The sequence below is a fragment of the Sorghum bicolor genome, chromosome 4 (assembly GCF_000003195.3).
Source record: "Sorghum bicolor cultivar BTx623 chromosome 4, Sorghum_bicolor_NCBIv3, whole genome shotgun sequence".
Taxonomy (NCBI): domain Eukaryota; kingdom Viridiplantae; phylum Streptophyta; class Magnoliopsida; order Poales; family Poaceae; genus Sorghum; species Sorghum bicolor.
In genome coordinates, this window is record NC_012873.2 from 6,206,192 (window position 1) to 6,278,118 (window position 71,927).

A 71,927-nucleotide genomic window follows, 5' to 3' on the forward strand; every position below is an offset into this window, starting at 1 on the left:
CGGTGGTACCGGCCCCTGAAGCCGGTAGTATCGGCAGTGCTTTTTACTGCGGTATTTAAGCCCCCCACAGTTATTTCTCTTTCCCTTATCTCTTCCCCACCCGCCCGACCCCTTTCTCTCTCTCCTTCTCACGGCGGCGGCGACTCTTCTCTTGCCCCGATCTCTCGGCTCCTCCATCTTCTTCGCCCGATCTTTGAGGAGGACCTTGCCCCGGCCGTGAGGGACGCGTGGAGGTTCTTGGTTGACCCCAAGACCCGTGGGTTTGCTTGGATTCGGCCTCTTTTCTCCGTGAAGCAAGGTACATCTTGAAGTTGCCCGATCTCCCAATGTACCTATTTTTTAGGCCGATTCCTCGCATTCCTTTACTTATCTAAGTGTGTTCTTGCCTCTAGAATGTTTTATGTGCTTTTCCCATGGTCGATTTGGTCGATTGGAGGTGATTCCCTTGCTCCACAGGGCCACCGGTGGTACCGGCCCCTGTGAGCAAGGCAGTTCCTCCCATCGCCTTGATCGATCTCTTGCTGCATTCTAGTATGGTCTTGTAACTTTCTCTTGCTACCCCTCTTTGTGGTGTTGCAGCATGGATTCCGGCAAATGCAAGAACCCTCCCCGTGGTGCTCGTCCTCGCTCTAGTGATGCTGGTGGTCGCTCTGCGGACCGGGCCGTGCGTGGCCGTGGGACTCCTTCCCGTGGTCCGGGTGCGGCTGATGCTTCCGCCGGTGATGAGGGCATTCCTGCCCCTCTTCATACCCACTCCGTCCCGTGTCCACCTCCTTCTCACCAGGCTAGAGTTCAAAGCCAAGCTGTACCTGATCCTGTGCAAGAGGTGGGCAGATCCATGGACCCCAATGTCCTTCGTCGCTCGCCTCTGCATCTCAGTGAGGTTGGTGCTCGCCGGACTCTCTCATGGCATCCTCAGTTTAATGCCCATGTCCGGAGGCCTTCCATTCCCTCTGGTATGCTGCCCCGGCTTGGTATTGATTACAAGAAGCGTCTTGTGGACCTAAGAAATCAGCGCAGCGAGAACCCGTACAAGTTCATCAGGTTTGAGGGAGTTGAGGAGCGGTTTTGGTCTCAGTTTCACAATGACTTTTATGAGTCCGTCCTCTACAAGGCCAGCAAAGCCACCAAGAATGGACCACTTTTTCAGCACAAGTATGTGGTTCTCAAGTCCTTGCAAGATTTCAATCATCCGGAGGTCACTGCTTTGATTAACAGGCTTGAAGAATGGCACATTCTTCCTCTTATGACCCTTGAGAAGAATTGGAATGAGGAGATCATCTTTCAGTTTTGGGTAACTTTGTGGGTGGATCAAGCCTCTAGGGTGCTGCATTGGATGACTCAAGGTGTTCACTATTGCCTTGACTTTATCACCTTCTCTCGCTTGCTTGGCTTTGATCACATGGATCGCGATGCACCCCGGCTGTCTACCATTTTTGCTGAGGGGATTTCTGAGGCTGACCTTGATGCTGCTGAAATGTACAAGCCAGGCGCTCATCCGGATTTCAAGACCACTCAGCTGAAGCCTTACTTCTATGTGCTGAACAACCTGATCCGCTACACCATTAATCCCAAGTTTGGAGATACCATTCACCTCCGTCAAGATGCTCCTAAGATATTGGCTCGCTTTGGTGCTAATGGTGGCCGCTTTGGTGTCTCGGATTTCATGTGGAACAAGATTGTTGATGCATCCGTGGATCCTCACAAGTACTTGCCCTATGCTCCATATCTGATGCATATTATTGAGCAAGTTTCCGGCATGCAGTTCTCGCACCCTTGCATTCATGCTCCGGTTCGTGCCAAGCACTTGGGTGCTCCTCATGCTCATCCTCTCAGTCCTGCTGGTGCTGCTACTCCTGGTGCTGCCACTCCTGGTGCTGCTACCCCTAGTTTTGCCACTCCTGCTGGTGCTACTGATGCTCAAGGGTGAAAGCCCTAGTTTGGTTTTGGATAATTGATGAAACCCTAGTACTAACCTCTATGCTAAGTGTGTGTAGACTTAATGAGGTTGGTACATGCCAAGTGATGGAGCAAGTGATGATCATGGTGATGATGGTGATGACCACAAGATGATCAAGTGCTCAACTTAGAAAAGAAGAAAGAGAAAAACAAAACCCTATGGAGATCAAGGCAAAGATATTGCTTAGGGTTTTGGTTTCGGTGATCAAGACACCATAGAGGGTGTGATCACATTTAGGATAGATAGCCGTACTATAAAGAGGGGAATTCTTTGGCTAAGCGGTTATCAAGTGCCACTAGGTGTCATTGTTCATGTGCATGCATTTAGAACCTAGTGATCTAACTTAACTCCTTCGAAGAAAATGTTTGTGAAAATGCTAACACACGTGCACACTTGTTGGTTTACACTTGTGATGTTGGCACACTTTGAGAAGGTAGTTGGAGTTTGAAGGGTAGAGAGAGGATGGGTTCGAGAAAATGAAGTGCTTATTTTCTATTGCGCCGGTGGGAAATTTGGAGAAGTCGCGGGAGTGTTTCTCGCTGAGGAACACTCACCGGACGCTGGCTCAGAGGCACCGGACGCTGTGTCTGAGCGTCCGGTGTGCAGGCTGCTCGGCCCACCTAGGGTAAGGCATCGGACGATAGGCACCGGACGCTGGCTTGAGCGTCCGGTGGTGGGTGTCCGTTGTGCGGACGTTTTGTGACCCTCTCTGCGCATGGGTCCGGTGAGCACCGGACGCTCAGGGTGCGTCCGGTGGCTCGCGTCCGGTGACCCTGCAAGTTTGCGGAGCTCTCTGCGCATGAGTCCGGTGTGCACCGGACGCGTCCGGTGCCAACCTGCTCAGCGTCCGGTGCTCTGCAGGTTACCATTAGACTCTGACATGCGGCTGACGTTGGAGCACCGGACGCTGGTGTTGAGCGTCCGGTGACCCTTTAAGAGCGTCCGGTGACCTCGAGTTTTGCCCAATGAAAGAGCCAATGGCTCTATTTGTTTGAGGGGCTATAAATACGTGTTTGGCCGGCTTGGGACTGTCTCTCTTGGCATTCTAACATACTTGACATCCTTGTAAGCCTAAGGATACACCTCCCACTCATCTCCTTCATAGATTAAACATCTTTGTCAGATTGGGAGTGATTCCAAGTGCATTTGCTTGAGTTATTGCATCTAGTGGCACTTGGGGATCGATTTGGCTGCAGTTTTCTTGTTACTCTTGGTGGTTGCCGCCACCTAGACGGCTTGGAGCAGCGGAGGAGCTTTGGCACGAGTTGGTGATTGTTCGTGGCCATCTCTCGGTGATTGTGAGAGGTTTGTGCCTACCTCGGCGGAGTGCCAAAGGCAACATTAGTGGATTGCTCGTGTCATTGAGCTACCTCACTTGTGGGTAGGTTCTTGTGGTGTCCTAGTGAGGACGAGGTTCGTGCTACACCTCTTAGCCACCGAACCACCAAGTGTTGGTCGACACAACGGGGACGTAGCGTGCCGGCAAGCACGTGAACCTCGGGAGAAAAATTGTGTGTCTCCATTGTGATTGTTCATTGGATTTCTCCCGGTGATTGGACTTCATATTATTGATTGGTTCATCCCCTCTACGCGGCGGTATAAAGTTCAAACCATCTCTTTTACATTCCCGCAAACTAGAGTAGCTTACTTACTTGTATAGAAACTTTAGGTAGCTTTCTAGTGTAAGTAGTGACATAGCTCTTGTGTGCCTAGTGTTATATCAACTAGAATTGTTGGATAGGTGGCTTGCAAACACCCCATTAGAGCTAGAGCAAAAAGCTTCGCTTTGTTTTTTACTAACCTCTTGCTCTAGTGAGTTTGTAGAATTTTTTAATAGGCTATTCACCCCCCTCTAGCCATATTAGTACCTTTCAAGGGGAAGCTATCCCTCCTCAGGACAGCGGACGTGGTCGCCGCAGTCCTACTCGTCATGCGCTGCAGCGGTTCTTCTCCTACTTTTGCTATTGCCAGAAGAAGACCGATCAGCATCTCCGTCGTCTTGAGGAGAAGGCAGCTCTTCCTCTGGCCTCTCCTCTTCGTGAGTTCCAGGACCCCTATGCTAAGTATGATAACATGCATCGGTCTTCTGTTGATGAGGATGAGTAGCAGCAGGATCCTCCTCCACCCTCTACCTTTGATCCATTCTATGGTGGTGGGATCCCTGCTGGGTTCTCCATGGAGGACACCGAGGCTGTCTTTGCCTATCAGGACATCTTTGGAGCTGCGGATGATGTCACTAGGGCCTCTGTCTCTGCTGCACCGCCTCACGAGCAGTCTACCTCGGCTGCTCCTCATGGTAAGGGGCCCCTGCGTACCTTCATCGACTACAGCGACGACGACGACGACCTTGATGATGATGACGAGTAGTCCTTCTAGCTCTTACTCGCAGCCTACCCTTTTTGGCACTTGCTGCCAAAGGGGGAGTGTTAGGCTTATCCTTGCTGTAATAAGTTAGTTATTGGTGCCCGTCTTAAACTTTCTTAGTGATGAACTATGTGTGGTGAACAAGAACTACGTTGTGTGATGGATGATTGTAAGCTAAACACTTTTTTTCTCGTTATATCTTGCTTGTGTTAGCTTCTTTAGACTTTTGTTGGTGCAATGTTGTTTTTGAATGGTTATTGTGAGCTCTTTGGTTCTTGCATAATCATTCAAATTCTTCTTTTACTCTTTGTGATATATCCTGTCATACGCATCACGGTTTATTTCTTGTCACACACACACTCTTTTAGGCACCCCACGGATTGCAAAATTTAGGGGGAGCTTGATCTTAATGTATGCCATCTTGATATTAATCGAGATTTGAAATTCCAAATCCAATGCATACATTAAGGGGGAGCCCAACCTAATTTTTGGAATTCAAAAGCTCTACTTCTTTCAATCTTTTATAAGCCTAAGTTGGTTGTCATCAATTACCAAAAAGGGGGAGTTTGTAAGTGCATTCGCCCCCGGTGTGGGTTTTGATAATTAATGACAATCAAATTAGGAACTAACATGTCTATCAAGTGTAATATACAGGTGTTAGTTCTTTGATGGAATCAAACAAACACATTTGGTGAATCACAGCACCCCCAAAATTTCTTCATTTAAGCGACGTTTCAACTCAAGAAGCTACCTAGTTTTATTTCTTGTTTGAGTTATAGGAAACGCCGCACTATCAAGAGGGATGCAAATTGAGTCGGTAAGATGAGGATTAAGGTGCTCAGGTCAACTTAGGTTTTGCGCTTGAGAGACACACTTGCACGCACAAACTTCTGGGAAGTTTCTTCTCTGCCAGGGTGAGCCGGTAGTACCGGCCCTCAGGGCCGGTGGTACCGGCTGTGCCAGTTCTCTCCCGGGTTTTGCGAGAAAATAAACTACCGGTAGTACCGGGCCGTGACCGGTAGTATCGGCTACCGCCGGTAGTACCGGTAGGCCAAATTCTCGCAGAACTGCTATTTTGCGAGATTTTGCACTGCCGGTGGTACCGGCCTTCCACCGGTAGTACCGGCGCTGGCCGGTGGTACCGGCCCAAGGCTGGTAGTACCGGTAGGCCTTTTTCTCGCACTTTTCTCAGCTTTCTCACGTTTAGATCTAGGGACGCCGGTGGTACCGGTGGTTGCACCGGTAGTACCGGCCAATGTTCTTTACTCTAGTATAAATAGCTCTCTACTCTTTTCTAACCGTTGGCTTGCTCACTCCAGCTCTTCCACATCTAAGAAAACAGTCTCCAAGCTTTGTCTCACCTACTCTCTCTTCCTCTTGCTCCTAGACTTCATTTCTTGAGAGATTCGAGCTAGAGAAGTGAGATTAGAGAGTTGGGAGCTTCGATCTGTGACTTGAGCACTCCGTTCCTCGTCTTGCCGGTTTGGTTTGTGTTTATTACTCTTGGGTTCTTGGAACCCTAGCCGGCTAGGCGTTCTTCGTGGTTGCCCGTGTTGACTCATTTGTGAGGGCACCCCGAAGTGTTTGTATTACCCCTTGATTCTTAGTGGAAACATCAAGCCAACCTTTGTGATTGCTTGAGGAGGAGACCTAAGTGGTCGGACCTTCGTGGTCACCTCAACAACGGGGACGTAGGAACTCCTTAGTGGAGATTGCCGAACCTCGGGAAAAATACCTTATCTTGCTGTGGAGGTAGCTTCGACTACCCTTGTTTGTGTTCTTTGTGTTCCTATCTCTTTTCACCTCTAGACAGGTAAACAAGGGTCGATCTACGGTGTGGAGAAGGACTAAGCTAAGAGAACTTCTCTACGCATATTCTACAGGCTATGGTAACAAATCAACTCAAATTTGGTTGGTAAATTTTGTAGATCGTGTAGGAAGTTTCATTCGCTGTAAGTTCGTGTTGTTAATTCAGCTCAGACCTATTCACCTCCTCTATGTCGTCCCTTTGATCCTTTCGACTTCCACTAACTTCAACATCACATACGCAGTCACCAGTTCCCCCTCTCTTCTGCTCGATGAGTGGTAGAGTCGCTATAGTCAACGAAGATGCGCTGCTCCATGACCATGAGACTGGTAGAGTTCAATCAGAGGTCCAAGCTTTAGCACCCGCAGGTGCTAACACAGTGCTGATTTGGTGCAGGTTCCACTTGGCTGTTGATCGGCAATAGTCGAAGGAAGGTGGGGGTAGAAGGAGGTGGCTGAGTTAGATTAATATAGGCCCTAGTTTTGATTTTTTTTTTAAAAAATAAATTATTTAAGGAAGTTCTAATGTTAAAAAACTACGTACAATTTCTATACCTAATAGTTTGATACACATTATATATAGAAATCATTGTCTCAATAAATAGTTTCTACAGAAATATTTTTTTATCCAATCACGTATACACCCTCTCCATTCTCTATCAATCACATCCCTTCATGTCTTAGTTTTCGTGTAGACATGATTTCTAATTTAGACCTAGTTTCTATATTTTTTTTAATCTTTTTTTTCTCGATAGCTACCTTGACATATCAACAGAATGCTTATGTGGTATATTAATATCCATAGAAATTATTGATTCAAATATGCTTGTTTTTAGGAGTTGGAATATAGTCGTAGATTTGCCAAGTATCCATATATCCACCCACCAATACGATTCCTTTCATTTCCTCGTCATCCCTAGACAATTGTTTGTCAACATCTGTTACTAGCTACGACCATTCATCATACTCCATGATGCATGTGCCCGTGTAAATGATTACTCATTAAAGAAGCACGACAGGGTTGACTCTGCGCGCCGTGTTGACCAGCCTGGGCCGGGTGGAGTCCAGTCCAGTGCCTTCAGGCGCTCGGCTCCCGCCCCCCCGCCAGCCATTGCTGGAACACAGAGGACGCCGGAGCCCAAACAGAGCAGCCACGCAACGCAACCGCAACCTTGACCTGCTGACTCTGCCCCTCCGTCCCGCTCGTCACATACCCATCCAATCCGCCGCTCAGTCGCCGCGTTTCCCAAACAGACGATGGCTCCTCCGCCTCCCGCGGCAGCGCTCGCGCTCCTCGTCCTCGTCCTCGCCGCCGCGGTGCCGGCGCGCGCGCAGCAGGAGTACGAGGCCAACAAGCAGAACGCCTGCTACGCCACCAACGCCAGCTCCGTCCTCGGTTACACCTGCAACGCCACCACGGCCTCCACTCCGGCCTGCGACTCCTACCTCATCTTCCGCTCCTCCCCGTCCTACTACGACACGCCGGTCTCCATCTCCTACCTCCTCAACTCCTCCGTCTCCGCCACGGCCGCCGCCAACGCCGTTCCCACGGTGTCCCCGCTCGCGGCCTCAAGCCTCGTCCTCGTCCCCGTCCCCTGCGCCTGCACGCCCGGCGGCTACTACCAGCACAACTCCTCCTACACCATCCAGTTCCTCGGCGAGACCTACTTCATCATCGCCAACATCACCTACCAGGGCCTCACCACCTGCCAGGCGCTCATCGATCAGAACCCGCTCCACGACAGCCGCGGCCTCGTCGCCGGGAACAACCTCACCGTGCCGCTCCGCTGCGCGTGCCCCTCGCCCGCACAGGCCGCCAGCGGGTTCAGGTACCTGCTCTCCTACCTCGTCATGTGGGGCGACGGCGTGACCTCCATCGCCGCCAGGTTCCGCGCCGACCCGCAGGACGTGCTCGACGCCAACGGCCTCACCGCCGACGACATCATATTCCCCTTCACCACGCTGCTCATCCCGCTCAAGGCCGCGCCCACGCCGGACATGCTCGCGTCCCCGGCGCCGCCGCCGGCCCCGACCCCGCCGCAGCCCACGCCCGCGCCGTCGGGCGGGTCGGGGACCGGGAAATGGGTCGGCGTCGGTGTTGGCGTCGGCTGCGGCGCGCTTGCGCTGGCAGGAATTCTGGGCCTGCTGCTCTTCCTACGGGCCAGGCGGCGGCGGCGGCTCGCCGATGGGGAAAGTGTCCGTCAACGCAGCAAGGTGGTCATCGACGTGTCCTCGTCGGCGGAGTACGGCGCGCTGGCGTCGGGGAAGCAGACCACTAATACCACCACGTCCTCGACGTCCTCCGGGACGAGGTCGCTGGTGGCCAGCGACGTGCGCGGGGCCGTGGACTCGCTGACGGTGTACAAGTTCTCGGAGCTGGAGAAGGCCACCGCGGGGTTCGCGGAGGAGCGGCAGGTGCCGGGCACGTCGGTGTACCGGGCCGTCATCAACGGCGACGCGGCGGCGGTGAAGCTGGTGGCCGGCGACGTGAGCGGCGAGGTCGGCATCCTGATGCGCGTCAACCACTCCTGCCTCGTCCGTCTCTCCGGCCTCTGCGTCCACCGCGGTGACACCTACCTCGTCTTCGAGTTCGCGGAGAACGGCGCGCTCAGCGACTGGATCCACGGCGGCGGCGGCGGCGGCACCACCCTCCGGTGGAGGCAGCGCGTGCAGGTGGCGTTCGACGTCGCGGACGGGCTCAACTACCTCCACCACTACACGAACCCGCCGTGCGTGCACAAGAACCTCAAGAGCAGCAACGTCCTCCTCGACGCCGACCTCCGCGCCAAGGTGTCGAGCTTCGGGCTGGCGCGCGCGGTCACGGCGACCGACGGCGGCGCGGGCGCGCAGCTCACGCGCCACGTCGTGGGCACGCAGGGATACCTCGCCCCCGAGTACCTCGAGCACGGCCTCATCACGCCCAAGCTCGACGTGTTCGCTTTCGGGGTCGTCCTGCTGGAGCTGCTGTCCGGGAAGGAGGCCGCGTTCGCGGACGCCGGCACGGGCGAGGAGACGCTGCTGTGGGAGGCCGCGGAGGAGGCGCTGGTGGCGCACGGCGGCGAGGACGTGGACCGCGCCAAGGTGCGCGCGTTCATGGACCCGCGCCTGCACGGGGACTTCCCCATGGACCTCGCGCTCGCCATGGCTGCGCTGGCGCTGCGGTGCGTGGCGGCGGAGCCCCGCGCGCGGCCGGCCATGGACGAGGTCTTCGTCTCGCTCTCGGCGGTGTACAACTCCACGCTGGACTGGGATCCCTCCGATTACGGCACCTCCGGATCTTCCATGGTCGGGCGGTAGTAACCATCAGCATAGAAGTTAAAATTGCATAGAACAAGTAAATGTATCATTAATTTCATCAATTTGTTTTACATTAATCACTAGTACAAACAAATCCACTCAAATTGCGGCTTCAGCTACTCCTTTCTTTCGCTAGAACAACACCACATTCGTCAGAAGCACAGAACCAATGCTGCAAGTTTGGCATTGCAGCATTTTCGGCAAGAAAACTAGAGGCGACCAGTTCTGGGATGTACCGTTGATCTTTCAGCGACGAATTGTGGATTTGTGGATTTGTGGTGAGAACGTTGAGCTACTAGGCTACTAGTAAGAACTGTTTTGTCGTACCAGTAACTTGTAAAGGAGAAATACATATTTGATTTTATAATCACCCAAACAAGACATATTGCTCTTCCTCATCAGATGAAGCGGACTGTTTCCACTTCAGAATTAGAAAGAGAGAACTGTTCGTTCAGAAACGAAGTAGAAACAGAGATTTAAATAAAGGAAAGGGAATCGCTAAACTAATTGCCGAAAGGGACTGAATACATGCGTGCTTCTGTGGTAATCCTACTCCTATGTGCATTCAGACTTTTTTTTTTAAAAAAAATTGTCAACGTGGGGTGGGGGGAGAGTCATTTCGCATTCAGACTTTGCGCCAATTGTGCTCTGTTTTCTGGCCTCAGCTGGGCCTAAACCTTTAAAACGTTGATGTAAAAGCGCTAAAACGTTATATATCTTTGTCCTGTAATAAGTCACTGTCATTCTGAAAAATGAACTTTTACCGAATACTGTTATACCATGATTAGTCCACTGACAATTCTAACAAAGGAAAGGCCGAAAGGGTGGATGCAGAGACTGAAACTAACAATAACTCTGCAGACTTGAAAGGTTCACAGATCATCTTTTACACCACTAGTATAGTGCCCGTGCTAACGCTACGGATTCATTCTAAGGATGTACTTGAAAACCTTTCAATGAAACAATGATAATATTTTCATAGTGTTTAGTCTCACACAATTGCATATGATCATTCATATAATATAACCTAGAATACACTCATGAATAAAAAGGAATAATAAATTCATGGCTCATATACTACAAATAACAGTGCTTACCCTTTTGTTGGGGGAGATCAGCTCTGAAAATGCAATCGCTGTCCGCCACAAATTTGAGCAAAGGATCTTTAGAATTAACAACATTAACGTTTCCTTCCTCCCCTTCTATTTCCATGGTGACTTGAGTTCTGAGTATACAGACAATTTCTTCTATATAAAACCGCATAGAAACTCAATAAAATGCTAAAAAATCTAGTACTTTCAAAACCCCATAGAAACTCAATTTAGTAATTAGAGTGCAGGTAAAGAAACAATACATCGATGTGTGTCTAAAGTACTTTCAAAACATAGTTAGATCCAAATACCATAGTCAAATGCATGCTTTCTTTTTACATGATCACTGGATTGCTACCATGCCCTTCCTAGCATATATGACACTTATTGTACATGTGTATGTAACCATGTATTTTGGATTTTTTGTTTAAGTTGGAGCTTATTCCAACATACATAATTTGTTTGGCTAGCTTAGAATTGAGGATCCTTTGCAGTGGAAAGAACAATCCATGATATTTGCCATGCCAAACAAGCCAGGAAAATTCAGCCGATTTGATTTCCTAGAAACTTTGCCAGCACCTGTAAACGGTAAGACTATAAACAATTTAGAGCTAGTACAACAGCCACTAACAATTAGTTTTTGTTTTTGTGTTTGTGCTTCTGATAACAAAAACAATTCCTCACTGCTGCTGCTTTGTTTTTAGTGGCTTCGCCTAGAATATTCAGATCACGTTTTCAGTGGCCAATGAAACTATGCTCATCAAGAGTGCTACTCTCTAATCTGCTTGAAAATATTTAATATTTTGTGGTATATATATATAGAAGCCTCGCTGTTAAACATATTCAGTTCATGGAGATTGGGGTATTTTGAGCTACTGCTATATGGTCATTACCATACAAATCTTCTTCAGGTGTTAAATATCAGAGTTGTCTATCAAAAGTTTTTTGTATACCCTGTTATTTACTTTGCCATGCTTCAGGATCATGCTGAAATGATAAGAACATTAATTGCTCCAAGATCCTGCTGAAATCAACAATGCATGGTCTATCCACATTTCAAAGAGTCAATGTGATCAAAGTAACCTTGCTGCAAGATGCAGTAATTGATGCCCCACCATTCTTTCCTCTGTTGAGTTTTATTGCTGATAAACGTTTCTTTACTGATATTGTCCCCTTGTTGTTAGACAAAAGCAAACATTGTAAATCAGAAATGTGATCAAATGTCCAATGTGGCAGTTGGCTGCTGTCTTTTTTTGAAAAATTGAAATATTTGAATCTCTCTTTATTTAAGCAGAATTACAGTGGACTCAACAATATGATAACTCATTATGAATTTCTTTTGGCATGAATCTTATCTGTCTTACTATTTCATCTTTAAGAAACAAATATTGCTAAGAAAATAGTTGTTTGCCAACATGATATTTTTTTGCTAATCAACAATATCTAAACTTGGTAAGATTTTTTTTCACATGTTTGACATCATATGCTTGGAAGAATAGCAGATTATAAGCCAATAACCAATTGCAGATTATATGCTTGGAAGAATAACAGGTTATACAGTGAACAAGAGCTCCTAGTGCAGAAGTAGAGTACCTGAACTCGGGGTCCAGCTCGCCGGAGAACCTCGCAGCGGCGACGGCCGTGGTCTCCCACTGTCCTACCACCTTGGCGACATCGAGCTTCTCTCCAGGTGCAGATGGTCAGCAATAGAATCGGGAAGCAAGTATACTTACTGCGTTTGTCACGACGTTCTTTGTCTGGCCTGTCCGTGATCCGGCGTCACACTCTGGCGCTCTCGGACGTCGCACCATGGCCGCTTGTGACGCGCAATGGCCGCGCTCCGGCGTCGCGCCCTGGCAACGGCAACGGCGGCCTCCTCTGCGATCTCCGGCTTTTCCTTCCTAGAGTAGCTGCTTGGCACCTCCGTCGGCTCCTTTCCACGCCCCGTATCCTTCTTGGGAGTGGCGGCGACGGCAGTCTCAGTGGATTTCTGAAGTCACAGTAAACGTTTCAGCGAGTGATACGGTAGAATTGCACTAATTACTGGGGTAAAATTCGAGTTCTGTCTGATGTTTACCTTCTGCGGCCTGGCACTGTGGTTGCTGTTGTTACGGAGAGAGTTCTCGTCGAGCTCGGCCATGGGGTTGCGCCTGTACGGAGACTGCTCGTTCTTCCTGGACGAGCTCCGGCTGAGCATCGGCGTCGGCCCCGCCGCACCAGCATTCTCATTCCCGGACGCGGCCATCCTCACGGGAGAGCTCGATCTCGGCGACGCGCACCTCTTCCCCGACGCGGCCGTGGCCGACGGCGCGCGCGCCTTCTCCCTCGCGGGCACGAACACCATCTTCCCGGGCTGCTGCTGCCACGCGCGGTCACCGCTGCCGGAGCCCGCCGTGGCCACAGAAGTCGCAACGCCATCCGCGCGTCTCCCGAGGGACCGACTGGCCCTCCGGCTCCCGCTCCTGGTACCGCTCCTCTCCCGGCTGTCCGACCGCTTCCGCTGCGGCGAGCCCCGGTGCGGCGACGGCCTGGACATATTGCGTGTGTAAGGTCGTGATCATACTTCTAATCTGGACCGTCAAATCTATAGGACATGTGCTGTGAGTCGTTGATCTTGCAGGTGAGATTTGCCTGGAGAAGATTTCAATTATACTAGAGATACACAATTTTTTTTTTACTAAACTTGACCGTGTATTCTCTGTGCCCGACGCAGTGTAATCTCATCTTGTACTGCACATCCTGTATGTAATCTCATCGCAGATGCAGTGTTAACTTGTAAGAGTAAACCATTTGCCATCTGAAAGAGAAAATAAGTCATTTGTGCATTATTTTAAGCTTTTCTACAGTCATATTGAGTATTTGCACTGTTGGTTCTAATAACTAGTATTATAACTCGATGGTCATTTCACTCTATTGTTCAGAGCATGAACATTTTTTTTCCACAAAGAGGGAGCAAAGAGAAGGTATAGACCACCAACATTAACGTCAGCAGGTGAACTCAGCGTCTTTTGTTTCCTTTTTCGGGTAAAGGAGGAAAAAGCGAAAACAAATGAACCATTTTTTTCCTCAAACACACAATAGAATTGAATGTCATTGCATATACATGCCGCCAATGGACCAAAAGTTACCAAGCAGGAAAGCACAATAGATTGAAGATTGAGTTGCGTACAGGGAAATACGAACAAGTAAAAAAAAACACCCAGTTGATCTTTGAGCAAGCACTAGTCGTGAAAATGCTTAGCCCTACTTTTAGGCTTTACTGAATATTGATTGGTTCACTAATAAAGGAAAGGCCATAGATTGAAAATATGGTAAGATTTTTTTTTGGGCTTTCTACAGTCGAGATGAGCATTTGGATCTACGTAATAATTAGTATATCGACCTGATGGTCACTTCACTGCTTCTTTGAGAGTAGAACATATGCCACTTTCTGCCATCGTGTCACCCCAACAACACATTAACATCAGTCAGATGAACAGAATGACTGTTTTCGCTTCAGAAAAAGAAAGAAAAACGAACAAACAAGCCAGAAAGAATCTTTTTTAATTGGAAAAATCCACAAAGAAAAAAAAAATGGACATAAGGACTGAACCATTTCTTATTCATACAGAATAACAGAATACCTTTGAATTTGCAAGTCACAACCATTGTGAGAACCAGGAAGAAGTCCTTACTGTGCTGTTTTCAGTAATCAGGAGGTGATCAATGGTCGGTGCCATCAAACATTCATCTGATCTTGGAGTAAGGACTAGTCGTGAAAGTATTTAACTAACGAAGGGAAGGCCACAGACTGAAATGACAACATGATATGATTACAAAATCATTCTTCAGCCAGAACGACGGTGCACAGGCCTTGTTTAGTTCCGAAAACTGAAAAGTTTTCGGAACTGTAGCACCTTCGTTTGTTTGTGGTAAATATTGTCAATCATAGACTAACTAAGGTTAAAATATTCGTCTCGCGATTTACAGTCAAACTGTGTGACTAATTTTTATTTTCATCTATATTTAATGCTTCATGCATGTGCCGCAAAATTCGATGTGACAGGGAATCTTGAAAACTTTTTGGATTTCGGGGTGAACTAAACAAGGCCACAGTTGACTCAACCGAAGCAGGTTCTCTGTTGCTTGGATCTCAAAGCTGAACTCAGGCTACAAAATGCATCCCCATGATTCAGAAATTAGTAGGTTGCTCTCCTCCTCCTTTTTTTGAATTACTGACAAGATGTGAGATCGTCAGATACTCATGGATATGCTGAGGTAATCTTTGCAGACTGCCTTGGCTTCCTCAATAGGAGATTAGGAGGAATCGAGGAAGAAGGTATTCATGGAATATGGAAAGTACTCCTGTTAATTACTGTACTTTTGCAGGTATGCAGCGGGAAACCATATTTTAGTGGTGTCCAAGCTTACAACCGTGTCAAAATAAGCATCTCTGCTTTTATCATTGGGACAATGAAGAACCTTTGTTGGGCTTACTCGCCTTGCAAGGTCACACAACATGGGCCTAGTTCAATCTCAAAAAAAAAAACATGGCCCATTGGGCCTAGTACAACTACCTGAGCTCCTGCCTCTACACTCCTGCTGCACGCTGCACCTTGGCCTCACTCAGCGTCCTCTCGAATCATGCTCAGCATCCTCGTGAACGCCGACGAGCTCTCCGTCCCTCTCAACGCCACCGCCGCGACTTTCTCGTCGCTCCTCGCGGTGGCCGTGAACACGGCGAAGCCCCCGAGCGTGAGTTCGTTCAGCGTCTCGTAGAACACACTCTGCTCGGCCTCGTCGCGGTCCAGGTCCTTGCCTTCCAGTCCCGTGACCGGCACGACGCGCCCGCGCCGGCAGCGCCACGGCGGCTTGTCGTTCGTCCCGAGCGCGGAGGTCGCGCGCACCGCCAGCGCGGCCATGTCGGCGGTCGACAGCGGGCGCCCGAGCATCTCCGCCGGGAGCACGAAGTACATCTGCCCCGGCCGTAGTCGCTCGGCGGCGGCCAGCGCCGGAGGCGGCTCGTTGAAGTAGAGCGCGTCGGAGTTGCACACGAAGAACGAGGCGCCGCTGCCGAGAACGTCGGAGACGGACGCGAGGTGGTCAGAGGCCGGCGGGACCTCCTTCAGCGTGCCGTTGGGAGCGATCACCATGGCCGGCTCCGGTGGTGCCGACTGCTGCGACTGACTGGAGACGACACTGTTGCCATGGATGCAAGAAAGCGTTGATCCCATTGCATGCAGATGCAGTCTCGTCGTGGATGTGGCCGTGTCAGTTTGGGATGGAGAGCAGGTGGTGCGTAGCATATATATAGACAGACAGACACCGCTGGAGGACCAACTAGAAGAAGATCAGTTGTCTACCGCAGATCAGTCTGTCTAGCTCATCACTCATCCGCAAGGAGGGCCTTGATTAGATTCAAAAACTTTTTGGATTTGTATGTTGTAGCATTTTTATTTATATTTCATAATTATTATTTAGTCATAGACTAATTAGATTTAAAAAAATTATCTCATAAATTAGAAATAAACTACGTTATTAATTAATGCTCTATGAATATGCTGCATAATATTCGATATGATTAGAATCTTAAAAAGTTTTTAAATTTTACGTGTAACTAAATAAAGCCTAAACGATCCCGTCCGGCACTTGGAAACGCGCACTGGTTCTCGTTTTCCACACTGCTTGCCAAACCTCAGTACTGGACTCTGGACGGACGCCTGACGGTAGCTTCGAAGCCGTTTCGGCAGAACAACTTTCCATTCGAACATTCCATGGCTCTGTCCATCTCAAATGCAAGTGCCGGGCGTGCGGCCTCTCTGCAGCACCGGGGTTTACAGCCGGTGGGCCACTGCATTTGAGGTGATTCAAAAACTTTTTAGATTTTGACACTATAACACTTTCGTTTTTATTTGATAAATATTGTCCAATCATATAGTAACTAGACTTAAAAGATTCGTCTCGTGATTTACAGACAAACTGTGTAATTAGTTTTTGTTTTTATCTATATTTAATATTTTTTTACATGTGCCGTAAGATTCGATGACGGGGAATCTTAAATTTTTTTTGATTTTTGGGGGTCAACTAAACAAGTCCTGAGAAAAAACAGCTCACATGCTATGGTACTACTACTAGGCGAAGAATTTAGGGGTTTTGATTGTGAGCTTAAAAAAAGAGAGGCTGTGAACTATGAGTTGTAGAAAAGATGTGAGAAAATCAAAAGCTATTGATTGAAACAACTATAAAACTGTAGGTTTGATAAGAAATCCCTGTACTGCCTCTAAAGGCTTGAAATAGTTTATATATTTATACCTACTACTAAATTGTGAAAATTTTAGTCTACCTCAAAGCTTATGACAAGGTTAAGTGGGAGTTTTTGGAGGAGGTTCTATACAGGAAAGGTTTTGTAGAGAAATGGATTCAGTGGATAAATGAGTCAGTTAGAGGTGGTAGGGTATGTATTGATCTCAATGGTGACAAAGGGGAATTTTTCAGAAGCTACAAGGGGCTAAGGCAGGGAGACCCATTATCCCCCCTTCTGTTTAATTTGGTGGCTGATGCTCTATCAGAGATGTTATCAAGGGCATGTGCTACAGGGATTATTAATGGTCTGGTTCCCAATCTAGTTGAGGGAGGTCTGTCACACTTGCAGTATGCTGATGATACTGTGATCTTACTGCAATACTCACCTGAGATCTTAAGGAACATTAGACTAATTTTGTCAAGTTATGAGGTAATGTCTGGCATGAAAATTAACTATGAGAAAAGTGAAATCTTCTCCATTGGGCTTGATGAGGAGGAGATTCTTCTTGCTACCAATATCTTGGGGTGTAAGGTTGGCTCTTTGCCAATGAGATACCTGGGTATGCCTGTCAGCAGCGCAAAAATCTCTAAAACACAGCTGGGTTACGTGAGTGATAAGATTGAAAAAAGACTGGGGACATGGCAGTGTGAATACTTATCCTCAGAGGGGAGATCTAGTTTGATTGATTCCTGCCTGTCAAGTGTCCCGCTTTATACCATGGGAGTGTATCAACTCTATGAAGGCTACTTTCAAAAGATTGATGCTATTAGAGAAAGATTTTACTAGCAAGGGACTTCTAAGAAGAGGAAGTATCATATGGTCAAATGGGAAGCACTAAGTAGACCCAAAGAATTTGGGGGCTTAGGTTTCATGGATGTAAGAGTTATGAACACTTGTCTTCTGGCTAAGTGGATTGACAGACTTGAGAGAGGAGATAATAGTCTTTGCTGCTCTTTGCTCAGGAAAAAAGTATCTGGATAATAAAAGCATCTTTCAAATCAAGAATAAGAAAGGGTCTCAGTTTTGGAGGTCTCTACTAGATATTAGAGAGTGGTATCAAAGAGGTAGAGAGGTGATCGTCAAGTCAGGTGCTCAAACTAGATTCTGGCATGACTAGTGGTTAGGTAATTGTCCACTGAGAGTTAGTTTTCCCAATTTATTCAAGATTGCATCCAACACTGAGATGATGGTTAAGGATGCTTTGGTAGATGGCCAGTGGTCTATAGAGTTTAGAAGGCAACTGAATGAGTCTCTTTTTGATGAATGGAATGGATTACTAGAGCTTATGGGTTCAGTGGTTTTGACAAAGGGAAAGGATTTGGTTACATGGAATTTAGACAAATCTAGTAAATACTCAACAAGATCGCTGTAGAAGTTCATGACTAATGGAGGAATCACAGATAATAGAATGATGTCGGTTTGGAAATGTTGTATTCCCTTGAAAGTGAAAATTTTTATATGGATGACAACTCATGATCGGATTCAATGTGCAGTACAGCTGAAAAAGAAAAAATGGTCTGGTCAAGAGGTCTGCTTTATGTGTGGCAAGCCTGAAACCTCTGACCATATACTTTTCCAATGTCCGCCTGCAGTGTTTCTCTGGTCCTTCCTGAGAACCTGCTTGGGATGGTCCTCGTCTCCCATTAACTGTGAATCGCTGTTTAGAGATATAATACAAAAATGTAGAGGTGAGAATCAAGGGGTGACATTGTTTATTTGTGCAGGTGCTTTATGGTCTACGTGGAAAGCTCGTAACGATGTGGTGTTCAACAAGAAGGTTCTGTTAATGCCAGAGAGTCTGATCCACAAGATGATCATGCTGATTAAAACCTGGAGCCCGCTTCTGAAGCCCAAAATGAAGCCTACGGCGGAAGAAATGATCCTCGCACTGTCAGCTGGGGCTGCGTCTGTGTAGTCCATTCTTCTATCCAGCTCGGTGTCGCTTCTCATTAGACTATGTCAGCTTTCCTTGATTACTGATAAACTAGTGTTTCTTTAAACTGCTCAGCTAGAGGTTTTGGTTAGTTCTGTGGGGTGAGGTCTTTTTGTTTCTTCTTGTCCTTGTCCTGTAAGCTGGTATCCCAAGCATCGCTACGTTGGCTCGTTAAGCTTTCAATAAAGCCGGGCAATGCCTTTTGTCTAAAAAAAAGAGACGACGACCATTTGAACTATCTTTGTAAATGAAGTTCACAAGCTATTTTAGGAGATCGTGACAATTTAAAGGTCATCTCCTAAAATATATTTTGTGCTACTGGAAGACATTATTCATAGAAATTTAGGGTCAGTTGGTAATGCCCCTAAAAATTGGCATCGAATAGAAAAATTCATAACTTCTCCAAATGAAGTTGGCTCTATGAGTCCGAGGACTTTATAGTTGATAAGTTTTTTTATTTAAAATCATAATGGTATGGAATCATCAATAAGTGGTGGAGGAAGAGCTCTGAGCAGCTGACGACGAATACGATGGGACATAGCGCAGCCCGACTTCGATGGAAAACGACTGGTCGTGGAGGTTAGGAACAGTCGCGCAGAGTGCACTTCCCAAAAACCTTATTCGTCCTCTTCAGGTGCAGAATCGCAAGGACGAGGATTTTGGAGACTTGATATCCTGATCACTGGTATATGTAGATGCTCGAGATGGAGAAGCTATGACGATAGTACAATAGCGACAATTGGCAAGCTTGATTAGATGCGTTTTGGTGTAGGCCGATAGGCAATTTATATAGGACTGTCTAGCCTGATCTCGAGTCGCTATAATGATCTAAACCATTTAGGACTCCTATCCACAAACTTAAAGACCAAGTAACCAAAAACTAACACTAGTACATGGGCACACTATACAGGCGATTGGTAACATATTTCTACAGGCGTTTTCCAGATCCGTCTGCGCTGGAGGCCAGTAGAAATCGTCCATTTCCATAGGCGGTTGCTTGAGAGCCCCTAGTAGAAATCATTTACACAGGCGGCTCTCTTAGGGAACCGCCTGTGTAACACAGGCGGTTCCCTAAGAGAGACGCCTGTGTAAACCTATTAAAATATGTATTATTAATTAATTAATTAATTAATTAATTTATTAATTTATTATTTAAATATATTGATATTGGTTGGTCTTCTAACATAGCAACATGTAATTTAAATACTTCATCTCAGACATACATTTGTATACATCAAAGTTTGGTGCTCAAAGACATAAAGTTAATTACAAGAGTATATCCATCATCACACATCATATATATATACATCAAAGTTTGTTTCTGTTCTCTAATAACCTTCTTTAGTAAGTTTGAGCTTACTAATCTCTGTTAGCACTCGGAACTGTGGCCTGGATAATTGGCTTTCATCATCATGATATTTGCCTTCACGTGGAATGACATGCTTTATGATGAACGAGCAGATGTCCTCAACTATGTTGTCTAAAGCACGTCTGTCTATGCGCTCCGCCGTCCCTTGCTTATATACCTGCAAAGAAAGTTTATAAATATTATATATTTTATGACTTCCAACTTTAATAGACTATTACTTATATTACCTTGTCAGGGTTCCTTGCATATCGTCCGTTTTCTCTCATGTTCTCGCACGTAGTAGCCACAGAGGACAGATAACGGTGGTTGCTTCATGCACTGTATAATAGGAGAGTGGTTATTTAATTATAGTTGCAACTGTGGTCGTATGTGTATGATTTGTATTCATAATATTAAATTTTTATACGTACCGGCCAGTTATGTATAACCTCCAATGGTTGCCCTGGTCTCTTGGACTCGCGCTTTCCATGATTTATCTTATAGAACCTGTATGCCCTATGATCTCAAATAGAATCACCATGTTATTGTCAAATTCTCACTATGCTTAAGTATGCATGCATAGCTTGACTTACAGCTCTAGCAGTTTGATGAATGGAGCATAGCTTTCTTTCGGGTAATCTGTGGAGTCTAGTACCAACACCCTTCCCTCCTTGGGATAAATGATGAAGCATATCCAGTGCCTCCTGCGCGAATTAAATCCATGATGCATTTATGCATTGGAATAATTTAGATAGATATTTGTAAACTCACACTTACCCAAAGTGGTACAGGGCCACCACCGCTTTCCTGTCTTAAAACTTTATTAGTGAATGTCTAATGTAGAAGGCGTATTTGGCTTCAAAATCAAGTTTCAATTTTCGGAGTTTCTCATCCCGTTCTGCACCTTCCAAACCATGTACCTCTGTGCTGTCATTCTTGATCCGGAATGTTTGCCGATCTTCGGCTATATCTATTGGGCAGAGATAGGCATTCCTTTCTTCGGCATAATAATTTAGGTCCGAACCAAAATACAAATCTTGTTGATCATATAACATTCTGCAAGACAGAAGCATGTCAGATATTGAAAATTGATGCAACTACAATGTGTGTAACTATGTAACACTTACAATGCAAATGCCGTTACGATCTGTACATCTAGCATCTCGTGGTTCATCAGTGCCCACATGTCATCAAATGTAAGCATGCATTTGTCACTACTCTGGCTGAGAAATGCTATTTGTGGTATGCGCATGCTTATTGTGTCGATGCCAGCAGAAGAGGCTCTCATGTACCAGTCATGAAACCTTTTTATACCACTTGGTTTCTTCATAAGTTTGGTCCGACTGAGTAGAGGCTTTCTCCACACGTACTTTTTGGGGATAGTCTTGTAGTCTTCTGCAGTTGGCACCTTGAAATTGATAGGAGTTATGACCTTAGGCGCCGGCACCCCTGACTTTGCTAGCTCAGAAATCTCATGCTCTTGTATTGTGCGTTTCGAAGCAATGCCTGACAAAAATCTCACTTGCCCAGCTGATTTTTTCTTTGGCTCGTATGGTGAAATCAACTTAGGTGTCAGAAATACTTTCTTCTTTGGCACCTTTGGTGGCTCACTTATTGGTTCTAGATCTTTGAGTTGTGGGGAAGGGGTGGAATTGAATGGTGGTGGAGATTGTGTTGACTGTGGGGTATAAAGATCATGGAGAGGAGATGGTTGATGGACAGGGAAAACATGGAGAGGTGATTCTGGTGGGTCAGGAAGAGACTGGGGAGGTGAAGGCGGTGGGTTAGGAAGAGGATCGACATGAGCTGACGACTCCTGGGTTAGTGGCATCTCTTGAGCGGGTGGTGGTGGCTCCCTTAGTTGCACGTCCCTCCGAGACCAAAGGATGAAATTGTTTATCGCCTGTCCTAGTTTCACAATGTCCTCGGGACCAGGGATGTCTAGAATCTCGTCCTCATATCCTTGGACCACGGTTGATACCTCTACTCTGCAGTAGTCTTTAGGGATGTAAGCACCATGGTATTTAGGTTCTCCTGGGATCGCTTTGCCCGTGGCTACTTCCCTTGTACGATGATTGTTAATCCCATATCTTATGACAAGGGAGCAAGGTGTAGAAGTAACAATGTCGTCAACTGGATAGTGATCCTTGTTTGCCGTAGATGCGACACTGCTTGGAATGATTGTTTCACTTGATGCCACCAACGGTTGCGACACCACTGGGACTAGCTGCATTTGGGGAGGTTGAGTGCTCATTTGGGTAGCTGCATTTGACATGGCACTCGCTAGTTTCTCCATCAACTCAGGAGGAGGATTTTCTAGCAACTTCCCCATCATCTCTTGGAAGTCTTTCTTAGCCTCTCGAACACGGCCAGGATGCTCGGGGTTACCGAGGCCAACACTAAGGATGTCCCTCTCCCTTCGTGGCGTAAACTTGCCTTCCTGCTGCATGCCTACCACTGCAAAGATGCTCTTCATTGCTTCAACAAGCATTGGGTCTTCAAAGGACACACCCATCTCGGTTTCCTTTGGTTTCCGAGCACGGATCCAATTCGCGGACCTTTCACCGACTTGCTCGGACAGAACTGGCAACCCTACTGCCTTCTTCGCAGCCTCTTCTTGCCTCCATTTAGGAACTTGGTGCCGGTAACCACCTGTGCCTAGATGGTGGTGGTACTTGTTCCTCTTTGCGAGCTGGGAGTTGGCTTCGCTCCGAGCTAAGAAGTTAGGGTCATTCCTCTGCTCTAGAAAAACAGCCCACTGCCCTTTAGTAATATTGTATTTGGATGTCGGATCCATCCCTGTCTTTGCATACTTGACATTCATCTCCGACCTCCAATTTCGGAAACTAACCGCACATTGCTGCCTTCACTAAATCTTCTGGCACATTTCTAGGAAACTGGAACCTTGTCTTAATCTTATCCCAAATTTTGATCTTGTGATTATTCGACACACCGGCCCAGTTCTTAACTGTGATATCAAGAAAGTCCCTCACACAGAAACCAATTGCATTCCTGTATTTGGGTAGGGCCTCCTCTGGAGCTAGGGGCTGTCCGGTAGGGCTCACATCTGTGATGGCATATGTGTCATCTGGAAATTGGTTCAACCCTCTCTCGCCTCGTTTCAAACCTAGCCGCTTCCTTTTCCTAGATTGACATGGCCTCTGAGGGCTCGTCGTTGCGGTCGTCGGTTCCGGTGCGTCTTCGTGTGCCACTTCCTCCTGAGACATCATCTCTCTAAACTGAGAAATTGCCTCCTGAGTATAGACATGTGAATCATGGGCGTGTTTATATGTAGAAACTATGAATAGAAATCATTTAATTACATGAAATCGTGAATGTCTCTAATTTACCTCATCGGCTTCTGTATTGTAATCGGGGTCACGTGCCAATTCACGACGAGTCTTCCTCACTTCTAGAGGCTCCATGTCGTCGCTAGCTTCTTGTTCATAGGACGAACCTGATGCTTCGCCCGTTTCTACTTGTTTCGTGACCTCACGAGCTTGTTCCATAGGGTCGGATGACCCTTCTACTTGCTCCGTGGGTTGGGACTGCATTGCTTCGTCCTTGTGCGGAGAACTCATCGCAGAAATCTATGTAATTTATGCATAAAATTAAATTTATGTATCCTGGGGTATATACACTAATATATCATACACTAATATTTATTGATTCAATCACATGCGCAAATTATACTTTCTTCAATCGCATAAAGTGCACAGTAAATTCTACAAAAATTACAGTAGCTTCTACATACTATCCATAGTCTACTACAGAAATTTCATTGCATTTGAATAAACATAGCAATCTCTATGAAAAAGAGAAATTAACATTGCAATTAATCATGTGAGAGCAAGATAAATGCACAAATCATATTTTCTTCAAACACATGACCATATTATATATAAAACTGATACAACAATATCATAGAATTGTACTGAAATAATATTTTTTATTTTACATTTTTATTTATAATTATAAACCATTTATCAAGCCCTATGCAAGTTAAATCCACAACTTATTTATATTGCAACCAAAATTTTAAAAATTTTACCATACAACAAAGGATTAAAGACATAATACATATTATTTTTGAAATAGACATACACATATTTCATTACATCATACATATATGAATTATTATATATATATATATATATATATATAAAGAATTAAAGACATAAGACATATATAAATAATTAAATAATTGAATACATATATTATTAAATAATTGAATATATATATGAATAATTAAATTATATTAGTATTATAACAACTAAATACATATGTGAATAATTGAAGTTAAAAAAACTCAAATCTCTCTTCTCCCTCACTAGGCCGGCTCTGAGCCGGCCCACGGCGGCTCTGCCAAGTGGGGCCCACGGTCGGGTCGTCCCCTACCTTGGCCGGCCCTCTCTCTCCTCCCGCACTCGCCGGCGACGCAGCCGCACCCACCACCTGCTGCAGCCGCAGCCGCACCCGCCGCTGCCGTAGCCGCACCCGCCGCTGCACCCGCACCCGCACCCGCCTCGCACCAGCCGCCGCCGCCGCCGCACCGTCGCAGCTGCACCCGCCTCGCACCGCCGCCGGCCGCCTCTATCTCCCGTTCGCTTCTCTCCTTGGCCGGCCACCTAGAGCAGAGGAGCTTACCTCGCGCGAAGACGTCGAAGGGCTCCGAGGCGTCGCAACGGCGGGCAGAGCTAGCGTGCGGCGGCGGCGGAAAAAACCGACAGCTAGACAGCGTACCTTCTGTTTGAAAAATTGGCCCGCCTTGTGACTTAGGAAAATTTCAGTCTCTTCAATATATACCGCAGCCATTTCGGGTGGTATTGACCACCGCCTGTAGAAACCATTTCTACAGGCGGTGGTCAATGCCAACCGCTTGTAGAAATGAGTTTCAATTAGTTTTTAAATTATTTTGTAGAATTATTTTAAAAGCTTCAAAAATTCATATCTTATCAAATATTGGTCCAAATATAGTGAAAAAAAGTTTATTGTGTTTCTATTAAGTAGATCTACATGTTAATAATATTAAATGCCATGTTTGAGATACTTTTATATGCAGCTTTATTTAAAATGATTTAAATTGAATATGTGCCTCATATCTTGTTTAATACATAAATAATTCTAGGAATACCAGAAAAATGTAAATCCAATTTTGTTAGCTTTATTGTAGTGTGTAAATGCTATGAAAAATATATTTCTTTGTGCAATTTATCGTTGACAATATAAATGTGAGGAACCCATATGTTTGAGCATAGTTCGGTGGAATGACTCTATACGTTTGTGAAGCATGTATGTTATGCCTATCTCCAAATGTCTTGAAATTTTTTTGGCAAGCTTCTACACTCAAATGATAACCCCACACAAGATCTTAGGATTTTCTGGTCATGCAAGCTATTATTACATTTTTCTTTGTGCTAAATGAGATGAAAAATAGTGGACTACACCCAGATCCCACTAGGTTTTTCCACCAACCATAAGGAAGTTTTATTTCCTATGGTATATAAGACCCTGTGGAGAAGTTTGGCACCATTTGGAGTCATTTCAGGGGTAGACTTAGTTCAAGCACTAATTAGTGGGTGATGTCGCACGGAAATTCAATTAAACCGGATAAAGTAACAAACCACATCAGAAAAATTCCAAACTTGGTGGATGGAACATCAATGGCACTAGTAACCCTTAGTAAAAGTTTGAGACCAATACGACATCAATGGCACTAGTAACCCTTACATGTAGAAATAGAGAAGGGCACATAGCATAAGGCATTTTATCATAAATAGATTACATGGCAAATGACAAATAAAATCTAGGCAGCTACTGTTCTTCCTTGTCCATCATGACGCACCCAGGGCAACGAGCTCTGTGAAATGCTTCGCTCAACATTCTTTATCTTTACTGGATGGTCGTCTACAAAGAGAGACATGTCCCTGAACTGGTTAAATTCATCCAAGTCACATACACCATCAACTCCGATGGCTTGTTGCTTTCCAGGGAAAACTACGTGCTTTGGATGGTCCGTAATTTTCTTCTTATCATTAGGAGAGAGGACCTGCTCAGCATAGAAGACCTGTGCAGCAAGGTTAGCCATTATCCATGGATCATTTTTGTAGCCTACCTTGCTTAGATCTAGAACTCTAATCCCATAGTTGTCCACTGTGACATGTTTGACTTCAACCCATTCACACCGAAATACAGGGATCTGAAATGTACCATAGTCTAGTTCCCATATGTCCTCAACGAAGCCAAAGTAAGTTGTTTCCTCACCAGTTTCAGAGTCTAAGGCGTCGCATCGAACACCACTATTTTGTGCCATGCTCTTTTGGTCTTTGGACTTGGTACAGAACGTGAAGCCACTAATATCATAGGTTTGCCAAGTCGTGACCTGGCGTGATGGCCCAGATGCCAAGACCTTGATGGTGCGATCCTCGAGTGTTTCCCCATCTGGAATGTCCTGCTCCCTTAGCCATAAGGTGAACTGGTTCTTATTTTGAACGTAGGGACACTCTCGTACTTCCTATTGTGAACTCCCTTGAGTACTCTAACCCAAAAAAAATCCTCTGCTAGGCATAGGGCTTGATGCCCAAACTAGGATAAACCCTTGGTGTCTTAAGTGTTAACCACTAAAGTGCGACACATCAACCACTAATCACTTGTGTTTATGAACCCACGACACCCTCACTACAAATCATCTCTATATTTTCTTTATCTCTCTCCTAGGAGCAAAAGGGAGTGTGTTTGTGAGTATTCATGTGATGTCAACTTGAACTATGTTTGGGAGTCAAATGCTCGACATTACAATTTAACTGTATTTAGTTTAGATGTTTTTCATACACTAGTAGAGAATGGGCTTCAGTCGCAGGTCATGCAATCGGGACTAAGGCCTTGTTTAGTTCGCAAAAATTTTCAAGATTCCCCGTCACATCGAATCTTTGGTCGTATGCATGGAGCATTAAATATAGATAAAAATAAAAACTAATTGCACAGTTTATCTGTAATTTGTGAGATGAATCTTTTGAGCCTAGTTACTCCATGATTGGACAATGTTTGTCAAATAAAAACGAAAGTGCTACAGTAGCCAAAAACTAAAGTTTTTGCCAACTGAACAAGGCCTAAAACGAACACTTCAGGACTAAAAAAATAATTTGAATCCAGGGCACCTCTTGCGATTCATGGGATTGAAACACAGGACCTCTAGCCCCACACGTAGCTAGCTTTCTTATTAACAACTCAACCACACATCATGTGACCAAGTCCTAGGTGCTCTCCTTTTAAATTCATCCATGGGGATCTTTAGTCGGTGACACCAACCAAGACTAAAGGGATTGATGTTAGCACTAGGGACTAAAGCTAAAGGTGACTTTTAGTCTTGGTTGGTGTTATCAACTGGGACAAAAGGGCCTTCGGTGCCCATGAAATTTAGACTCAGGACTAATGCTCACATTAGTCTTGGGCGCCAACATGACCGAGAATAAAGGTGCGAACAAAAGGTCATTTCTCTACTAGTGGGAGTCAAGAATGGAAAAAATAGAAAAAGAAGGCCTAAATCTTGTTTAGCATCTTGGTTAAATTACACTAGAGAAGACTTTGTGATTTTATTCATGGACGACGCATAAAACTCACATTATTCTACACAATAATATTTGGCACTAGCGGTTGTTGGTGTTGTTTCTCACAACTGACATCTACTAGTAAGATATGTCCTTAGCAATGGCTAGGACAAAAATGAAAGAAAATATATAATTGGAGATTTGGTTACTTTTGGAAGGCATATAATCACTAGGTCGTTGCTATATGTGAACCCAGCCATACCATGTGCTTCACGGCCTTTTGGTAGTTGTTTATATTTTTTGTTTTTCATGCCTTGAGACAAAGTTGAAATTTTCATATACATCGTGCCCTTTTATACAAATCTACAATTATTTAATATGTTACTAGTTAGTAATGGCCATGACAAAAATCAAAGAAAACTTAATGGACTGAATCACTGAAGCATCTATTTGGAGATCTGGTTACTTTTGGAAGGAATATAATAACCAGATCATTGCCAGGTAACCATGTACTTGTGCTTCAGGCCCTTTTGGCAGTTGTTTCCATTTTTTTTTGTCTTTTCCCGCCTTGAGACAATGTTCAAATTTCCACACATTTCACAAATAAATTTTCCAGGGAACCCTTCACACAAATCCACCATCATTTAATACACAAATCAACCATCATTTAATACACAAATCAACCATCATTTAATACACAAATCTATCATCATTTAATACATTACTAATATATATATCCCTAAGATCTCAGACCTAAATTCATCCTCTTTCTAGGAAAATACAGAGAAAATTTCTTCAGAGGTGAAGGGAGGCCTCTCGCTCCTCCACCTCCACCCATCCATCATCTGAGCAGGAGGTTAGTACCGTGTAAATCCTATCTTACATTTTGCTTGTCGATGGATCCTATGTTTTTTTTTAATTTCTTCATTTCTTAGTAGCATGGGTTGCAGACTACTGCACTATATATTTTTGTAGGCCGCCAAAATTTTTTTTATGTAGCTGAGCCCACCTCTGGCCCCGAGCCTGATCCGCCACTGCTTAAGGCCGCACTGCCGCTCACGGGATTGGGAAGTCAGGTCGGATCCACTGCTCAAGGGGTGGGAAAGGGGTGTCGACACGCTAGATCTGCCGCTTGGGGGTGGAAAGAGATTGATCTGCTGCTCAGGGGGTGGGGAAGGGGGTCGCCATGCCGGATCTGCCGCTCAGGGGTGGGGAAGGGGCACCGTCATACTAGATTCGCTGTTCGGAGATGTAGAAGGGGCGCTAGATCCGCTGGAGCCACTTGGTGGTGGGGAAGGGGCACTGTCATACCAGATTCACTGTTCGGAGATGGAGAAGGGTCGCTAGATCTGCCAGAGCCACTTGGTGGTGGGGAAGGGGCGCTAGATCTACTTGGTGGTTAGGGTGCTCTAGCTCGACGGTGAGGAAAGGGCGCCGAATCTGCTTGTTGGTGGGGAAGGAGGCGAAGTGGCACCAAATCCACTCGGTGGTGGGGTGGGGAAGAGGTGCAGAGTTCCGCTAGCCCGTTTCCGCTCATGCACTGAGGGGACATGTGAGTGAGAGTGAGAGAGGGAGAGTAAAGGGTTAGGGTTTCAGTGTTTGTTTATATACTCGAGATGGTAGTGGGCTGCTGTGGTTTAGTGGGCTAGGCCTGATTTCATAGATGGACAGCTTATAAATGTTTGCCTCCATAAATAGATTTACCAAGGCGGGCCCTTAATGCGCTCACATCCAAAATAGGCCCATTTTTATAGGTGGGTGTGTTAAGAGGTCCATTTCCATAAATCTATGTTTGGCCGCGAACATTTTTGACTGCCTCCACAAATAAAATGACAGCCAACATAAACCAGTTTTGTGAGACGAGCATTTCTTGAACGCCTCCGTAAAAACATCCACCTTAGAAAATGCTTAGGTATTTTAGGAGACAGTTGAATTTTATGAACACCTGTTAATGATTGGAGAGTGCCTCACGAAATCATTTATCTAGTAGTTACATTTTCAGTACATACATAAGCAATCTACCTTTAGGTGTTAATTTGTTCACCATGGTTACTGTACTTTCCAAACAGCCAGGTGGAGTAGCAATGGTCAGCCTGAAGGAGATGGCTCGGTTGGATAAGGAGCGCGCCCCGCCAGCATGGCTGCATACGCTGCTGGCGACAACATTTTTTGATGCATGCCCGGAGCACCAGGAAAGCGAGGGCTGCGCTAACAGGAGGACCGCTAGCTGCAACTTCTTCTGCACTCACTGTGCTGGCCATGCCCTTTGCTCTAGCTGCCTCGACAACCATGAAGGCCATGAACTCATCCAGGTACACAGGACCACACTCTGTCGTGGCAAAGGTGGATTAGTTCCATCTTTTGAAAGAGAAATTGTCGTGATGCTTGCTTTGTGTGAGTTGCAGATCCGGAAGTTATCAGGCCACAATGCTGTGAAGGTAGATGACGTTCAGCATCTGCTGAGCGTGTCATTTGTGCAGACCTACCTCTACAATGGAGGCTATGTCGTGTTCCTAAACAGACGGCCTATGTATGGCCTGGGAAATCGTGGTGTGTTTCACTGTGAGGAATGTGAAAGGGGACTTCTGGATAAGGCTTACCACTTCTGCTCATTTGGGTGCAAGGTGAGACATCTATATCTCGCTCAATTCATGCTCAAGTTTTTTTTTGCATTGTAAAGTGTGGTGACTAGGACTTACTAGATTTCAAGTTTTCAACTATCATGTTATAGAAATGTGAAATGGTGATTCATGAGTTGAGGGGACTGAAGCATAACCTATTGCACCTTAGTCATAGGTAGGAAATATAGTTAATTTGGTTACACCAAGACCATGGGACGATTCTGTGAGGACCTATCAAATTTTCCCACTACACTTATCGCTTCCTATAGTGAATATAGATGACTACCTGTGTAATAGTACAAGATAGGCTTACAACTTCTAATTGAAGCTTATGATGAGGTATGCTAGCTAGCTATATATATGTGCAACTTTGAGTGCCATACACATACCTACTGATGGTGCCTTGTTGCTTTCATTCTAATTTTGCATTGTTGTGTTTTTAGGCTGAAGGAATAGAGGACCGACTTGACTTCAATGTCTCATTCGCCGTCAATCCAAACAAAGATGAGACAGAATTAGATGACAATGAAGGTTCATTTTCAGAAGCTGGGTACCACATGAGCATCGTGTAGCAAGCCTAGAGGACAACAATATAGGTGAAAGGGAATGTTTTCAATGCCATGCTCTACACTATCTAGGCAATCGTCCGACAATGTTGACCCAATGCACTATATAGATAATGCTTTCAAATTGTATGCATGGACCATGTGATTCGCACATGCAAGAAATAATCTTGAAACTGGGAGTATGTAGACATGGTTTAAATTAATTATTGTCCAAGGAATGTTTTAACTTTGTCAAGTTTGATTTGTTCTTGTGTTATTCATCCAATTCATTTCTTGATATTTTGTTGCGAGTCTTTTTTTGAGAGCCAACATATGGTGATTATATCATATATAGAGAAAAGAAAAGCTGCATTAGTGGTGCAGCACATATTAGATGTTTTAACTTGTCTAGGAGCTAGAACAAAGTGAACAGCCGGCAAGCCATTAACATAAAATTAATTGCTCTCTCCTTTGGCGCATGGGCTAATAAGTCTTGTTCATCATGCTACATATCTATCCATGTTAATTTAATCATGTATATGTGGATGATCTTTAGTTTGTGCTGTGGCCAACTATTTCTTGTTTAGCGTGGTTCACTATTATATTGTTGTATCTTTATGTTTGCATGCCAACTTCAAGTAGTATACAATTCATGCCATTTGTTGCTCATGGTTTGATCGACTTGATCTCCAAAAGTAACAAATGCTTTTATGAGATCTTTGATTGCTACAATTACTCAAGGTTTCGCTTGCTCTCATTTGCTCATGATTTTGAACACTCAACCCACCAGTTGGATGTTTCACTAAGTGCACAATCTCACAAAGAGAGGTGTAGGGAGGTTTCACAAGGTTTAGAATAGCTTTAGCAACCACCAGAATTAGCTGCCCCATTAGAAGAGGGCCTTGGTTTATAAATTACCCCCACTCAGAAACTAGATGTTGGACTGTGTGTAAATTTATATTGGACTAGTCTAGTATATGACCTGACAGACAGTATTATTTTAACTTATGAACAACCATGAGAACTTCTGATGAACGTCATTGAATTTATTTATAAACATTCTAACTTCTGACGTGCACAAAACTTGAGAGACCAAGCAACTACCCCTTATGACCCCGGGTCTGATATGCATACTAGAGACTGGTCTAGTATGACCTGTCACAGTGCACTAAATGTTAGTTCTGATCCCGTGAGGCTCACTCATATCTCACATGGGTTGACTTCTTGATGCCTGCCCAGATGAAGCCTTAGCTTCGCTCAGTTGCTACTGATGCATGTGTTCTTAGAAGTCGTTGAGATACGGTTGGTCTGCGCCGCTCTTGTTGAACAATCCATGCAAAACATCTGAGTGCTGATCTAGGGACACGGATTACTGGCAGTGACGACTGATTACTGAATATAAGTGACCCCTATCCCTGACCGTAGCAATTTCATCTCTGCTTCTCATGTTGACATCATTTCCGCACTCAACCACCTGACAGTCGTACGTACATCATTTCTAGCTCCGGACCTTCAGAGAAGTAATAATTAACTAAACCAGACATTGCTGTGAGGCATGACACACAAGACAGTGACTTGATGGTCGGTATGTATAGGTACGTATACCTGTGTTCCTTGGTCCAGCACAGTGCTGATGGCGATTGAGGTTGTAGACTACCTTGCTGAAGCACAGGAGCAGTGGAAGCTACTATGAAACTGTAATTTTTTGAACAGGTCCATCGACCCTTTTGTTGTTAGAAAGGACCTGTTAACCACACCGAATTGGATCTCAGATCATACACCAGTAAAGGCTAGTATGCTCTAGGTTGCAAACAACGTAACCTATCACCCGCAGCAAATAACTGCAAAGATCAACAAATTAAGACTGATCTAGAGATCGATTAGCCCGAGTTAAAGCCCATCCTTTGCCACAAGAACTCATGAACATCCCCCGAGAAGGAAAGTCGAGGAGATGCACGTTTAAGGTTGTCCTAGGGTGGGCAAGCCACCACCTTGAACACCAATAATAGCAAAAGATTGGAAAAATAGGGTAAAAGTGTAGTAGATGTAAAAAGACTATTCACTACTGGAATCTGGGACATTGCCGAGTGCTGTTTATCGGGGCACTCGGCAAAGATTTAGTTTGCCGAGCGTAGCACTCGGCAAAATTTAGCACTCGGCAAATAATATTTTGCCGAGTGCCAAGCGGCAAACTCCCGCACTCGGTAAAACAACTTTTTGCCGAGTGTAACAGCACTCGGCAAAGACACCACTCGGCAAACATTTCTACCACCGTGACGGCATTTCCCTCCCGTTAGATTTTGCCGAGTGTTACCCGTTAGGCGCTCGGCAAAATTTTTTTATTAATTTTTTTATCAAAACTTTGCCGAGTGCCTCATGCACTAGCACTCGGCAAAGTTTATTTTGCCTAGTGTCAGGTCTTGGCACTCGGCAAATTTTTTTTTTGGATTTTGGACCCGAGTTTTTTTGTATAGCCTTCTGACTGTATTTGAAGCTCTAATCTAAAGTTTGGTGAAATTTTGAATTTTTTTGGTATATTTCGTTAATTTATTTTGTTTCCTTGCTTTTATCGGCGTATTTCAAATTTGAACTGCACATCCATGTTATAATGGAATTTTATCCTCCAAAATATGATATTCGTGACACGTATCATTTGATGAGGCCGTATGCACGGAGTCACATGAAATGTCAAGCATCTCGATGACGTAATATGTTGTGTTAGTTATAGGAAAAGTAAATTTTTATTATATAAAAAGGAAACGAAGTCTGAAAAATCACGAAACTTGTCGAGAAGTCTTGTAATCACATGCTGATCCTGTGGTAAAAAAATTGGATGATTTGGAGTAATTTGCGACTCACGATGCCTAAAACCCACACGTGTGTGCATGTGACAACTTGTTATCGCATGTGGATATGTGTGGGTTTTAGGCAACTGACGTCACAAATTACTCAAAATCTGTTCATTTTTTTACCATAGCCTACACATGCAGTAACATGATGCCTCCGCAAGTTTCGTTATTTTCGGACTTTGTTTGCATTTCATATAATTTAAAATCACTTTCTGGCCAAGTTCCTCGTCATGTTACATGAAAAAAGATGCCCGAAATTTGACGCAAATTTATGGATAGGGACTCAACATACATCAAATAACATGAATAACATTTTTCGAAGAACTAAATTGCACTATTCCATGTACCTGCAGTTCAAGTTAGAAATATTAAAAAAAATTCAAAGAAACGAAATAAACTAAGGAAATATATCAAAGTAATTCAAAATTTCCCCAAACATTTAAACTAGGTTTTAAATAATGTGTGTAGGCCACATAAAAAAACTGGGATAAAAAATAACAAAAAAAAGAAAAACTTTGCCGAGCGCCTTTGTAGGGCACTCGGCAAAGTTTGATATGCCGTGTGCGCATCCTGGGGCGCTCGGCAAAGTTTGATCTGCTGGTGGATCATGCCTGGACTTTTTTTTATACATGGCAAAGGCCGGCCTAATCATGTAAATTTGAGAAAAAAAGACGGCCCAATCGTCCCAATAGGAACCCTAAGTCCCAATTGGCTAAGTCCGGACACGCGTGCAGCGCGCCCGCCCGCCCTAATCCCAATCGCGCCCACCCAGCTGCGCCGCCGCCGCCGTCCCGCGCCCCAGCGCCGCCCCTCTCTGCCACCGTCCGCCGTCGTCCTGCTCACCCCTCCCCGCGCCGCCCGAACTCGCCGCGCCCCCGGGGATCCGTCGCAAGCGAGCTCTGTCGAGGGGCTCTGTTGCCGCCCGAACTCGCCGCGCCCCCGGGGCTCCCCGCGTTGCCTGCTGTCGAACCGGGTGTGGAGCGGTCGGAGATCAGGCCCGGCGACCACATCTACACCTGGCGGGCCGTTTACGCCTACTCCCACCACGGTACGCTCCTCGATCCCCACCCACAAGGTTTCCTGTTCTCGAGTTCTAGTAGCGAATTGTCGCCGCCGATGGCGTGGATCAGGAACTCTAAGTAGTGTAGGAGGGAAGTGCTTCGATGGATCAAGAATTTAATGTACCCTGATGGCTATGCAGCCAATCTAAGCAGGGGAGTCAACTTAGCCACTCTGCGAGTGAACGGGATGAAGAGTCATGACTACCACATATGGATTGAGCGGATACTTCCATCGATGGTTCGAGGCTATGTCCCTGAGCATGTGTGGCTAGTGCTGGCAAAGGTAAGCTACTTCTTCCGCCAGCTTTGTGCCAAGGAGCTATCTCTGGCCGTCATTACAGAATTAGAAACAATGGCACCTGAATTGGTCTGTGAGATGGAGAAGATCTTTCCACCCGGCTTCTTCTTGCCGATGCAGCATCTGATTGTGCACCTCCCGAACGAGGCACGGTTGGGGGGGCCAGTGCAAGCCCGTTGGTGCTACCCAATCGAGCGATGTCTAAAGACTCTTCGCAAGAAATGTACAAATAAAGCCAGAATTGAGGCTGCCATTACAGAGGCAAGCATTCGGGAGGAGGTAGCAAACTTCACAACATCCTACTACAAGCCGAACCTTCCTAGCAGGCATAATCCACCCCTTCGTTACAATGCTGGCGAAAATGAATCCACCCTCAGCCTTTTCAAAGGCGAACTAGGCAGCGCAAGTGGATCAACCCCCAAGAGATTGGATGTAGAAGAGTGGCGAAGGATCACGCTATATGTGTTCAGCAACCTTCCTGAGGTTGCTCCATTCATACAGTAAGTTCTCAACGAGCTTGTTTCATTACGACGACACTACTATGTATCGATCCCCATTGATTCTCTTTGGTACAGGGAATTTGTTCATCAAGAGTGGCGTCAATCAATTGATCCTACCCCGCACGAACATGATGCCCTTCTTTCAGAGGGTGCGGGAGCTGGGAGGCCTGATTTCATTTCTTGGTTCAAACAAAAGGTACTTTCCAATTTAGCTCGTACTTTCGTCTATAACTCGATATTCCCTAGTACATCGCAACATCCAATAGTATAATGATGTGTCAAGCTTGAACTTGCAGGCACAGACCTACGCGTCCATGAGTGATGAGTTGAGACAGGTTGCAAACGGCTTCGAGCCTAGGGTGAAGTCATATACTGGTTATGACGTGAACGGATATCGCTTCCACACGTCAAAACACGAGCAGACTCGGCCCAATCGGAAAAGCACTAACAGCCAAGTTTTTACGCTGGGCACTGATGGCGTCGAATACTATGGGGTAATTGGGGAGATCTATGAACTTTTATATGACAACCGGGTTCCTCTTACTCGTGTCATATTCAAGTGCCACTGGTTTGATCCTGGACAAACTAGACGGACCCCTCATCTTGGGCTAGTCGAGATTAGACATGATTCCGTCTATATAGGAAAAGATGTCTATATTGTGGCTCAACAGGCCGTGCAGGTGTATCATACGCCGTACGCGTGCACAGACAAAGACCATCTTAAGGGTTGGTCTATTGTGCACCAGGTATCTTCGCATGGTAAACTACCTCTTCCAAACGATGAAGATTACACCTTCGACACAAACACATATGATGGAGAGTTCTATCAAGCAGATGGCCTAGAAGGGAGGTTTGAGATAGTCTTACCCGGGATAATCGATATGGAAGTAGACAATGAAATGGTTGATGACGACGACCCTGGAGATGTAGTGGTGGATCTTAAGGACATTGAAATGCTTGAGCGATTCCATTTAGGTAGAGACGATGAAGAAAACACCGAACCTTCGGATAGTGTTGCCCATTTGGACAACTTTGACAGTGATGACGAGACCTATGACCCAGGGGAAGATTATTCCTAAATCATGTAATACTATGTTAATTATTAAAATTTGTTATGTTCATTCATTTTGAACTATTTGTAATACTATGTTACTAACGCTTGTTGTTTATTCTTTGTAAATTTCAGGTGACAGAAACAAAGATGGTGGCCAACCGTTCACCGAGGCAGGTAGCCTCAGTGTACCGGAGGCTATGCCCTGCTGATGGAGTCGAGGGGACGGGTCCGAGTCGTGGCCCGGGTCGCCCTAGGACGAGGATGCTGTCGACGTTGATGGGGACGAGGACGGCCCAGGGTCGCCCCAGGCGGGGCCGACCTCCTACCCCAGCTCACGACTAGTCGGAGGACCACCCGGAGGACCACGAGGTGGCCACGGACAATCCGTCCGTGAACAACGGGGGCTAGGGAGACGGATGAGGGGACTCAGCAGACGGAGGACAGTTCTGCTCACTCGACTCCCTACCTGCAAGGTGCCACAAGGCTTCCTAGTGTTCCGCATCATGAACGACGCCCACTGATACGTCCAGCAGGAAGAAGGTAAGTAACTATAGATGTTATCACTAGTACTTCATATGATACGTTGAAAATCCAAAGACAAGCTGATATTTTTCCTGAATCACTTTTGCAGGGGCTGGCTAGTTTTGGAGGGTGCTCTTGATCCCCCACGCACCCCTGCTACCATCCTGGGATGTCTGTGGAGGAAACACTTCCCCGGCCTTGTGGACTTGGGAGACGGGAGGTGGGAGCCGGCCTGGTCATGGCAGAGGTACGCACTCGGCGAGGATGACGAGAAGGCCAACAAGCAGGAGCGGGTTTTGGCGGACTTTTGGGTAAGTGTATCATAATAAAGGTCAATGCATCTCAATTGGTTAGTCTTTTATTGAAATAATGCACGAATACATTATGTTTGCACACAGAGTTACTTCAAGGCCGAACCAGGTCGAGAGAACCTGGCGGATCAGACAGCACACAAAGCGTGTCAGAAGTATGTCGGTGACATGATTCACGAGGCGAAACTCCAGGCCCACATCGACTACTGCAGGTCCTTCGAAAAGTATCCCCTCAAGAAGGCCGGTGCAAGAAATGTGAAGCTGACCCGGGAGCAGTACCTTCAGGTACTTGAATAAAATTGATTCATTTTGAGAGTTTGCAGGTCCAGAATTGATCTTTCTTCTACGTCTAACAATTGATGATGTGTAGGTGACGCCCGGCTGGTGCATGTCGTATAGATCGGCATGGGCGATGATCGTGGACAAGAGGTTCCTTGACCCGGCGCACATCGAAAAGCAAGAGCTCGGCAGGCGGAAGCGGGCACTGAGGGCCGGTCCAACTCACCACCAAGGCAGCCGCAACCTCCCCAATTTCAAGCGAGCACTTGTACGTGATGTTATTTATCTATTCTAACGCTCATTTCTGCCCATTTTCTAATCATGTTGCCGTCTTTCTCGCAGGAGGCTGCACAGCCGGATGTGCCGGTGTCAGAGTTTGGGGCATGGGCTGTGTCCCACATGGGCTCGGTGAAATCCGGTGTCACCTTCAACCCGGATGCCCCTACCCAGGCTTACTCTGACCCGACCATCCACGCTAAAGTCACGGAGTACACGGAGTCGGTGAGGGCGCTGCGTGGCCCAAACGTTGATCTGCGCACTCATCCCCTTGAGACAGAGGTGATCGTGAGGCGTGGGCAAGGTAGGCAACATGGGCGGTTGTGGATTGCAGACGGCGCTCAGTCCTCTGCCTCTGCACCGTATCTCTCCGAAGTGAGGGCACGAAGCACGAGCAGTAGCCTGCCCATACATGCACGCCCAACTGCAACATTGTCTCGGGTCGACGAACTTACGGTAATTCCGGTCTCACTCATCACATCTCAAACTAAACAATGTATTGATGTGCAGCTAGCTTTCTCCTAGATTTAGAAATATATTCAATTGAAACCCTTTGCTGATTGTCTATTAGTTTGAGATGTGCAGAACTGAAATAGTGCAGAACTGAATGTCTATTGCAGAACTGAAATGTGCAGAAGTGATAGTGCAGAACTGAAATATATTCTAGGGGCTGAACTGATGTGCAGCTAGCTTTCTCCTAGATTTAGAAATATATTCAATTGAAAGCCTATTTCTGATTGTCTATTAGTTTGAGATGTGCAGAACTGAATGTCTATTGCAGAACTGAAATGTGCAGAACTGAAATAGTTCAGAACTGATGTGCAGAACTGAAATATATTCTAGGGGCTGAACTGAAATAGTGCAGAACTAATGTGCAGAACTGCTTATGCTAATAACACATGTACCTGTGTCTAGAGGCTGTAACTCTTCTCTATTAATGAAATTGGTACACTGACACATGTGATTGAAACACTGCAGGCCGAGCTGAATGAAACAAAGGAGTCGCACGCGCAGCTGACCGCTCAGCACGCGCAGCTGACCACTCAGGTGGCGCAGCTGACTGCAAAGGTGACCCAGCTCATTCAAAGCATGGGGCAAGGACAAGGTGTGCTAGCGGCTGGACATTACACTCCTGTGAGTATGAAAGTTGAATTATGTTGGCCTTCGTGCCGTTGTGACTTCCGGCCATCGTGCCGTTGGTATTGTCGGCCTTCGAGCCGTTGGTATTGTCGGCCTTCGAGCCATTGTTTTCTTGTAGGTTGGAAACCTCCCCGTGCAGGGGAGGTGCTGCCCAAATTTTTAATTTTTGATCGAGTCTAACGCATGCCATCTCCTCTCTTTTGTGCAGCCTCCATCGGCGGGTTCAAACGCTAATGCACCACCAGCGGTTGATCCCGTCAATCCTTCACCGACGACCGGGAGGCCACCCTTTGAGTCTTCGCCACAGTAGCCCGGGAGGCCACCCTTTGAGTCTTTGCCGCAGTAGCTATGTTGACCTTTTAATAATAGAGTTGTCATGTTGAACTTTAATGCATTTTGTGATGGTCACAGTAGCCACGTTGAACTTTGATGCATTTGTGCGGGACATGTCATGTTGAACTTTGATGTATTCGCCACAGTACTTGTCATGTTGAACTTTGATGCAATTGTGCGGGACTTATAATATTGAACTTGTGATGTTCAATTTTAATGGATTTTCGATGGATTGATGAAATATGTGAGTGCTTGTTATATATATATATATTCTTTTGCAATGGAATGTAAAAATACCAAAAAAAATTGCAATTTTCGGTGACTTTGCCGAGTGCCATGAACCAAGACACTCGGCAAAGTTTTGGTAGGATTTAATATTCAAATTTACTTTGCCGAGTGCCAGAACCAAGACACTCGGCAAAGTTTATGCTAGGATTTAATATCCAAATTTACTTTGCCGAGTGCTATGACCACGACACTCGGCAAAGTTTATAAAAAAATAAAATTCTGAAATTCTTTGCCGAAACTTTGCCGAGTGCTAAAAAAATATATTTTTGCCGAGTGTCGAAGCAAGCACTCGGCAAATTTTGCATTGACGGAAACCAGCATAACGGCGGATAAACTTTGCCGAGTGTCGGTGGATGCACTCGGCAAAATACTTTGTAATTTTGCCGAGTGCCCCGAAATAAAACACTCGGCAAAATGTCTTCGCCGAGTAAGATGTTGCCGAGCGCATTTTGCCGAGTGTCACGATAAAAAACACTCGGCAAAGCGTTTGCCGAGTGGAATGGTGATCTTTGCCGAGCGTATTTACACTCGGCAAATCCGCTGGTTCCAGTAGTGATTGGATGTTGAATCCCTCAGTTGGTTGTGATCATATGATATATATATGGTATATATATAGGGGATGGTCTTATCCTGGTAGGAAACAAATTCAAATTGTAATAACCTCCATGTTTCCAACACTAGAGAATAGATAGAAAAATGATTTGAAAACAAATCGGTTTGTACTAGGGCAAAAAACTCGGCTTAGCCAGTTTTGTCTGTCTCAGGCAGGTAGCCAAGCTGGTTCACAGATGGTTTTTAGGAAACTGCTAAGCCAGTTTTGGCAATCTATTGCCATCTACTCCTTCACCTCTCGGACTCCAAATGCAATGCTCCAACACATTTTCGACGATCATCTCAGTTCCAGGAACATAGTCACCAAAGCTATTTCAACCTTCCGTCAATTTTAGGCGTTATTTACTGTTATGTTTCTCAATGAAGCTACATACACTACACCAGGGAGGTAAATGGCAGCTCCAGATGGTTTGTAGGGGTGGTGCGAAAAACATGAGATTTGCAGCAGCTGGGGTTCGAACCTGCGACCTCTAGCCTCCCACATTACTGCTTCTCGAACAATTATTCCACCTCACACACCCACTTTCGTCTATATCAGATATTCTTTCTCCTCGTATTATGCTCAATTGTGAATTAAAATAAAAATATCTTCAACTACAAAGTTGTACAACTTTTTGGTATCTACCGCAAAGTTGTTTAACTTTTTAAGATCTACAAATTTATTTTTGGTTGTTTCTCTATCTAAGGTCATTTGTTTTTTTCAAAAAAATGTCAAATATGACAAATTGAAATATAGTTTTCCTTGAATATATGATTTTAAATGAAAATTTTTTATATAACGTTTTGAGATGTACTTTTGTTTTGGCCATTTCTCCATCAGAGGATGTTTTAATACATAATTTTTACAATTCGGTGCCCATTTATAGGGGCAGCCACACCTAAAAAAAGGAAGCATTGCTACACATGCTTTTTGTAGTAGAGGTACGGACAAGAGATGATGTATGTCGCATATTTCATGGATCATGGCAAACACATTGCACATAGAGCTCAAACAGGAGTTACTGTATTAGAGCTCAAGAGGGAATTGTTGTATTAGAGCAACTTCGGCAATAGATTCTAAATCAGGGGTTCTACTTTTGATTTGGGGCTCCTCTCACTTTTGGCCTTTTAGGTGTCATGTTTTCTGAGCTCTGATCCAGCAATAACCCAAAAACCAAAACACTTACTTCTACAAGAGATTCAATTGCCGGTCACATATGTTGTTTTCTATTCTTTTTTGTCCATATTCTATACCCCACCTGCTGTAGCCACAAGCACCACTGCTGCCACCACATCCACCAACTCCAGAGCTCGAGTAATCCGGGAATGATGCGAGCTTGCAGTGAGGTCCACCTAAGAAAGGTTAGCTCCTGGAAATGAAGGTCCAACGCTTAGGCGGCCAGAGGGTGAGCAAGCAGGCAGGGAGGCCCTCAAGGTATACTAGAGCTTGGGCAACCAGGAGGATATACTCATAGGAAGGACCACTGGCCTGATGGTGCGTTCCTGGGGCGCGCTCTGGGCCGAGGCGAGGAGGAGGGGGGTGGCGTGCTGGGCCGGAAGAGAGAGCTGGGCTGCGGGGTGTTGCGGGAGTCGCTCGGCCGCGGGGAGGAGAAGCAGGCTAGGGGGAAAGGGAAGCTGGGCCTCGGCCAGCAGGCCATCAGGCCGAGGAGAGCAAACCAGGCCTTCGGGCCAGATCCAGGGAGGCTTTCTCGCTTTTTTTTCTAAATTTCTTTTATATTTTATTTTCCAAAGCTCTTTTAAAATAGTTTTGAGTTCTTTTAATTCTCAAATAAAACACACAGCGCAAAAACAATTATTCTCCAGCATGAATGCTCAATCAAGTTTACTAAACTTATGAAAATCTTATTCTCCTAAAAAAATTATTTGAGTGCTAAATTTTAAATGCTCACAAAAATACTTAATTAAATCAAATTAATTCCTATTACTTGAAATCAAATTTTTTTGGGTGTTACAGTAGTATGCCAAATTCAAGTATTAGACGATTTCATATTGACAAGATTTTTTTCCTGTTAACAAGAACTAGGAGGCCACACAATTTGCGAATTGGATATTTTACTATTAAGCTTACCTACAATATTGTTTTATGTGTGAACTCGATGAACTTTTGCTGCCTGTGGTGCTTGTGAACTAAATCAATTTCTTATTTTTTGAATGAAGCTATATTTAGTGATTTCAATTTGATTCAATTCATCATATGCATCACAGATAGCACAACCATAAAAAACTAACTTGTTTGGACTTTGATTTAGATCAAATAATGTGGTTCAAATAAATCAAATCTGAACATGATGCAGTTTACATATACTAGTTATTACTATCATTTTGTGGATCCTACCGATCGATGATACACAATGGAGTTTTATCCATCATTTGGTGCATAGAATCGATAACTCAAATAGCTTGTTACCATCGGATACCGATGATTTAAATGGCATTTTAATGATGATAAAAATATAGGGTATTTAAGGTAGGAACTTAGAGATATGTTAGAAGGAGTATCCAAATAGGTCAGAATTGACACAAAGTTTGAATCATTTAAATTTCATTTCAGACTGTGAAAATTCTTCATTGTTGCACAGTCATAGAAAAACTACAGACAGAAAATGGAGAACTAATTGTACACCGAATAAAAAAATCGACGAATAAAGTTACTTACACTAATTCTTGTAGTTTGGCAACTAATGAATTGTATAGGCTGGAATGTCATACATTGGTAGACATTTCCTACATTATATTTTCTACATTTATTGACATTTTCTATATCCAAATTGAGTTTCTTGAAAGAACAAAAGAATTTGAGACCGACCATGGCTTGTTGTTTCACTCGGCATCTTCTTGAATGATGCTCACACTACTATAGTATTTTTAACCACTGCGCGCAAAAAGTTTAACCGCGGAGGGCAGAGCAACCACCTCGGATGAAAGGTTACACTTAATCATGGTCTTAACCGAGGCCAACCGTCTCGGTTAATACGTTAACCAAGAGGGAGCTATAAAGGAACCGCAACGGTTAATATGATTAACGGAGGCGGTTGCCTTAACTAGACCGCCTCGGTTAATATATTAACCGAGGTGATTTTTCTAAGTTGCCCGCCTCGGTTAATACATTAACCGAGGCAGCTTTTGTAATTTGCCTGTCTCCTTTAAGTATATTCAGATTTAAAAAAATACCTTTTTGAATTTATTTTCGAATTTGAAACCGAAATTTGTTAGATTGAAATATATACAAAACAAAATACATATGTATAAAGGATAACCACAAATATTATATCCATTTATATGTCATTTTTATCATTGCATGGTTCATGTCACACACTAAGTTCATATTACATGAATGTACAAAATGTTCATAAAAAACACATGTAAATAATGTTCACTTAAAAAATATCCGGCAACTTATAGTCGTTTATGTCTAAACCGCTGATTCTCTACTTACGTAGCTTATCGAACTTTTCCTCTCTCGCTAGCTCGCTCCCAGTATAGAAGAACTGTCTGACAACATGACAATATTGATCCGTGATAAACTTACAAATATTAGCTTTGCATGATGGCCCTCTGATCAACCGTTTCCTTTTGTCACCAACTTTGGGATTTTTGTAGCTATCGCAAGCTATTGCGGAATTTGCTGCAAGCCCCGAGGTACTCACAAGCCCTGGGTATGATTCAGCAAGCCTCTCTAACAGGTCATTGAAGCTCATGTCGGACCACCTATGGCGAGCCTTCAGCATGAGCATCTGGAGGTTAAAATGCAACACCATCAAATGCTTCGGACTGCCCTCATACAGTGGATCAATTGCTGCCCGCTTTATCTCTTTGAAATTCTCCAACCACTTCGGATTTCTAAATAGAACATCATCTTGATCCATACAGTTAGCAACATTTTTAAAAAAAATCTCCACATCTTCAGGCCCCAAGACACAATCACCCTGCTCATCATCATCCTCGCCATCATCATTGTCAGCTGCCATGTCTCCGATCAGATCATGGAGGCTGATGTAATCATGATTCGCACTGTTCTTCACCATGATACTTCCAGGCGGTGTAATCCTTGACGAAGCCATGCCGGATCAAGTGAGACTACACCATGTTATCTTCCTAGAGAAGGTTGTTCTTGCAGCTATTGCACGGACAAATGATGTGCTCCTGACCCGAACGCACACGGTGCTTTTTTGCAGCAGCAACGAACTTTCTCATATATCCTAGAAAAACCAAATAGTTGCTGACCCTCAGTATCTTATACATCCACTCTTTCCTATCCATGATGACCGCGACCACCTTGCACACACAAAGGGAGAAAAATAAATGAAGCCATATGAAAGAGCAGAAAGATTAAGAAAAAACATCCGAGTAGCTCTAGATCTAGTTTTCTCTCTTCGCCATTTGGATCGAGATCTAGATCTAGCTCAAAACCACCTAAATCATGTAAAAGAGAGAAAATAAGAGTTAGAGAGGAAGAAATCCACTTCTTGCGGTGCTCCCCTTCACCAAAACAAAGGGCAAAATGTTCTCTCCTCTAAAATGTCAAATTTTAGGGTTTTGAGCTATGAACCCTAATAAATAGAGAACGAGCCACGGGAACGTTAAAACATAACCAAGGCAGTTGCCCTAAAGCAACCACCACGGTTAATTTCCATTAACCGCGGCGGTCACTGTAACACAACCGCCACGGTTAATTGATTAACCATGGCAGTTGTGTTATAGTGACCATGGTTAACCTATTAACCGAGATGGTTCCTGGGCCAGTGGTCCGGCCTGGATTAACCGAGGCCCGCCCGCCTCCGAGGGCCAAATAGAAACGCCACGGTAAAGATTTACTGTAGTAGTGTCAGCGCCTGCTTGAGCCTTGACGTCACCGCAGCAGCTGCAAGAAAGCTTCAATCCCATGGAATCTATGAGTTAGACAATATTATTTGTTTGGGAATGAACAACGACATTGCAAATGAACAACGACATAGATTGGAGGATATGTCAAGACCTAACCCATCTTATGTAGGGATGCAAGGCATGATAGGAGATCTAACTATTAGCACATATCCTCTCCCAAGGACAAACATATATTCCAACACCTCCTTTTTTCAGGTCATCTTTCCAGCACTCCTACAAGGTGGCAAATGTTACACAGACACAACAATTTCCCTGGATCAGCCAAGCCAACTGATGAGAAAAGCTGGAATAAGAGTTTTCATCCTGGAACCTAGGAGAAAACTAATGATTGAGATCAAAGAGACAACCATGGCTAACTCAGTTCTTATGGGTGAGGCAAAAGCCCTTTCTCTTGCAGGAACCATATTATCAAAGTTGCAGATTCAAGATAACTTCTTCCTGACGGGATAACGAGCGGATAGTTCATTTCTACAATGGACCGGATCACTCTGATCCCTCCCCAATGGGACATCAAACCGCACACACAAAAGTTCACAAATGAAGTGTCTTCAATGAATTGGAAAGTGGCAAAAAAAGGCCTTGTTTAGAGCATCCCAAACCGTTTTGCAAATAAGCTTTGCATTCATGTATTTGCAAAAAAGTCTTAAAAACACTTATCCAACGGTTTAGCATTTAGACTTTGCAATTTTGTTAACTTGGCAAAAAGAGAGGAAGGATTGGCATATATGCCAAACCTGTTCACACTTGGCATTGGGAAATTGGCGCGAAGTGATTAATGTCAAACCATTGGAGATTGCCTCTTTTCACCTTTGCCATATTTTTTTGAGACTTGGCAAACTCCTTGATTTGCCAAACCAATTATGCAAAACGGTTGGAGATGCTCTTAGTTCCCCAAAAAATTTGTAAAAAGTTTTAGATTCCCGTCACATCGTATCTTGCGGCGCACGCATGGAGCATTAAATATAGATAAAAATAATAACTAATTGCACAGTTTGTCTATAATTTGTGAGACAAATCTTTTGAGCCTAGTTAGTTCATAATTGGACAATATTTATGAAATATAAACAAAAATGCTACCGTGTTCGTTTTGCAATAAACAAGTCCGAAAGAAGACTCAATATTACAGCTCATTATCTAGCCAGTCAATCTTTCAAATCAACTACTGTCAACTCCAATCAAATAGACATTATTACATTTTCAAATATTGATCATGTACCTAGCTGCCATACGTACTAGAGGCGCTACATCATGTAATTTGAGAACCTTGTACTCCTCTTGCAGCCTTGTGCTGCTAATAAATTTCCCATGCCTTTTATCTAAAAAACTATGAGTGGAGTCAAAAGTGACCAAGACTATTGCCGGGACCACCTGTCATCCATTCACAACCAAACGCGGTGGCTTCCTTACCGCTTTCCTGTGATGTGACCGTGCTTCGTGCACAACAGCAAAAGGTATAGCCTTGCATTCCAAGGCGACTGCACCGCACCGCATGCAACGGATCGGGGGCACTGATAAACTTTTCAGCGCTTCCATGACCCAGCCCCAGCCTCAGCGCCGGCGCTGTCGATGTCGAGCGCCCCCATCTCCACATGGAACAAACAACCCTTAATAGAACAGCCAAAGCTACAGTCATTGTGCCATTCTCTCTATCGGGGAGACATGTGGACCAAGCCAAAGATGCAAGGAACAGATGTACATCATTGCATTTCTGCCAGACAGGCAAGCTTTTCCATCATGGCTGCATGAACTGAGAATATTATTATTATGGCGAACACGTTACACGTGCATGTATGGATCCCTACACACAAGATGGAGCACTGGCCTTCACCAAACTACCAATAATATAAGGAGATAAGCGACGATAGCGACAAGATCAGAAAAACGGGAGAGAGGACCCTCAGCCTCAAGACCCTAATAGACTAAGGCTATGATAGAATGACAACAACACAATGGTAGCCTATAGTGCAGTGAAACCACGATAGCGACGAGGCGAGCTTCCAACAACAGTGGTGGCAAAGTATCTGTCCGGGAAAGAACCAAATGGCTCGGCTGCCAAGCATCCACCAAGGAAGCCGATACGACAACAACGGCAAAGCATCCGCTTGAGAGGAACCACATGGCGGCCAAGTATCCACCAGAAAGGAGATGCACAATGGTAGCAACAAAGATCCGCTCAGTGAGAACCAACAACACTAGCGATAACATCCGCAGCAGAGGATAATGGACCACGACAGCAAATAAAGCATCCGCTAAAGAAGCGACAAGGATCAGCTGGAGAAGTGACCACACTGTAATAAGGCAAACATGGGCGTTGAAAGGGGACCTTTTAGTCCCGTATTGGCGTTCCTGGTTGGGCAACCAGAGTACAGAGGGTTTGCCAACCGTGAAGACAGCCCATTTCTATACCAGTGGTTCTTCGGTGGCTCGGTTCCTCCCCTGCAGCGGCTGCTCGTGCAGAGGCCCGACGGCTGAGCTGGTCCGCACCTCGTGCAGCACAGGCCGGAGCCGGAGCTGAAACAAATCAAAGCAAGAAGCAAAGAAAAGCCAACGAGATCGGTCCAGGAATAGAGCGAAGCGTTTGTTGAATCGATCGACGCCCAGCGTGATGGCAGCAATGTCGTCGTCGACGGGCACGGCAACGACGAGGAAGCGGTCGCTGGATGAGGTGGTGTCGCCGTCGTTCGTGGCGAGGGAGGACGAGGGCGGCGCGTACGACATTCTCGAGATGCCCAAGCGCTTCGTGCAGGAGTGCGTGGCGGACAAGGGCCGCTTCATCGACGACAAGATCCTCGCCTTGGAAGCCGATAACGCGCGGGATACATAACTTATTGTGCAGTTATCTGGACAATTTTTAATTTAGAGACTTATTTAACAATTGTGTCAATGTACTTTATTTTAGAATTGGACCAGCAAGACACGTATTTTTCTAACTCATATATATATATATGTATATGTTACTCTTACTTTTACACTTATGAGAGAGCGTGTGTCATTATTTCAATTCATCTTAGAATTAGACTCCAATATGCACTTGAATATGTTGAGGGTGTGGGAGAGTGATTGCATGATATCTACATAGGCTTTTCGAATTAATATAGCATGTTATGTATTAAATCAACTCCATGCTTGTGAATGGAGCTCTTGGAAATAAATTTTTATTAAGATTTTTTGTTAACCTCTAGTTAGAGGCGTGGACTATTAGTTTCTCTAAAATCAGATACCACATGTTGGATAATATAAGAGATAGGTTCCCGCCCATACACAAATACTTTGTCCCCCTGTTCCCATCGCTTCTAGTGGGTGCCACGACCCCGATACAATGGTAGCCTATAGTACAGTGAAACCACGATAGCGACGAGGCGAGCTTCCAACAACAACAGTGGTAGCAAAGTATCTGTCCGGGAAAGAACCAAATGGCTCGGCGACGAAGAATCCACCAAGGAAGCCGATACAACAACAACAACGGCAAAGCATCCACCTGAGAGGAACCACGGCGGCCTGTTAGGCCCGGGGCGGCGATGTACGACGCCGGGGACAAGGAACTTGCCGGAGAAGAAGAACAGTAACTCACACGAACACTTGAACACACAGGACACAAGATGATTTTGGTGCTGCTCAATGAACCGCAGCTTTTCGGGGTTTTCTTCTCCTTTTGTTGAACAAACATGCAGAGCTCCCAGCGATGCCCGCACTACACGCGCGCACGACGCGTCCATCCCCACGTCCGCAGCGTGCGTGCACCGCTCGGTGCTCAGGTCGTGCTCGTACTATTCTCGGCCACTCCCTCTACTTGCGGCCACCACAAACACGTGCAATGCAAAGTTTATCTACACATGCAGCTACGTGGCTTAAGTGCTAACAAATCTCCTCCTAAGCCATGTATCCTACTTAATCTTTACAGGGCCAATTCTGGCTCGCAGAAGCGTTCCCGGGCCAGTGCCTTGGTCATGATGTGGACCAGCTGCTCAGTGGTGCCCACAGATGCGATCATGCGACATGCACTCTGCCCTCCTCGACACACTCTTGGATGAAGTGGAATCTTACATCAATGTGTTTTGAGCGATCGTGGAAGACAGGGTTCTTACTGAGCGCGATGGCCCACTGGTTGTCGATGTAGATTGTTGACGCGCCCTCCTGCTTGCCCTTCACCTCGCCGAGCAAGCGCGCCAGCCACACTCCTTGACAGGCCGCCGTCGTCCCCGCAATGTACTCTGCCTCGCACGACGACAGAGCGACGACCTTTTGCTTCTGGCTCTGCCAAGTGATGACGTTGTCGCCGAGGAAGAAGATGACACCGGTGCTACTCTTCCTGGTGTCCAGATCGCCGGCGAGATCACTGTCGCTGTACCCACTCAGCACAGCTTCCTTCATCTTCTTCCTGGTGTAGCGGCAGCCGTAGTCGAGTGTTCCGGCGACGTAGCGCAGTATCCTCTTCACAGCTGCCAGGTGCTCGGTTGTAGGCTCCTCCATGAACATGCTCACATAGCCAACCGAGTAGGCCAGGTCCGGCCTTGTGTTAACCAGGTACCGTAGTGAGCCCACGATACTTCTTTATGCCGTCTGATCGACAGCTGGCGCCGCGCTCTTCTTGCTCAGCTTCAGGCGCGGCTCCATGGGGATCAGAGTGGGGTTGCAGCCCGTCAGGCCTGTGTTTTGCAGGATCTTCGCCGCGTACGCGCTCTGCCTCAGGGTGATGCCTTGCGGCGTTTGGGACACCTCGAGGCCGAGATAGTAATGCTGCAGCCCCAGATCACTCATCTGGAACGTCCCCTTCATCTGCAGCTTGAAGGCTGTCAATGTCGTTGATGTTGCCCCCCGTGATCACTAGGTCGTCGATGTACACTCCCACAACAAGGCGGTGCGCACCCTCGCCGCGCAGGTACACGGCGTGCTCTGAGCTGCTGCGCTTGAAGCCGAGCCCGAGCAGGGAGCTGTCTAGCTTGGCGTACCAGGCGCATGGGGCCTGCCGTAGTCCGTACAGCGCCTTCATCAGGCGCAAGACCTTGCGCTCGTGGCCCCTTAGGACGAAGCCTGGCGGTTGCTCGACGAAGACCTCCTCCTGCAGTTCGCCATTGAGGAACGCCGATTTCACGTCCATATGATGGACGCTCCATCCCTCGTTGGCAGCGTGCACGAGCAGAAGGCGAACGCTCTCCAGATGCGACACCGGCGCGAACACTTGGTTGAAGTCCACGTCGGCACGCTGCACATATCCCTTCGCGACCAGCCGGGCCTTGTACTTGGAGATGAGCCCGGCTGCGTCTTTCTTGGCCTTGAAGACCCACTTCAGACCAATGGGTCTGGAGCGACGCGGAGGGTCGACGAGCTCCCAAGTGCCGTTGGCCTCAATGGCCATCATTTCGTCGAGCATCACGTTGCGCGAGCACTTGTGTTGCTGTGCCTCATCGAACGTGCTCGGCTCGCCATCGCTGGCTAGAAGGAGCTGCTCCTCCAACTCCCGGTGTGCCAAGCCCAGGGTTGAGGCAGAGCTGAGAATGTTGTTGACCCTGCAAAAACGAAGAGGACATCATCTGCGTCAGCGTCGAGGTGGACATGCCCGCTGCTTGGTGGAGAGGCGAACTCCACGGCCTGCCCAGCAGCTTGTGCTGGCGTGTGCGGGCTACGGCGCCGTGGGCGACGGTGGCACAGGACTCGACGTGGACGCGCTTGCCGGTGTCGGAGTAGCAGGCGTGATCGACGTTGACACCGTGACTGCCTGAGGCAGCCTAGTGTGCCCCTCCTCGACGACGAAGTCGTCCGTGTCCGCCGAGACCTCGCCTGTCCATCTCCAGTGCGCGCCCTCGTCGAACACAACGTCGTACCCGACGAAGATGGTGCGCTGACTCCGATCATCGAGCTCCTTGGGATTCAGCGTCGTCAGCTTCATGTGGGCGATGCACCCAAACGTGTGCAGGTGTTGAACGCCCGACACGCTGCCCATCCACAGCTGATAGGGGGTCTTGCCCCCAATGCTCTTGGACGATGATCTGTTGAGGAGGTAGACTGCCGTGGACACCGCCTCGCCCTAGAAGATTCTAGGGAGCTGTTTGGCCTTCAGCATGCAGCGGGCGGTGCCAACCACCGACTGATTCTGGCGCTCCACCACACCATTCTGCTATGGGGAGTGGGGCGTCGTGAGTTCTCGATGAAGACCGATGTCGGCGTAGTACTTCTCAAACGCCGCAGATAGGAACTCTCCACCACGGTCCGTCCGAAGAGCTTGAATGCGCTTCCCCATCTTGCGCTCCGCTGCGGCTTGGACACGCTTGATCGCTGCGGTCGCCTCATCCCTGGAAGGCAGCAGGGACACCCACATGTACCTCGTGTAGTCGTCGACGAGCAGCAAGAAGTAGTGGTTCCTGCTCGGAGTCGGTGGAGAGATGGGCCCGCAGAGGTCCCCGTGGAGGAGCTGGAGCGCCTCCGTGGAACGCGCCAGAGCGCTCTGTGGGAATGGTGTGCATCGGTGCTTGCTGGCGAGACATGCGTCGCAGAGCTGGTCGACCTGATCCAGCAACGGCATCCCATGGACGAGTTTATCGTGCCCCATCTTCCTGAGCGCGCCGAAGTTGACATGCCCATAGCGAGCGTGCCAGAGCCAGAGATCCTCCATCGTGTGCGTAGCCAGGCACACGGGCCGTGCGATCTCGGTGTCGAGGATGTACAGACGGCTTGGGCTGCGGTGGATCTTGGCGAGCAGGCGGCGCTCCTCGCCGTGAATCCTCATGACTCCGCCTTTGACAAGCACCTGAAAACCAACCTCGTCGAGTTGCCCAACATTGATGATGTTGGCGGTCAGTCGTGGTATGTAGTAGGCATTGGTGAGCGTGCGGTGCTCCCATTCTTGCACGTGAAGAGGATTGTGCTGCGCCCTTCAATTTTGGTGACGGAGCCTGTAGATGCTCGAGATGGAGAAGCTATGACGGTGGTACAATAGCGAGAATTGGCAAGCTTGATTAGATGCGTTTTGGCATAGGCCGATAGGCATTTTATATAGGATTGTCTAGCCCGATCTCGAGTCGCTATAATAATCTAAACCATTTAGGACTCCTATCCACAAACTTAAATACCAAGTAACCAAACTAAATTTGACTCTGCAAAGCTAGAGACTCTAACAATTTATGAGCGTCTCTAAAAGTAAAAAAATTGTCTCTTAAAATCTATTTTGTGCTTCTAAAAATTCGTCTCTTATAATGTATAGAAATCAATTTTTAGAGGCAATTGGTAATTCCCCTAAAAATAGGCATCGATAGAAAAAATCTTAAATTTTCCAAATGAAGTTGGATGATCTTTCTATCAAAGTTGCAATGCTCTATGGCACCGAAGACTTTGTAGTTGGCATGTTTTTTATTTGAAATCATTTAGTGGTACAAAGTCATTAATAAGCGGCAGAGAAAGAGCTCGGAGTAGCTGACGACAAATATGATGGGACGTAATGCCGCTCGACTTCGATGGAAAACGACCTATCATGGAGGTTGGGAGCAGTTGCACAAATTAAAGAGCCTTCCAAAAACCTTATTCATCCTCTCCCGGTGCACAATCGCAAGGACGAGGGTTCCCGAGACTATCTTATGATCGCTGGTACATGTAGACACTAGAGACAGAGAAGCTGGCACAGTAGTGAGAAACGACAAGCTTGATTAGATGCATTTTGGCATGGGCCAATAGGCTACTTATATAGGATTGTCTAGCTTGATCTCGAGTCACCATCACGGCCTAAACTGTTTAGGTGATCTATGCATGCGCAAGATATTCCTAGGGTGGTTTAGGTGACACACTATGCTCAAGATAGCTAGGTTTGCTAAGGGAAACTATGGGTTTGGTATTAAACCAAAAACATGAGAAAAAGAAGATAAACCATTTGATTGAGATGAATCCTTAGCTCTGAGATTTGAGAGCTTCCATAGCCAAAACTGGAAGATCCAACTTCTTTCCATTCTTGCTTCTTCATCCAAGAGATGGGTTTGTCATGGGCTTCCTCTTGCAAGCATTTCAAAAGATGAGTCCAAGGATAATCCATGGGATGCTTGGGTGATTGAGCTAGATGAAAGTTTATTGAACTTACTCTACACATGGACCAAAAAGAAATCTTCAATCTATCACCAAAAACCTCAAATTAGCTCTTTGGAGAAAATTTCGAGAAATGGGAGCTACTCTTCTTGAGCTCACCATGGACAAGGTTGAAGATGTTGATGATGTCCATGAGTTTGTGCTGATGCTTCCCTCCTCCTCCTCCAATCCCCTCTCTAATCCTTTCTCTCTCTAGTTCTTGGGTTCATCCTTGTTCTTGAGTTGTAGAGAGAGAGAGGAGAGTGCAAATGGATGGGTGGGTGAGAGAGTTAATGAAGTGGAGTGGCTTTAGCTGATGAAGTGTCCAAACTCATGCTGACATGTGGGTCCAATTTCTATAAATGGAAAACAACTCATTCCCCACTTATTCTTCACTGGCCTAGGATGTGGCGGATGGTCTTGTAGAAGCTAGCCGTTGGACTTGTAAATTCATACTGGACTAGTCTAGAATGGGCAAACAATATTATTCTAATGCACGCACAACTCTGGAAATTCCGATGAATGTTGGAACTTTTTATGAAGATCATAACTTTTGACGTGCACAAAACTTGAGAGACCAAGCAAATGCCTCTTATGACCCTGCTCATATTGTACTGATATGGTATCATACTGGGCTGGTCTAGTATGACCTATCACAGTGCACTAAATGTTAGTTCCTATGAGGCTCTCACTCATATCACATGGGATGACTCGAGCACTATGGACTAATCAATAATCATCATGGTGCGTCACCTTTGATAGTATGGCATTCATATCAACTCAAAATCAAATGAAAACTGAATTCAAAACACTTGATCTCCAATCCAAACCAAGTGCCATTTCTTGCAAACTCCAACACTTGAGGGTGACAACAAACTTGTCTCATCCATTTGAGCATAGCTACCTTGATCATGTGACTTAGAAAAATTATTTCAATGCATTATGAATTCAGGGCATGGCTCCAAGTCATAGAATCCAAGAATGATTTGATCGATCCACCTCACACTGTGAACTCTCAAAGCTTGATTAGTGCAAAGACTCCATGCAAGTACTTCCTTCTTCATCACAACTATGGTCCATCATCCACAAAGATGTTGCTTTTCCCTTCACCCTTGCGTGATCATTCAAAGCTCTTTCCTTGCTATCTTCACCCTCTGATGCCATCCCAAGCCACATGGTGATTGCAAACACTGAAATTGTTTCCACAAAAAACAATCTCCACCTTTATCGATTTTCCAAGGAAGCTCTCTAAGTGAGACTGTTCTATATGCATAATCTCATGTCTTATTTAAACCTTTTCAAATATGCTTGCCTTCACATGATGCAATGATATACCATAACATACAAGCCATTTCATCAAATCCATTTGTACTATTGTCTTTTGCTTGAACTACATTGTTTCCACAATAATACATCATCTTGGTTTTCATTTCAACACAACTATGGAGTATCATGAAGTTTGTCTTCTTTTTGAACTTGAATGCCAAGATTGCTTATATTCTTGATTGAGGGAATACTATTTTCAATATAGTTAGAGAGTATATTATCAAAGTATAACCACATTGAAGCCTATCGATCGAGCACATGACAACCATACAAATTTGTCGTGCAACATATTGATTGTTGTTGCACTCACTAACACAGTTGATTAGAGAGTCAGCATGGCAACAACAATCACAATCACTAATTATCCAACCATGGCTACACATAAGAGCTAACCTTTATTTCTTAAGAATGGGTCAACATCACAAGGTTCTCATGAGTAACATTTGACTACCATATTGCATGATAGAGTCAAGGAGCAATGGGACAGTGTCGACGAAAGCTAGTCGGCAGTCTACCTTGGGGTATACCCACGGTAGTAGTTTATCGGTAGACGGTGCGCAAACTACGAACTCGATGGTGACGCAAGACACGGACAAGCTTTTTATCCAGGTTCGGCCGCCGAGTTGGCGTAATACCTACGTCCTGCGTCTGGTTGTATTGGATTGTGTTGAGGGATAATCTGTCCTAGGGGGTCCCCTTGCCCCTCCTTATATAGTCTGGAGGGCAGGGTTGCAGATCTAGAAACTAATCCTAGCCGGTTACAATTGCCATAGATAATTCGATATCAATTCCTATTCTAACCGACTAGAATCCTGCTTGATCTCCACGCCTTGTTTCCTTGCGCGAAACTTGGGCTGTCGGATCAAGCCTTGAACTCGTCTCGTAGTGGGCCAAGCTTCCTAGCTGAAGTCTAGCCGTAAGGGTATAGGGGTTTATACCCCCACAGCTAGTCCCCGAGCGCCATGTATTGTGATGCAACACTCCGTCTTGAGCTTCTTCGATCAGCGTGGCCTGTCGTCTTCAATGAGCGGGGAAATCGCCCAAACGGTTCATTGATCAACGTTGTCATCGAAGAAGCAGGTTGTTCGAAGAATGCATGGTGCTCTAAAAAAAATTTCTTTCCTGGTGAAGTGTGCCCACTTTGCCTTTCTGAAAGGTAGAAGCAACAAAAAAGCAAGCAAATTCACCGCTAGGTGAAGTGTGCCCACTTAGTCCCCGAGCCTGGTAGTAGGTGTCGTAGGCACGTGGTGCCAGGGTCAAAAGAAAATTCCCCAAAGTAGTTTTGAGACTGAGATGCATCGCTAGATGCATCGTACCGATGTAGTCCCCGAGCTTGCTGGAAGGCGAAGTATGAGCCTTGTAGCAAGGTCTAAAGAATTGAATTTACCAGTCCCCGAGCATGTCATGCTCGTCTGCAATCGAAAAGATCAATCGACCAGTCCCCAGGCACTTAGTGTGCTGCTTGGAATTACATGTTACTATACTGTACGACCAGTCCCCGAGCATCGAGTGCTCAGTGGTCGGTGCATGCTTTAAAGCTTTGAGCTGATAGACTGAGAGACCAGTCCCCGAGCGTCGAGTACTCAGTGGTCGGTGCAGTCCTTGAAGTTCTGAGTTGATAGACTAGGCAGCAGTCCCCGAGCGTCAAGTGCTCGGTGGTCGGTGCAGTCCTTGAAGTTCCGAGCTGATAGACTGGGCGACCAGTCCCCGAGCGTCGAGTACTCGGTGGTCGGTGCAGTCCCCGGATTGCTGACTCACTGGCGTATGTGTCTTCTTACTTTTGAAAAGGTCTTTCAAATTTAAAGTTGACGTGACAGGGTCTCCTGACGATATGTCAGACGGATGCATGAAAAGCTGTGCCTGGCAACTGTACAACCGCTCTTTGCATGGTTTGAGAAAAGGAAACCATCAATTGGTACGAAAACTCCGCCGCATTAATTGTCTATAATCATTGTAAACCGAAACGCCGCGTCCGCCGCATGGCCGGCCCACTTCCCGAGATTACAGGAAGTGGGAGAGGTGGGGTCGCGGGTTTATAAGGGCCTAATAGGACCGCCTGTACCGCTTCTCCTGCCATTGCCTTCAAACCTTCCGTTCTCATCTTCCCCAATCACCTGCATCTTCCTAACTCCAGCTCACATTCGCACCTCTAATGGCGAAGAGCGACTCCAGGAAGAGGGCCGACCTGATGGCCAAGGAATGGAAGAAGTCTCGCAGCACCACGAAATCTCTTGGTGACCTCGTCGATATGGGGCTTCTGCACGACGCAGAGCTCGGCGGCTGGAGGGCACCGGAGGGGGAGAGCTACCCCGATCCTCGCGCCGGTGAGGTCGTCGTTTTTGAAGACTTCGTTAAGAGAGGTTTTGGTGTTCCTGTCCATCCTTTTCTTCAAGGACTTCTTTTGTACTATGAGATCGGGATTTGCAATCTGCACCCGAACTCAATTCTCCTTATTTCCACCTTCATCCATCTGTGCGAGGCCTATGTTGGCATAGAGCCGCACTTCGATCTTTTCCGGTACCTTTTCTGCTTGAGGAAGAAAGGAGCAGTTGGAGGCTCCAAGGTTGCAGGTGGAGTATACCTCAACCTTCGCGATGGGATGAAGAATCGCTACCTGCACTGCCCATGGAACACTTCCTTGACCGAATGGTACAGGAAGTGGTTCTATGTCAGGGAGGAGCCGGGCAGCTCCACATTCTGCGACGTGGGGTACATTCCCGAGAAGAGGTCGAGCTGGACCGACCGCCCAGAGTTCGACGGTCAAGTGGCGGATCTGATGAAGCTGATCGACTGGTCGCGCCTGGATGGGCTTGGCGTGGTCGGCAACTTCATTTGTCGCCGGGTGATGCCCTGCCAGAAGAGGGTGCACTCGGCGTACGAGTATGCCGGAAGCACAGACCCGACCAGGATGCGGTCGGAGATCTTGGAGAAAGCGGAGGTACAACAGCTGCTGAACGAGCTGTTTAACTTCGCGGATGGGGGCTTCACCCGTAGCAGTGATCGGGTGCAAGCCTTCAAGTTAGGACGACCAGCACCAAAGGTATGTAGCAGACTCCGTTTGATCATTCGTATGTCGTCTGTAGTTGGCTCATCTCTGTCACTTTTGCAGGTCGGTGATGTCGACCGGTGCATAGTGTACGTATCACTGGCACCGGGGATGGAAGATCCTGTGGGAGAGGTCCCGCCAGAGGAAGACCGAGCCCGCCCCGTCCCGACCTCCGAGGAGAGGGTAGCGGGGAAAAGGCCATTGCCGGTGGATCCCCTGCCGACGCCGGAGCTGCCGGCAGACCTACCGGCGGAGAGCAGCCAAGCGCCGAAGCGTCGTCGGCTCGTGCGGATCGTCGACGACGACGACGACGACGAAGAGGTTGCGCCGTCGTTGGTCCGACGGCCTCGGGGCCGCCCAGACGCTGCGCCGGTCGCCACTGATCGAGTGGCCAGCGGCGCAGCTGCCCCGCAAGTTGCCGAGGTGGGGGCACAGGCGCCGACCGGCCGGGCGAGGAGGAGGTTCACCGCGACCCATCGCCGGTCAGACCTGTAAGTGTTCAACTTACGTATTTTGGACTCCTTTTTTTTTTAACTTTTGTTCCTGTAGTGCGGCATCGGATGTCGACCCTAGCCAAACTGCCGGCCAGGGAACGGGCGAGCCTGCCCGCGGTTCTGGGGATGCGGCCCCCCAGACCACAGAACAGCCGACTGCTGCAGTCGCGCCTGGGAGCGCCGAGGAGCTCCCGAGCGCGGCGCCGACTACAACAAGCAGCCCGACCAGGGCTGGGGAGGCTCCCCCAACTGACTCCTCGGAGAAGGGAAGGTCTCCGACCGCTCCTCCTGCCGGGGGGAGTGAAGTCCCCCCGCCGCCCCGAGCAGGAACCTCTCCGGCTGCGGGCTCCCCAGGTCTGGTCCCAGGGACGGTGACGCCTGGGACCACCACCGGGGGTGACGCAGCCCAGGAGGAGGAAACCAGGGCGGCCTCCGACGACGAGGTAGAAGAGATCGAGGGTCGTCCCCGTGATGGCCGCCAACACGTGTATGTGTGGCGCCAACGCGGGGATCACTTTATCGGCCATGAGGAGCTCGCCGAGTCCGAAGAGGCCGCCAGGGTGGAGCGCGCGGCCAAGCGCCTTGTCGACGAAGTCAAGGTAAGCGGCGTTTTGAGCTGCCGCGCATTCTTTTGCCTTATCTTCTGCGCATTGTTATATGCTTGCTTTGTAGGACGTTATGAAAACGGCGAAGTACCGGAAACGGTGCTTTGACCAGATAGAAGGCGTCATGGCCGAGAACAAGGCCCTTGCCGCGGAGGTAGACCGGTTGCGGGCAGAGGTCGGAGAGAAGGTGGTCGAGATGAGCGCCGAAAAGGAGCGTCGTCTCGACCTCGCTCGTCGCCTGGCCGACCAGTACCGGCTGCAGGAAGGTTAGTCACACGCTCCGAGCAGTTTCGCATACTTGTATAGTTTGCTTTGCTGACCAGTTTAGGATTCACGCAGACTTGGAGGAGGAGGTGGCGAGCCTCCAACAAGAGAAGGAGCAGCTCGGCCAACAGCTCGCCAGTGCACAGGAGTCCGGACGGCGAGCGGAAGAGGAATTAAGTCGAAAAGACCGGGAGTTAGCTGGTAATGGGTGCCGCCTTGTTGGTTGCTACCTGCCCCTTTGCTTGTCTGGTATGCCGAAAGTAACGTTTCGTTTCGTTTGCAGTGCTCAAGGTGAACGCCAAAAAGCACCTGGATGAGCTGGTCAAGGACCGGGACTCCTGGAAGGTCAACTGTTGCAGGATCTGGAAGGGAGTGTCCCCGGTCCTGGACCTGATCAGTCCCGAGCTCCCGGAGAGCCAGCCCCGCGCGCCGCAGTTGACCCCGGTTCAAAAGGCGCAACGGGCGTGGGACTGGCTCCAGCAGTTTGTGAAGGACGCCGGGGAGTTTGCCGGCGCGCACGTCCTCAGCATGGTACGCGCCCACTACCCCCTGGTCGACTTGAGCAGGCTGGAGAAGGGGTACCCGAAGGAAGTCGGCCCACAGGAAGCGGACGAACTTCGGGGTAGTCTGCTGGACTTGTCGTCGACAGTGATCGGCGACATCAACCTGTGCGGAACGGCCACTCCTCCAGACCAGCCGAGCTCAGATAGGTCGGCCAGGGAGTTGTCGGGCGCGTCCTTTGCTGGAGATGGGCGGTCGACGCCTGCGGTCTCGACCAGCCAGGCGCCGGTGGCCCCGACCCCTTCGTCCGGGCAGCAGGGCCAGGCGGGTGATCAGCCCGAGCAGCTAGGCCAATAAAGTAGTCTGTAGGAATAGACTAGTATCTGCCCGTCAGGGTATTTATTGTAAACTTTGTATGTAAAGTTTGTAATAAAGTTTTCTTTTTGTCATGACTGTTGTTTTGAGCGCTGTAAAAATATCTGAGTGACGTGTCACCGTATTTGTCTTGGTTGTCGCCAAGAGCATCCATTGCGGGAGTTTTGCCGAGTGCTGTGTATGACAAGGTATAGGCAAAAAATAGAGAATTATATTGTCACAAATTATAAGACACTTACAAAAGAAAGTCGCTAAAACTTTATGGATAGAAACGTCGCAGTTTGTCGATGTGCCAAGAGTTAGGCACTCGTGTTCCGTCTGGGTATGCCAATCTGTAGGACGTAGGTCGTGTGACCTCGGTCACCACGAAGGGTCCTTCCCAGGGAGTAGATAACTTGTGCATTCCCTCCTGGCTTGTTTTCCATCGAAGCACCAGATCGCCGACCACGAAGGAACGGTCCTTGACGTTCCTGTTGTAGTATCGCCTGACTGCCGCGAGATATTTTGCTGTTCGGAGACATGAAACTAAACGCTTTTCCTCCATGCAATTGATTTCGAGTTCTCTGGCGTTGTCGGCGGTCGCCTGGTCGAAGTGCTCAATTCTAGGGGATCCGAAGTGTATGTCGGACGGCAAAACCGCCTCTGCGCCGTACACCATGAAATAGGGAGACACCCCCGTGTTTCGACTGGTCTGAGTTCGGAGGCCCCAGACCACTGCCGGCAATTCTTTCATCCATCGACCGGGTGCTCTGTCGTTCTCGGTGTACAATCTTTTCTTTAGGGCGTCGACGATCATTCCATTAGCACGTTCGACCTGACCGTTGGCACGTGGATGTGCCACTGACACATATTTTATGACTATGCCTCTGTCATCGCAGAAATCCCAAAAAGTGGTGCCAGTAAACTGAGTGCCCAGGTCGGTGATTATGCTGTTCGGGATGCCGAATCTGTGTATGATTTGATTGAGGAACTCCACAGCCTTCTCGGAAGTTGCCTTGACCAGGGGCATGTATTCAATCCACTTGGAGAACTTGTCGATTAACACGAAGTCAAACTTGAAGTTGCCCGGGGCTGGTTTAAATGGTCCGATCATGTCAAGGCCCCAGCAAGCAAAGGGCCAAGACGACGGGATGGTTTGAATTTCATGGGCAGGTACGTGGGTCCTCTTAGCGAAAAACTGACATCCTTCGCAACGCCGAACCAGTTTTTCTGCATCGCTGACCGCGGTCGGCCAGTAAAAACCTGCTCGGAAAGCCTTTCCGACCAGCGTTCTAGATGCGGCGTGGTTGCCGCAGGATCCGGCGTGTATGTCCTCCAAGAGCTTGATACCATCGTCTTGGGGTATGCACTTGAGCAGTACCTCGGAGCTTGCGTTTTTCCGCATGAGTTTTCCGTCGACCAGGATGTAGTTCTTTGATCGTCGGATGAGACGCTCGTTCTCTGTTTTGTCCTGAAAACCTGTCCCGTCTGAGATGTATTTGATGAACGGGATACGCCAGTCGCGCCCGCCGGTTGTCGGAGTGGCGTCATCTATGAGCATTGCCTCGGTGGGTTGCTTATCGACCAGGGGGGAGCTTACGCTCGGCTCATGGATGTCCTGGACGAAAATACCGCGCGGGATTTGGGCCCGAGACGAGCCTAACTTTGACAACGCATCTGCTGCTTGGTTCTTATCCCGGACCACGTGGATGTACTCTATGCCATAGAAGTTAGTTTCCCATTTGCGAATTTCTTTGCAGTAGAGATCCATCTTCTCGTGGGTTGCGTCCCACTCCTTGTTGAGCTGGTTGATGACCAAAGCGGAGTCCCCGTAGACATAGAGGCGCTTAACCCCCAGCTCAACGGCTAGTCGTACGCCATGTAAGCAAGCTTCGTATTCGGCGACATTGTTTGACGCCGAAAAAAGGATCCGAAGGACGTAGCGGAGTTTGTCCTTGTTTGGTGATACGAACAATATCCCAGCGCCTGCACCGTTGATGTTCAAGGACCCATCAAAGAACATTGACCAGTGGTCTGAGACATCGGGAACGGACGGTTCGTTGAGATCCGTCCATTCGGCAATGAAATCGACCAGGGCTTGGGACTTGACAGTGGTGCGACTCTGAAACTCCAGGGAAAATGGACATAATTCCATTGCCCATTTCACGATTCTGCCATTGGCGTCTTTATTGCGCAGGATGTCACCGAGGGGAAAGCTGGTTGTCACCAGGACTCGATGGCCGTCGAAGTAGTGCTTCAGTTTTCTTGACGTTATCAGGATGGCGTATATAAGCTTCTGTATTTGTGGGTACCTGGCCTTGGATTCGTTTAAAACTTCGCTTATGAAATAAACGGGCCTCTGGACCTTGAAGACGTGACCTGGTTCATCTCGCTCGACCACTATTGCCGTGGAAACAACTCTGTCGGTTGCAGCAATGTAAAGGAGCAGGTCTTCATTGGGCTGAGGCGCTGTGAGAACAGGCGGTGAAGTGAGGAAGGTCTTAAGCTGAGTGAACGCAGCGTCGGCGTCTTCTGTCCAGGAGAATTTTTCTGACGCTTTCAATAGTTTGAAAAAGGGGAGGCCTTTTTCTCCCAGCCTTGAGATGAAACGACTGAGGGCGGCCATGCATCCGGTTAGCTTCTGAATATCCTTGACGTTCTTCGGTGGTCGCATGTCGAGTACGGCTTTGACTTTTGAAGGGTTTGGTCGTATGCCGTCGCAGCTGACGACGTTGCCGAGCAGTAGACCGGAAGGAACGCCGAAAATGCATTTCTTGGGGTTGAGCTTCCACTTGTACCTATTGAGTGCCTTGAAGGTTCGGTCTAAGTTGTCGATTAGGGTGCTCGCATCCCTTGTTTTTACGACCACGTCGTCCACATAGGCCTCGACGAGGTCGTCGCGAATCTCGTCGTGGAGGCATTGCTGGATGGCCCTTTGATAAGTGGCCCCGGCGTTTTTAAGTCCGAAAGACATGGTAGTGTAACAGTATGCGCCGAAAGGTGTGATGAAGGATGTTTTGATCTGATCTTCTTCTTTTAACGAGATCTGGTGATAACCAGAGTAGCAATCTAGAAAGGAGAGGAGTTCGCATCCGGCCGTTGAGTCGACCACCTCGTCGATGCGAGGAAGACCAAAAGGATCTTTAGGACAGTGTTTGTTGAGATCGGTGTAATCAACGCACATTCTCCATTCATTATTCTTTTTGCGTACAAGAACCGGATTTGCGAGCCAATCGGGATGATACACCTCTTTTATGAATCTGGCTGCTAGAAGCCGTGTTATTTCTGTCCTAATAGCCTCCTTTTTGTCACGAGCGAACCGTCGCAGTTTTTGCTTGATTGGTCTTGCGGTCTTCGAGACGTTTAAGGAGTGCTCGATCAGGTTTCGTGGGACGCCGGGCATGTCTGCGGGTTTCCATGCGAAAACGCTCACGTTGTCCCTTAGAAACCTGACGAGCGCGTCTTCCTATTTTGGATCCAGGTTAGCCCCGATGAGGGCTGTCTTCTCGGGGTTGCCCTCGACCAGCTGCACTTCTTTGTACTCCTTGGATTTCGAATTCTTTCTGGCTATCTCCTGCTCAGGTAATCGGAGCTGGTCGGGGGGCAGCTGTGCGGCTTGGTTTGCTGTTTCCGCCATGCGGATTGAGAGGTCAATTGCCTCGGTGATCTTGAAACTTTCTTCTTCGCAGGTGTACGCAGTGTAGACGTTGCCTCTGACGGTCAGGACACCCTTCTCCGTGGGCATCTTAAGCACTAGGTATGAGTAGTGCGGGACTGCCATGAACTTTGTCAGCGATGGGCGGCCCAGTATGGCGTGGTAGGTCCCGTCGAAGTCCGCGACTACGAAGTTGATGAACTCCGTCCGGAAGTGATCGGGTGTGCCGAATTGGACAGGCAATGTTATCTGTCCGAGGGGCACCGAACTTTGACCTGGCAAAACCCCCCAGAATTGGGCGTCGTAAGGTTTTAGTTGGGCCGGTGATATCTTGAGGGCGGGCAGGCTGTTGCGGAAGAGGATGTCAATGGAGCTTCCCCCGTCCACGAGCACGCGCTCGAATCTGATGCTATTGATGCAAGGATCAAGAATTAGTGGGAAACGACCCGGCTCTGGGATAGCGGCCCACTGGTCCTTCCTGCTGAACGCGATCTCCCTGTGGGACCAGGCGGGAAATTTCGGATCTGCGATCAGCCCGTCCGTGCTGTCTATGTTGAGGCAGGCTCTCTTCAACAGCTTTCTTTCTCGCTTGGACTCAGTGGAGACCTTGCCCCCGAAAATGGAGTGGACCACGTCGGTGGGGCTGACGTATTGGTGTCGGGGGTCCCTGTCTTGGTCCTCATCCTCATCTTCGTGGTCGTGCCCGTCGCGTTTGTTACTTTTCTTGGCGGTGTCTTCTTGGGCGGCCCGCCGTGTATAGATATTTTTGAGGACGCGGCACTCTTCCATGGTATGGTTAGACTTTGGGTGTAGCTGGCACGGTCCCTTCAACGTTTTGTTGTAGTCGTCTTGGTAGTCCCGTCGTCCATTGGGACGTTTGACCGTGTTTACTTCGTGGTCGTATTCGCGAGGGCGCTTTCCTCTGAAGTCGTCGCGGCTGTCGCGCCGCCGATCCCAACCCTCTCGGTGATCGCGGTTGTCGGAGCGACGGTGATTTCTGTTGTCGTAGCGGCCACGACCGTCGTCTCGCCGGGAGGGCTGGTCGGTGCCTCTCGCATCGTCTCGGATTAGTTTTTCTGCGTCATCAGCATCGGCATAATTTTTAGCCGTGGCGAGGAGCTCTGCTACCGTTGATGGACGCTTACGCAACAGCTTGTTCCTCAGCGCTTCATGAAAACGTAAGCCCTTGATAAAGGCTGATATGGCCTCGTCATGAGAAATCTTCGGGATTTTGAGACGCATATCCGAGAATCGTCGGATGTAATCACGCAGAGGTTCATTCTTCCTGTCTCTTATCCTTTCAAGGTCATACTTGTTTCCGGGCTGTTCGCATGTGGCGATGAAGTTGTCAATGAAAGCCTGTCGTAGCTCTTCCCAAGAGTCGAAGGAGTCCTCGGGCAAGCCGAGAAGCCACTGATGACCAGCCTGGTCGAGGACTACGGGGAAGTAGTTAGCCATGACGTGCTCATCTCCTGCCGCTGATCGGACGGCGATTTCGTAGAGGGTGATCCAGTTCTCTGGATTTTCCTTGCCGTCGTATTTTTTAAGTTTTTCGAGCTTGAAATTTCTGGGCCACACGACCTGGCGGAGGTGTGAGGAGAACTGCCTTAGGCCCGGGGGACCATGGGTCGCATCGTACTCGATGCGGCGCAGGTTTTCGTGGACTGCTCTCTCTGCGGCGCGCCTGTTGATGCGGTCCCGGGCATCTTTGGGAGGGATGTTGTGGCGGAGATCCCTGTGTTGATCTTCTTCTTCCTGGCCGCGTACACGGTTCTGCTGGCGGCGGCCATCGGCGTCTCGACCACCATCGTCGCGCCGTGAGTCCCCTCGACGGTTGTCGGGGGAGCGGCTGCGGCGACGCCTGCTGGGCGAGGCCCGGCTACGATGAGTCTGGTCGGAGGCGGCTTCCGTATAAGAGACGTCCTGGACTCTCTTGAGCAGAGTTGCTGTCTGTCCCATCGCGGCGATCAGGTGTGCTCGGATACTGGTCCGGACTCCCTGGCATTCGGGTGTGTCAGGAAGCCGATCCAGGTTGGCCATGGCGACAGCCACGTTGGCGCTTGGCGTTTTGTAGACCGGCTGGTCCCCGACCATGTCAAAGGCATCGTTGAGGTTACCCGGTGGCGTCTGTTGTTGCTCGTCCGCACGCCGTCGGGCGCGATCGGCGTTACGCTGTTCGCGGAGTTGCCTCTGGTCGTCTGTTTCTCCGTCAACAACCGGTTCGTCGGCGCTGACATTGAATACAATATCCCCTCGCCGGGGGGGGGGGAATATCGGGAACCGGTCGAAACCCGGAGGGTGTGAAGGGAAATCCAGGTCGTAGTCCTCGTCTTCGGTGTTCACAACCTCGGTGGGGACGGAGCCGGTGCTTGAGTTGGTGCTGGACACCTGGCCGTCCCGTAGCTCTCGGATGGTCACCATGTTGACGTGGTGACGATTGTTTCTTGTCGGCGACCAGCCCGCTTTGCTAAAAACGGATTGGACATGCTGTGAGTAAACAGAGGCCGAGTTGTTCAGGCCGCAAGGATAGTCTTCCTTTTTGAGCTCGACGGATCGTCCTGCGGGGGTTGAGGTTATCGTCAGGGACGTTCCCAGCCGTTCGTGTGTAGCGACACGAGTTGGCCGGCGGAATTTCGAAAAATCCGCTCGAGCGGCTTGGTCGGGCTGGCGCAGAACTCCATCTATTAGTTGGGAGACTTCGAGTAGCTTGGAGTCAGCGCGATCGAGCGCTTGGAGGAGGTCCGAGCAGTCGATCTCCTTTCCCTTGTAGAGCGGGAACGGTGGTCGGGAGCTTGGTGCCGTCGTGCGTGTGGTCGGAGACGGCGTGATCTCAGATTGGATCTGGATCTCTTTCGAAACCGTGGTCGCGAAACCGCCGCTGTACGTCGTCCACGTGATCTGGCCGACGGTGAACGTGAGGCCTTCGGGCACGGTCGCGGAAGCTGGGATCGTGACCATCTTGTTCGCTGGAAAAGTTGCACGCACACCCCCTACCTGGCGCGCCACTGTCGACGAAAGCTAGTCGGCAGTCTACCTTGGGGTATACCCACGGTAGTAGTTTATCGGTAGACGGTGCGCAAACTACGAACTCGATGGTGACGCAAGACACGGACAAGCTTTTTATCCAGGTTCGGCCGCCGAGTTGGCGTAATACCTACGTCCTGCGTCTGGTTGTATTGGATTGTGTTGAGGGATAATCTGTCCTAGGGGGTCCCCTTGCCCCTCCTTATATAGTCTGGAGGGCAGGGTTGCAGATCTAGAAACTAATCCTAGCCGGTTACAATTGCCATAGATAATTCGATATCAATTCCTATTCTAACCGACTAGAATCCTGCTTGATCTCCACGCCTTGTTTCCTTGCGCGAAACTTGGGCTGTCGGATCAAGCCTTGAACTCGTCTCGTAGTGGGCCAAGCTTCCTAGCTGAAGTCTAGCCGTAAGGGTATAGGGGTTTATACCCCCACAGACAGAAGGATAGAGAATACTGTTGAAGGGAGAGGATCGAGGTGACTCGTAATCGTTGTAGATAGCTAATAAGGATGGGGATGAGAGAGACAATGAGAGAATGGTGAAGAATATATATCCATAATAATTAGAGTTCTAACTAGGACACCTACTCTTTGGTGCTTTGTAACGATCAAGTTATACATTATCATTATGGGCTCTCCAACTGTTTGTAGGCCTATCCTAGATAGCTTTGTCTGACTAGATGCCTGTATATGATATGGACTACATTTTTATGCCCCCTAGTAGGATTACTTAGGATACTTGCTTGACCTTGACTCAAATACAATAGAATGATTTCAGTCAAGCTTTATAAACTCAATCAAATGCTAGGGCTGCCAGATAATACCACAACCCAGGTCAATTGGCATAGCTTGAATACATCAATATCAAGCAATAGAGTTTCATCCATGTTTGGTGAGGCTCCATAAAAGGACATCTCTTACAACAATTCTAGATTTAGAGAACTCCTAAGATTAAAATGGAGTTGAGGCTTTGTTGCACTTGGTCATAAACCTTTAACTAGTCTAGGCCACTAATCATCAAAGGAACTTCGCAAGCTATAGATGGAGGCATATTATGGAAACCTTCTAGAATAAGTGAAACAAAAATTGTAGTGCAAAAACATAGGTGCCCAGAACCTGATTGATCCTCTCTATATCCTGATCTAACAGAGGGAAGCGAGTAGGATTTCATAGTTCTATTTTGGCAAGTTAATTAATGTTTATTGTGTGTGACCAACTACATAGTAAGGGCATTTATTTAGTGCCAAGGATTTGCAAAATTGCTCCCAAAGCCTACATACGATGGTGCCCTAGAATAAATTATAATGACCTAACAATATATAAGCATCAATTTGTCTCTTGAAAAGTGTTATAGGCATAAGCATGATGACCTACTCGGGATTCATTTAAAAAACCAAGGCCTATCAAGCCTCACAATGACTTTATTCCTTGGGCTAGACTACATAGAATGGTGGCTGAACCACAACCTGACTCATGAAAACACGCCATCCTTTTGACTCTCACTATGTCAACCATAGTAAACATTTTCATGTGTGGGCCTGCACAAGCATGGGTTAAACCACAACCACCTTAGGTGCGATGTGGCCAAATCCAGCCTTGAGTACTCTAACCCAAAACAATCCTCTGCTAGGCATAGGGCTTGATGCCCAAACCAGGATAAACCCTTGGTGTCTTGAGTGTTAACCACCAAAGTGCGACACATCAGCCACTAATCACTAGTGTTTATGAACCCACGACACCCTCACTACAAATCATCTCTATATTTTCTTTATCTCACTCCTATAGCAAAAGGGAGTGTGTTTGTGAGTATTCATGTGATGTCAACTTGAACTATGTTTGTGAGTCAAATGCTCGACATTACAATTTGATTGTATTTAGTTTAGAGGTTCTTCATACACTAGTAGAGAATGGGCTTCACTCACAGGTCATGCAATCAGGACTAAAACGGACTTCAAGACTAAAAAAATAATTTGAATGTAGGGCACCTCTTGCGATGCATGGGATTGAAACACAAGACCTCTAACCCCACACGTAGCTAGCTTCCTTATTAACAATTCAACCACACATCATGTGACCAAGTCCTGGGTGCTCTCCTTTTAAATTCATCCATGGGGGATATTTAGTCGGTGACACCAACTATGATTAAAGGGGATTGGTGTTAGCACTAGGGACTAAAGCCAAAGGTGTCTTTTAGTCCTGGTTGGTGTTGCCAACAGGGAAAAAAGGGCCTCCGGTGCCCATGAAATTTAGACTCGGGACTAATGCTCACTTAGTCTTGGGCGCCAACATGACCGAGAATAAAGGTGCAAACTGGAGGTCATTTCTCTACTAGTGGGAGTCAAGAATAGAAAAATAGAAAAAGAAGGCATAAATCTTGTTTAGCATCTTGGTTAAATTACACTAGAGAAGACTTTGTGATTTTATTCATGGACGATGCATAAAACTCACATTATTGTACATAATAATATTTGGCACTAGCGGTTGTTGGTGTTGTTTCTCACAACTGGCATCCACTAGTAAGATATGTCCTTAGCAATGGCTAGGATAAAAATGAAATAAAATATATAATTGGAGATTTGGTTACTTTTGGAAGGCAAATAATCACTAGGTCGTTGGTATATGTGAACCCAGCCATACCATGTGCTTCATGGCCTTTTGGTAGTTGTTTATATTTTTTGTTTTTCATGCCTTGAGACAAAGTTGAAATTTTCATATACATCGTGCCCTTTCATACAAATCTACCATCATTTAATATTTTACTAGTTAGTAATGGCCATGACAAAAATCCACTGAAGCATATATTTGGAGATCTGGTTACTTTTGGAAGGAATATAATAACCAAGTCATTGCCAGGTGCGAAACTAACCATGTACTTGTGCTTCAGGCCCTTTTGGCAGTTGTTTCCATTTTTTTTTGTCTTCTCCCGCCTTGAGACAATGTTCAAATTTCCACACATTTCACAAATAAATTTTCCAGGGAATCCTTCACACAAATCCACCATCATTTAATACACAAATCAACTATCATTTAATACACAAATCAACCATCATTTAATACACAAATCCATCATTATTTAATACATTACTAATATATATATATATATATATATATATATATATATATATATATATATATATATATATATATATATATATATATATATATATATATATATATATATATATCGCTAAGATCTCAGACCTAAATTCATCCTCTTTCTAGGAAAATACGGAGAAATTTTCTTTAAAGGTGAAGGGAGGCCTCTCGCTCCTCCACCTCCACCCATCCATCATCTGAGCAGGAGGTTAGTACCGTGCAAATCCAATCTTACATTTTGCTAGTCGATGGATCCTATGTTTTTTTTTAATTTCTTCATTTCTTAGTAGCATGGGTTGCAGACTACTGCACTATATAGTTTTGTAGGCCGTCAAAAAAAAATTTATGTAGCTGAGCCCACCTCTGGCCCCGAGCCTGATCCGCCACTGCTTAACGCCGCACTGCCGCTCATGGGATTGGGGAAGTCAGGTCGGATCCACCGATCGAGGGGTGGGAAAGGGGTGTCGACACGCTAGATCTGCCACTTGGGGGTGGGAAAAGATTGATCTGCCGGATCCGCCGCTCAGGAGTGGGCAAGGGGCACCGTCATACTAGATTCGCTGTTCGGAGATGGAGAAGGGGCGCTACATCCGCTGGAGCCACTTGGCGGTGGGGAAGGGGCACTGTCATACCAGATTCACTGTTCAGAGATGGAGAAGGGGCGCTAGATCTGCCGGAGCAACTTGCTGGTGGGGAAGGGGCGCTAGATCCACTCGGTGGTTAGGTGCTCTAGCTTGATGGGAGGAAAGGGCGCCGGATCTGCTTGTTGGTGGGGAAGGAGGCGAAGTGGCACCAAATCCGCTCGGTGGTGGGGTGGGGAAGAGGTGCTGAGGTCCGCTGGCCTGTTTCTGCTCACGCACTAAGGGGACATGTGAGGGAGAGTGAGAAAGGGAGATTAATGGGTTAGGGTTTCAGTGTTTGTTTGTATACTCGAGATGGTAGCGGGCTGCTGTGGTTTAGTGGGCTAGGCCTGATTTCAGAGATGTGGATGGCTTATAAATGTTTGGCTCCATAAATAGATTTACCAAGGCGGGCCCTTAATGGCTCACATCCAAAATAGGCTCATTTTCATAGGTGGGTGGTTTAAGAGGTCCATAAATCTATGTTTGGAGGCGAACATTTTTGACTGCCTCCACAAATAAAATGATAGCCAACATAAACCAGTTTTGTGAGACGAGCATTTCATGAACGCCTCTATAAAAACATCCACCTTAGAAAATTCTTAGATATTTTAGGAGACGGTTGAATTTTATGAATGCCCGTTAATGATTGGAGAGTGCCTCATGAAATCATTTATCTAGTAGTTACATTTTCAGTACATACATAAGCAATCTACCTTTAGGTGTTTGTTCACCATGGTTACTGTACTTTCCAAACAGCCAGGTGGAGTAGCAATGGTCAGCCTGAAGGAGATGGCTCGGTCCGATAAGGAGCGCGCCCCGCCAGCATGGCTGCATACGCTACTGGCGACAACGTTCTTTGATGCATGCCCGGAGCACTTGGAAAGCGAGGGCTGTGCTAACAGGAGGACCGCTACTAGCTGCAACTTCTTCTGCACTCACTGTGCTGGCCATGCCCTTTGCTCTAGCTGCCTCGACAACCATGAAGGCCATGAACTCATCCAGGTACACAGGACCACACTCTGTCGTGGCAAAGGTGGATTAGTTCCGTCTTTTGAAAGAGAAATTGTTGTGATGCTTGCTTTGTGTGAGGTGCAGATCCGGAAGTTATCAGGCCACAATGCTGTGAAGGTAGACGACATTCAGCATCTGCTAAGCGTGTCATTTGTGCAGACCTACCTCTACAATGGAGGCTATGCCGTGTTCCTAAACAGACGGCCTATGTATGGTCTGGGAAATCATGGTGTGTCTCACTGTGAGGAATGCGAAAGGGGACTTCTGGATAAGGCTTACCGCTTCTGCTCATTTGGGTGCAAGGTGAGACATCTATCTCACTCAATTCATGCTCAAGTTTTTTTTTGCATTGTAAAGTGTGGTGACTAGGACTTACTAGATTACAAGTTTTCAACTACCAAGTTATAGAAATGTGAAATGGTGATTGATGAGTTGAGGGGACTCAAGCATAACCTACTGCACATTAGTCATAGGTAGGAAATATAGTTAATTTTGGTTACACCAAGACCATGGGATGATTCTGTGATGACTATATCAAATTTTCCCACTACACTTATCGATTCCTATAGTAAATATAGATGACTACCTGTGTAATAGTATAAGATAGCCTTACAACTTTTAGTTGAAGCTTATGATGAGGTATGCTAGCTAGTTATATATATGCATGTGCAACTTT

The 71,927-nt window shown here is 46.9% G+C and overlaps 4 protein-coding genes across 4 annotated transcripts in view; all 4 read left to right on the forward strand.

Annotated features, from left to right (window-relative positions):
* On the forward strand, nt 7,139-9,803 carry LOC8079459 (protein LYK5). The gene has a single exon (XM_002451656.2). It carries the CDS (start codon nt 7,388-7,390, stop codon nt 9,425-9,427), a length of 2,040 nt encoding a protein of 679 aa, XP_002451701.1. The 5' UTR covers nt 7,139-7,387; the 3' UTR covers nt 9,428-9,803.
* On the forward strand, nt 12,215-13,067 carry LOC110434718. Its single transcript, XM_021459424.1, has 3 exons — nt 12,215-12,337; nt 12,429-12,508; nt 12,596-13,067. The coding sequence occupies exons 1-3, from the start codon at nt 12,215-12,217 to the stop codon at nt 13,065-13,067; spliced, it is 675 nt and encodes a 224-aa protein (XP_021315099.1).
* On the forward strand, nt 29,714-30,822 carry LOC8079462. Its single transcript, XM_002451657.2, has 3 exons — nt 29,714-29,941; nt 30,035-30,253; nt 30,694-30,822. Exons 1-3 carry the CDS (start codon nt 29,714-29,716, stop codon nt 30,820-30,822), a joined length of 576 nt encoding a protein of 191 aa, XP_002451702.2.
* Nucleotides 71,012-71,927, forward strand: part of LOC8071616 — a 1,116-nt gene continuing 200 nt past the window's right edge. Inside the window, exons 1-2 of the mRNA XM_002451658.1 lie at nt 71,012-71,242; nt 71,336-71,554. Coding sequence (XP_002451703.1) covers nt 71,012-71,242; nt 71,336-71,554 — 450 coding nt within the window. The remainder of the gene's footprint in view (nt 71,243-71,335; nt 71,555-71,927) is intronic.

Coding starts and splice junctions, on each gene's coding strand:
- LOC8079462 (XM_002451657.2), top strand. CDS start 29,714: ATGGTCAGCCTGAAGGAGATGGCTCGGTTGGATAAGGAGCGCGCCCCG. Junction 29,942..30,034: donor AAGGCCATGAACTCATCCAG/GTACACAGGACC, acceptor TGTGAGTTGCAG/ATCCGGAAGTTATCAGGCCA. Junction 30,254..30,693: donor TCTGCTCATTTGGGTGCAAG/GTGAGACATCTA, acceptor TTGTGTTTTTAG/GCTGAAGGAATAGAGGACCG.
- LOC8079459 (XM_002451656.2), top strand. CDS start 7,388: ATGGCTCCTCCGCCTCCCGCGGCAGCGCTCGCGCTCCTCGTCCTCGTC.
- LOC110434718 (XM_021459424.1), top strand. CDS start 12,215: ATGGTCAGCAATAGAATCGGGAAGCAAGTATACTTACTGCGTTTGTCA. Junction 12,338..12,428: donor ACGTCGCACCATGGCCGCTT/GTGACGCGCAAT, acceptor TTCCTAGAGTAG/CTGCTTGGCACCTCCGTCGG. Junction 12,509..12,595: donor ACGGCAGTCTCAGTGGATTT/CTGAAGTCACAG, acceptor TCTGATGTTTAC/CTTCTGCGGCCTGGCACTGT.